The 72089-nt window shown below is 33.6% G+C and overlaps 1 protein-coding gene and 2 long non-coding RNA genes across 3 annotated transcripts; 2 read left to right on the top strand and 1 right to left on the bottom strand.

Annotated features, from left to right (window-relative positions):
* Positions 1-23656: 23656 nt before the first annotated feature.
* Positions 23657-25197, bottom strand: LOC140048036 (uncharacterized). Its single transcript, XR_011845035.1, has 4 exons — positions 25179-25197; positions 24594-24683; positions 24378-24425; positions 23657-23894 (listed from the first exon to the last, which is right to left on the bottom strand). It is a non-coding gene; the product is annotated as an uncharacterized lncRNA (long non-coding RNA).
* An 18171-nt stretch (positions 25198-43368) lies between these two features.
* Positions 43369-46754, top strand: LOC140048014 (uncharacterized). The gene is made up of 2 exons (XM_072093028.1): positions 43369-43458; positions 45626-46754. The coding sequence occupies exons 1-2, from the start codon at positions 43369-43371 to the stop codon at positions 46607-46609; spliced, it is 1074 nt and encodes a 357-aa protein (XP_071949129.1). The 3' UTR covers positions 46610-46754.
* A 19186-nt stretch (positions 46755-65940) lies between these two features.
* On the top strand, positions 65941-67451 carry LOC140047480 (uncharacterized). The gene is made up of 3 exons (XR_011844958.1): positions 65941-65995; positions 67000-67023; positions 67380-67451. It is a non-coding gene; the product is annotated as an uncharacterized lncRNA (long non-coding RNA).
* Positions 67452-72089: the final 4638 nt, after the last annotated feature.

Raw genomic sequence — 72089 nt, 5'->3', positions numbered from 1 at the left:
CCCCCTGCTGCATCAATTTTCTTCAGTAGACGTCTCTAATGATATTGTCTTTTCCATATGCATGTGGCTTCTTTAATATTTCTTCTATCTGTGATTCCTTTTTGATAACCTTTACTTTCCAATTGGGTACATGGTCATTTCTTATTGCATGATCTGTGATAGCTTATTTGTGTAGGGATGATAAATTTCTATTCGCCCTTGTTATCATCATTTTGTTGTGTGTAGTGACGTCAACATTATATCATTTTAATATATTACAGTAACACTTATGCATCATGTGATTTTCAACAAATTATTGCCCGACATACATTACAATTTTTTAATGTATCATCCAGATCAGACAAAGTGGGCCCTGTCCAGGTTTCAGTTTGATCTCATAACTAATTAATTTATCTACTTGAACTGTATCCCATTTTTCTTTGCTTTAATTTCCTATATCATTTCAGAAAGGTTTTGACATCTTCATTAACATAAAAAATAACAAGAGAAATCTACAGAATATTGTAGTTCTTTGGAAATTTCCTAATGCTACCTTTACAATCCCTTTGAATAACTTTATTATAAGTCTTTTCCAAGGGTGTTATTTCTTGATTTTTGTCAGATAACTGAATAGCCCTCTGGAAATCAAGACCCTGGCACATAGCTTTAAAGCTTTTGAAATGTTTAGGATATAACAAAACTTATGTGAAGGAAAGATAATGTGTAATTAGATACTAATCAGTGATATAATTTATTCATTTTGTGGGAAAAATAGGAAGGAAAGGAAAACAAAAATGCCGACCTTTAAAATAAAATGATAAATTATTTATTTTTCACATTACTGTATAGGTAAATTATTATGTTCTATCTTATTTAAAAAGAAAACCCAAAGTCAGTTCATAGTGTAAATCTAGACTTACTGAAGATCCTGCTTTATCTGTTTCACTGTAGATCAAAATATACTGTAATGAATTTAGGTGATTCTAGGAATTATTGGTCTAGAGGATAAGGGGCAGCAAAAATATGGAGAGAATGCCGGGGTTGATTCCCAAATCCCAAATGCATTTTCTGAAACTCTTTTAGCTCTTAAAAGACGGTAATTAAATACTCTCTGATCTTTTGTCAAATGCCTCAGATGATGTGGTTTCATGATGTCCTCTCGCAATGGAAATGCACCATCTGCAACAATCATGTAATGGGACTGTTGCACTTGTTCCAGGTAATGGACTTGAGTTTGGCACTCCAATTGCATTGTTTTTAAGCCCCTTTTCTAATGAGCATTTGGAGAATACACCACATCAGATACACATCAAGTTGACATATAACAATTTTTATGACAAATCTACCAGGGCCATCAATACAAGGCTGAATGAATTTTTCTAATTAAAATATTCAGAACCTGATATTGGGTTGTGGCCGAACAATAATAATACGTTATTCCTAACTGACTGTTTTCTTTCCTTACAACAGTTGTCTAATATATTATTAGAGGCAATACATTATAAACTAAAACAGCACTCCTACACTAATAAGATTTCAATGAAAAAAATGTATATTTTAAAACGAAGCGTAATTGCTAATCTTAGTGAAATACTCTGCAACCAATCCTGGAGCTGCATTTCTTGTTGTTGCAGGATCGATCCAGTGGCCGTATTCACCAATCTCACTTAAGTGAGATATTTCTCTTAAATCCTAAGAATTTCCCTTAAATCCTAAGAATTTTCTTTAAATCAAGAAACTCAATTGGAGAGATAAGAAAAACAATAATAATTTATTTTACTAAGGTGAGAAATTGATTGAATATGTGAATTAACACCTATTTAAAAATTTATATTATTTATATTAAATATCACATATATCATATTTAGTATGTTTTAAATAGGAAAACCCACAACTTACTCATTATTTATTTAATTGTTTCATTATTAATTGTTGTTAATTGTTTTTTTTAAAAAGTAAAACCTCTTTTTCTAATTTAATTTTCTCTCTTTCTTCTTTTACCTTCTCCATCTCCATCAACATCCGGTGCATTGCAGTGGTGGAATTACAAGATTGCCAAAATGTTGGTTCTGGTATTGTTGCATATTTACTGGAAAGCATTGGATTAATGCATGTAATTGTGATGTAGCATGCTCTCGCAGCACACCACCATCACTGATCCTTCCGTTGCATCCGACATCAATGTATAGGAACCTAACTAATGACATCAGGAAGATAGAGTGGGTCCCCTTGTAATTGTAGGAACCAGACTTGGGAGGACACTGCATAGTGATATGTTTCCCATCTATGGAACCAATACAATTTTGAAACTGCCATTGTTGGAAATAATCATTTGAAATTGTTTTCCACTCGTCTTGTGTTGATGCAGTCTGAAAAAAAAAAGATTAAAATTTATATTAATATCTAAGTAGAAAGCCAGATCAACTGGAGAAGTGCTCAATACCATGGGTAGAGCTTAATACAATGAAATAAAAACTATGAACTTGGTTACTTCATGGTGCTTTATTACTACAAATTTGTTTCATATGACCAGCAAAGCTGGCCACACTCATCAGGTAATGTACAAAGCATAAATGACACAAAATATAATAGCTACTTCTTAATGAATAATCAGGAAGCGGTTGTTTATTGGGTTATAAAGGCCTATTGTTTCGGACCTCCTGTCTGTTACTAATTAGGAATTTCTTTCTATGCCTACTGTTGATACAGCTTGTTCCTGTTGTTCAGTAAGCATAGTTTGGGGTAACCATAGAGATAATATCTCTATGGGGTGACATACAATTATATATTTCTCATACAGGCATAAATTACAACGTTTTGTAATGTTCGAATATGCTTTACACTTCTTTAGAATTTTCCCATTAATAGAGTATTGCACATTTGAGTCCCTAAGAGTCCATATATACCGGTATTTACTTAGTTCTGTACTATTCTTATGTTTCTCATTGCAAAATGAGCTAGTGTGGTTTCTGTTTCTGTGTGTTTATTCCTTTTGAAAGGCATTTACCAGGGGTAGCTGACCAGTTTGCCGACTCCCAGTTTGCCAACTGGCTATGTAAATTGTGTATGAAATAGCCTAGTCGGCACACGGAAAACCCACATTGCCGACAATAATAAAACTATGAAAATCATACTTTAATCAATGGTTTCTATTACCTAAGATACCTTGGTGTTTTGAAACGTTTTTTTCATACGCAAAAACAAAACAATTGCACGCATGAACCTACCAAAGTCAGCGATCGCTAGGCCACCTAGGCTAGGCCTAGCTAGCTAAGCTATACAGCCTACCGGTACCTCTCATGCCAAAGTCGGTTGCACTACACATCGAGCCGTATGAGCACCTGGTGAAGAAAATGCGAATAGATGATTACATACCAAACTAAATCATAATTTTTACTATGATAAAATCTTCACATAATTATGAAAGTTCATAATTTCAAGTTTAATATATTAACATTGGAAGAAAAAAGACTGTTTATTGTTTTTCTCTTTGAAAATGTTATTGTTTGTTTGATGATAACAATTTCAACAATTATAATTAATATGCAATATAATAATAACAGGTGACGGAAAACAGTAAACCTTAAATGTTTATTGTTTTTCGACCTATTTTCGTATATTGAGAATGCTTTGATATAGATAATTATGTTTTATTATGTATTAAATGAAGTTAAATCATGTTAAATTTACTTTTTATTAATACACAGTAAAAAAATTAAATAAACATTGAATAACCTTTTACGCATTAGCAATAATGAATTTTGAAATGAAAAACCAAATGGGTTATAGACAATTTCAAATTAAATATCATTATTAATTATTTCTCCTCTACAATGGAAATGGATGTTATATGTCAGTCTTTCGCTATTGTATTGCTATTGGTAACTCTACATCTACATTGAAGTTCACCTCTTCTGGCACAAGAATATTTTCACCACTAAAACCATTTCAATTGGGTATCTTAAAATAAACAAACATATAAACAATTGACAATAACCTTGAAATATTTAATATTGTATAATCTCTGAGCAGCAGTGGTCTGAAATTTACATACCCATTGGAATCATCAATGCCGTTTTTTTTCTTTAGATTCCGACACCTGAAAAATAAAATTTAAAAACAGAATGTACTCTGACTTTCATTAATACAATGTCCCCGCCAAAGTACAATTGTCATGTTTTACCAAGCACAAAAATGTGTACTAATCATTTTCCATTGTCACACTAATATGCATGAACGTAGTATATTAATATATTAAATTCATATTTACTTCAATTTTGCTTGACAAGTAAAGAAACCAAACGATTATTTTCTTTTATTAGTGCCGTTATTGATATATTTTCGCCAATAAAGAGTTGATTTTCCTCCTCGGCCACTTTCCCCCAGAGTACAACATCCATTTTGACGTCGCACTCTAGTTTTAGACTCTTTCATCTGTACTTCAGTTACAATACAACTGAATCTTCTTTTAACTGGCAAAATACAAAATTCGATGTAGTAAAGTTTTTAATTACTCTATCGTCGACTGGAATCATACTAACTTTCGTAAATATCTGAAAATCAAAACACAAAACAAATTGTAAAATTAGATTTATATTTTAAAATTATAAGTAAAATTACTTTAAAAATAAATGATTTTGCGTGTAATGTTTTTATACGACTTCTTATTTTACACATAACATGTTTAAATTAATTGGAAAAGGAATGATAGTTTACTTTGTAACTACTTGAGTGGCGGAGATTGTCTCCTCCTCTATTCACATTAGTTGCGATAAAACGGTCTCCCTCCGCTAAAGCGAGGGCTTTTTGAGCCACGTCGCTCTCCAAGTTACCGTTTATGTAACATGAGATGATTTGCCTGCTTTCATGTTTGTTATTGCTCTCGCTTAGCATTCCCATTTTATAGCTTGTTTCCGAGTCTCTTTTTCTCCTTTCTTTAAATTGTTTTGCATGTCGACGATTTTTTCATTGCCATCGTGAAACTTTGAATCAATATGTTGTTTATCGGCGTTCTAAACAAGTTTAAATTTAATTTACTTTTCATTTGATTATAGGCATATTCCATTTATTTAACACCATCCTCATCCAGAATAATAAAAAGTATTGAAAAAAGGACATTGCAAGATAATTCAGCCTTTAAGTTTATTAAATATTATGATTATAATGACATGGTAGTAAGGAGCACAAACGCATTGCTTTTTATGGATACCACAGGGTTGGTGTTGTTAATTGTAATAAGCTGTTCTAATGCCATGCCATATTTTATTTTTGTAATGTATACATACTACAGTGTACTAATTAATAAATACATCAACAAATAGTAATTAATAAATCAACATAAGGCAGTAATTTGAAGATAATAATGATCCCCTGATGTAAATAACATTACACTATCTCGTTGTGAAGTAACATGATGAGTGATTCTTTTTGAGCATAGAAATTAGTACAATGTCATAATGTAAGTTCTAAGTAAAGGTTAACCGTATACTGCTCATTTTAATTGTTTACAAACAAAATTTGTAATCAGCTTCTATGCTCATGTTTAGCAACAATAAACAACAATATTGTACCTTTCTGTATATTGCTTGGGCCCAGTAGAATCCGCATCCCCTGAGCAGCAGCTTTCTAAATGCTGACCAGATTCCCGTCTCAAAATCGGCTATCACTTGACAGACTTTTGGTGCATGCGGCAGTGCTGCTAAAATTGTTGATAGCACCTGAAAGATTAGTAGACACATTACAATTAATTAATAAGACACAAAATAAATACATATTTATTACTACTTTTGGACTCAATAACAAAATAATATTTTCTTTTATAAATCAGAACAACAAAAACTTCCAGAAATAAAAAAATAATGGAGCATTAAATAATTAACATTAACGAAAAACATTATTGTTACTGTAGGTTTGGGCCTTAAAGCGTATTTATAGGACTACAAACAGTCATAATATTAAACTAATTTTACCTGTTTGCATTATGTCTTTTTTGTACGACATAATGTTCTGCATAGCCTGCGACACAAGGTTTTCCCATATTTTTTTTTACATTTTGCTAATCCCTGTCCGCAGTTGGATTTGTTTGCTTGACGGCAGCTGTTATTTCTTGCAAGGCTTGTGTTTTTTGTTTGTACGTTATCTTGCTATCGAAAGCAGCTCTTAAAATATTTTTCCGTATTCGGCTACCAACACCTCCTTTTCTTCATCTTTCCAATTAGGTTTTCGTTTTAAAGGTCCGATACATTATTACATTATCTATCATAGTAAATTAAACAATACAATATAACAAATACATACGTATACATTATTACATCGCTATCATAGTAAATTAAACAATACAATATAACAAATACATACGTATACATTATTACATCGCTATCATAGTAAATTAAACAATACAATATAACAAATACATACGTATACATTATTACATCGCTATCATAGTAAATTAAACAATACAATATAACAAATACATACGTATACATTATTACATCGCTATCATAGTAAATTAAACAATACAATATAACAAATACATACGTATACATTATTACATCGCTATCATAGTAAATTAAACAATACAATATAACAAATACATACGTATACATTATTACATCGCTATCATAGTAAATTAAACAATACAATATAACAAATACATACGTATACATTATTACATCGCTATCATAGTAAATTAAACAATACAATATAACAAATACATACGTATACATTATTACATCGCTATCATAGTAAATTAAACAATACAATATAACAAATACATACGTATACATTATTACATCGCTATCATAGTAAATTAAACAATACAATATAACAAATACATACGTATACATTATTACATCGCTATCATAGTAAATTAAACAATACAATATAACAAATACATACGTATACATTATTACATCGCTATCATAGTAAATTAAACAATACAATATAACAAATACATACGTATACATTATTACATCGCTATCATAGTAAATTAAACAATACAATATAACAAATACATACGTATTACATTATTACATCGCTATCATAGTAAATTAAACAATACAATATAACAAATACATACGTATACATTATTACATCGCTATCATAGTAAATTAAACAATACAATATAACAAATACATACGTATACATTATTACATCGCTATCATAGTAAATTAAACAATGCAATATAACAAATACATACGTATACATTATTACATCGCTATCATAGTAAATTAAACAATATAATATAACAAATACATACGTATACATTATTACATCGCTATCAATCATAGTAAATTAAACAATACAATATAACAAATACATACGTATACATTATTACATCGCTATCATAGTAAATTAAACAATACAATATAACAAATACATACGTATACATTATTACATCGCTATCATAGTAAATTAAACAATACAATATAACAAATACATACGTATACATTATTACATCGCTATCATAGTAAATTAAACAATACAATATAACAAATACATACGTATACATTATTACATCGCTATCATCATAGTAAATTAAACAATACAATATAACAAATACATACGTATACATTATTACATCGCTATCATAGTAAATTAAACAATACAATATAACAAATACATACGTATACATTATTACATCGCTATCATAGTAAATTAAACAATACAATATAACAAATACATACGTATTACATTATTACCTTGCTATCATAGTAAATTAAACAATACAATATAACAAATACATACGTATACATTATTACATCGCTATCATAGTAAATTAAACAATACAATATAACAAATACATACGTATACATTATTACATCGCTATCATAGTAAATTAAACAATACAATATAACAAATACATACGTATACATTATTACATCGCTATCATAGTAAATTAAACAATACAATATAACAAATACATACGTATACATTATTACATCGCTATCATAGTAAATTAAACAATACAATATAACAAATACATACGTATACATTATTACATCGCTATCATAGTAAATTAAACAATACAATATAACAAATACATACGTATACATTATTACATCGCTATCATAGTAAATTAAACAATACAATATAACAAATACATACGTATACATTATTACATCGCTATCATAGTAAATTAAACAATACAATATAACAAATACATACGTATACATTATTACATCGCTATCATAGTAAATTAAACAATACAATATAACAAATACATACGTATACATTATTACATCGCTATCATAGTAAATTAAACAATACAATATAACAAATACATACGTATACATTATTACATCGCTATCATAGTAAATTAAACAATACAATATAACAAATACATACGTATTACATTATTACATCGCTATCATAGTAAATTAAACAATACAATATAACAAATACATACGTATACATTATTACATCGCTATCATAGTAAATTAAACAATGCAATATAGCAAATACATACGTATACATTATTACATCGCTATCATAGTAAATTAAACAATACAATATAACAAATACATACGTATTACATTATTACATCGCTATCATAGTAAATTAAACAATACAATATAACAAATACATACGTATTACATTATTACATCGCTATCATAGTAAATTAAACAATACAATATAACAAATACATACGTATACATTATTACATCGCTATCATAGTAAATTAAACAATACAATATAACAAATACATACGTATACATTATTACATCGCTATCATAGTAAATTAAACAATACAATATAACAAATACATACGTATACATTATTACATCGCTATCATAGTAAATTAAACAATACAATATAACAAATACATACGTATACATTATTACCTCGTTATCATAGTAAATTAAACAATACAATATAACAAATACATACGTATACATTATTACATCGCTATCATAGTAAATTAAACAATACAATATAACAAATACATACGTATACATTATTACATCGCTATCATAGTAAATTAAACAATACAATATAACAAATACATACGTATTACATTATTACCTCGCTATCATAGTAAATTAAACAATACAATATAACAAATACATACGTATACATTATTACATCGCTATCATAGTAAATTAAACAATACAATATAACAAATACATACGTATACATTATTACATCGCTATCATAGTAAATTAAACAATACAATATAACAAATACATACGTATACATTATTACATCGCTATCATAGTAAATTAAACAATACAATATAACAAATACATACGTATACATTATTACATCGCTATCATAGTAAATTAAACAATGCAATATAGCAAATACATACGTATACATTATTACATCGCTATCATAGTAAATTAAACAATACAATATAACAAATACATACGTATACATTATTACATTGTCTATCATAGTAAATTAAACAATACAATATAACAAATACATACGTATACATTATTACATCGCTATCATAGTAAATTAAACAATACAATATAACAAATACATACGTATACATTATTACATCGCTATCATAGTAAATTAAACAATACAATATAACAAATACATACGTATACATTATTACATCGCTATCATAGTAAATTAAACAATACAATATAACAAATACATACGTATACATTATTACATCGCTATCATAGTAAATTAAACAATACAATATAACAAATACATACGTATACATTATTACATCGCTATCATAGTAAATTAAACAATACAATATAACAAATACATACGTATACATTATTACATCGCTATCATAGTAAATTAAACAATACAATATAACAAATACATACGTATACATTATTACATCGCTATCATAGTAAATTAAACAATACAATATAACAAATACATACGTATACATTATTACATCGCTATCATAGTAAATTAAACAATACAATATAACAAATACATACGTATTACATTATTACATCGCTATCATAGTAAATTAAACAATACAATATAACAAATACATACGTATACATTATTACATCGCTATCATAGTAAATTAAACAATACAATATAACAAATACATACGTATACATTATTACATCGCTATCATAGTAAATTAAACAATACAATATAACAAATACATACGTATACATTATTACATCGCTATCATAGTAAATTAAACAATGCAATATAGCAAATACATACGTATACATTATTACATCGCTATCATAGTAAATTAAACAATACAATATAACAAATACATACGTATTACATTATTACATCGCTATCATAGTAAATTAAACAATACAATATAACAAATACATACGTATACATTATTACATCGCTATCATAGTAAATTAAACAATACAATATAACAAATACATACGTATACATTATTACATCGCTATCATAGTAAATTAAACAATACAATATAACAAATACATACGTATACATTATTACATCGCTATCATAGTAAATTAAACAATACAATATAACAAATACATACGTATTACATTATTACATCGCTATCATAGTAAATTAAACAATACAATATAACAAATACATACGTATACATTATTACCTCGTTATCATAGTAAATTAAACAATACAATATAACAAATACATACGTATACATTATTACATCGCTATCATAGTAAATTAAACAATACAATATAACAAATACATACGTATACATTATTACATCGCTATCATAGTAAATTAAACAATACAATATAACAAATACATACGTATACATTATTACATCGCTATCATAGTAAATTAAACAATACAATATAACAAATACATACGTATACATTATTACATCGCTATCATAGTAAATTAAACAATACAATATAACAAATACATACGTATACATTATTACATCGCTATCATAGTAAATTAAACAATACAATATAACAAATACATACGTATACATTATTACATCGCTATCATAGTAAATTAAACAATACAATATAACAAATACATACGTATACATTATTACATCGCTATCATAGTAAATTAAACAATGCAATATAACAAATACATACGTATACATTATTACATCGCTATCATAGTAAATTAAACAATACAATATAACAAATACATACGTATACATTATTACATCGCTATCATAGTAAATTAAACAATACAATATAACAAATACATACGTATACATTATTACATCGCTATCATAGTAAATTAAACAATGCAATATAGCAAATACATACGTATACATTATTACATCGCTATCATAGTAAATTAAACAATACAATATAACAAATACATACGTATACATTATTACATCGCTATCATAGTAAATTAAACAATACAATATAACAAATACATACGTATACATTATTACATTGTCTATCATAGTAAATTAAACAATACAATATAACAAATACATACGTATACATTATTACATCGCTATCATAGTAAATTAAACAATGCAATATAGCAAATACATACGTATACATTATTACCTCGCTATCATAGTAAATTAAACAATACAATATAACAAATACATACGTATACATTATTACATCGCTATCATAGTAAATTAAACAATACAATATAACAAATACATACGTATACATTATTACCTCGTTATCATAGTAAATTAAACAATACAATATAACAAATACATACGTATACATTATTACATCGCTATCATAGTAAATTAAACAATACAATATAACAAATACATACGTATACATTATTACATCGCTATCATAGTAAATTAAACAATACAATATAACAAATACATACGTATTACATTATTACCTCGCTATCATAGTAAATTAAACAATACAATATAACAAATACATACGTATACATTATTACATCGCTATCATAGTAAATTAAACAATACAATATAACAAATACATACGTATACATTATTACATCGCTATCATAGTAAATTAAACAATACAATATAACAAATACATACGTATACATTATTACATCGCTATCATAGTAAATTAAACAATACAATATAACAAATACATACGTATACATTATTACCTCGCTATCATAGTAAATTAAACAATACAATATAACAAATACATACGTATACATTATTACATCGCTATCATAGTAAATTAAACAATACAATATAACAAATACATACGTATACATTATTACATCGCTATCATAGTAAATTAAACAATACAATATAACAAATACATACATATACATTATTACCTCGTTATCATAGTAAATTAAACAATACAATATAACAAATACATACGTATACATTATTACATTGTCTATCATAGTAAATTAAACAATACAATATAACAAATACATACGTATACATTATTACATCGCTATCATAGTAAATTAAACAATACAATATAACAAATACATACGTATACATTATTACCTCGTTATCATAGTAAATTAAACAATACAATATAACAAATACATACGTATACATTATTACATCGCTATCATAGTAAATTAAACAATACAATATAACAAATACATACGTATACATTATTACATCGCTATCATAGTAAATTAAACAATACAATATAACAAATACATACGTATACATTATTACCTCGCTATCATAGTAAATTAAACAATACAATATAACAAATACATACGTATACATTATTACATCGCTATCATAGTAAATTAAACAATACAATATAACAAATACATACGTATACATTATTACATCGCTATCATAGTAAATTAAACAATGCAATATAGCAAATACATACGTATACATTATTACATCGCTATCATAGTAAATTAAACAATGCAATATAGCAAATACATACGTATACATTATTACATCGCTATCATAGTAAATTAAACAATACAATATAACAAATACATACGTATACATTATTACATTGTCTATCATAGTAAATTAAACAATACAATATAACAAATACATACATATACATTATTACATCGCTATCATAGTAAATTAAACAATACAATATAACAAATACATACGTATACATTATTACATCGCTATCATAGTAAATTAAACAATACAATATAACAAATACATACGTATACATTATTACATCGCTATCATAGTAAATTAAACAATACAATATAACAAATACATACGTATACATTATTACATCGCTATCATAGTAAATTAAACAATGCAATATAGCAAATACATACGTATACATTATTACATCGCTATCATAGTAAATTAAACAATGCAATATAGCAAATACATACGTATACATTATTACATCGCTATCATAGTAAATTAAACAATACAATATAACAAATACATACGTATACATTATTACATCGCTATCATAGTAAATTAAACAATACAATATAACAAATACATACGTATTACATTATTACATCGCTATCATAGTAAATTAAACAATACAATATAACAAATACATACGTATTACATTATTACCTCGCTATCATAGTAAATTAAACAATACAATATAACAAATACATACGTATACATTATTACATTGTCTATCATAGTAAATTAAACAATACAATATAACAAATACATACGTATACATTATTACATCGCTATCATAGTAAATTAAACAATACAATATAACAAATACATACGTATACATTATTACATTGTCTATCATAGTAAATTAAACAATACAATATAACAAATACATACGTATACATTATTACCTCGCTATCATAGTAAATTAAACAATACAATATAACAAATACATACGTATACATTATTACATTGCTATCATAGTAAATTAAACAATACAATATAACAAATACATACGTATACATTATTACATCGCTATCATAGTAAATTAAACAATACAATATAACAAATACATACGTATACATTATTACATCGCTATCATAGTAAATTAAACAATGCAATATAACAAATACATACGTATACATTATTACATCGCTATCATAGTAAATTAAACAATGCAATATAGCAAATACATACGTATACATTATTACATCGCTATCATAGTAAATTAAACAATACAATATAACAAATACATACGTATACATTATTACATTGTCTATCATAGTAAATTAAACAATACAATATAACAAATACATACGTATACATTATTACATCGCTATCATAGTAAATTAAACAATACAATATAACAAATACATACGTATACATTATTACATCGCTATCATAGTAAATTAAACAATACAATATAACAAATACATACGTATACATTATTACATCGCTATCATAGTAAATTAAACAATACAATATAACAACAGGGGCGCAGCCAACAAAGAATTAAAGGGGGGGTCAACCAAATATGTGAGTATTTTGCGAGCGAAGCGAGCAACCATGGGCTGGGGGCCAGGGGGCCGCCAAGGGCCCCCGGTCGGGGTCCAGGGGGCGAAGCCCCCTGGAAGCTTTGGCGGTCTAGCGCCATCTAGATCATTTGAATCGGTTTACACACACACAAATATGACAATGTTAACACTAATAAACTGAAACAAAGAAAACAAAAAACAACTCTCATTTTCATTACATAACATTTTTATATTCCAGGCTGCCACAGACAAACACTTTTTTTCTTGCTTGTTTGTTGATTTGTGTAGAGAGGCTGTAAACTCAGAGGAAGAATTATTTGAATTCCTCCCTTTTCACCAATACAAAAGTTGCATGAAATGAACGTAGAGTTGCAAAAGTTTGAAAAAAGAAATTAGAATGATAGCATGGAGTGATGATATTAAATGAGAACCGTAAGTTTAGAGTTCATACACTGTGCAAGTCCAAGAAGCTATCTTGGCTCCGTGTGTATGTGAGACGCTTATCATACCCAGTACATACAATATTTTGTTTAAAAATATACCTATTTTGTTCGAATGTATAGTATAGGTGATATCTTATACATAATTGTAATAACTAACTTCTAAATTATTATCATACATTTTACGTTAGTTACTATAACGGCGCTCTAGACATCGCGTGATGCATCTTTAAACATAAGTTTGGAACATTCTTCTTGGCTTGGAGACAGAATTCGCGAATGACATTCTCTGTATTATTGTTCATGTTAAAGTGTATGTTCATGAGGCACAATCCCGAAAGCTGCTCATAAGACATGTGATTTCGCAAACAGGTTTTCGTTCTCCACAAAGTCGAAAAACTCCGCTCAGCTTCAGCAGACGTTACGGGCATAGGCCTACGCGATTAGAAGACTTAAGTACTTGCACGCACATTCGGGAACACATCTGGATCCGCTAATTTTACACAGTCGCTTCCATCACTGAAGCTCGGAATGAAGATGTTCGTGTCTTGGCAGATCACCGTACCAAATTCAAGTTCCTTGAAGACTTCTTCAACATTACACTTCACGATAGACTCGGGTGCTACGCCAAATATTTTAAAGCATGGCCTGTTATCGGCAGAAAAACGGGTTTTTAACTCGGTTTGTAAATGATCAAGAAGTTGATTTGGTAATACTGCTCGGTAGTAATCTTCCACAGTATCTCCAGGATGATTTGATCTGTATTGTTGTCTCATGTTTTTATTTATTTTTTCTAAAAAAAAGGGGGGGTCAGGACCCCCGTGACCCCCCCACTGGCTGCGCCCCTGAACAAATACATACGTATACATTATTACATCGCTATCATAGTAAATTAAACAATACAATATAACAAATACATACGTATACATTATTACATCGCTATCATAGTAAATTAAACAATACAATATAACAAATACATACGTATACATTATTACATCGCTATCATAGTAAATTAAACAATACAATATAACAAATACATACGTATACATTATTACATCGCTATCATAGTAAATTAAACAATACAATATAACAAATACATACGTATACATTATTACATCGCTATCATAGTAAATTAAACAATACAATATAACAAATACATACGTATACATTATTACATCGCTATCATAGTAAATTAAACAATACAATATAACAAATACATACGTATACATTATTACATTGTCTATCATAGTAAATTAAACAATACAATATAACAAATACATACGTATACATTATTACCTCGCTATCATAGTAAATTAAACAATACAATATAACAAATACATACGTATACATTATTACATCGCTATCATAGTAAATTAAACAATACAATATAACAAATACATACGTATACATTATTACATCGCTATCATAGTAAATTAAACAATACAATATAACAAATACATACGTATACATTATTACATCGCTATCATAGTAAATTAAACAATACAATATAACAAATACATACGTATACATTATTACATCGCTATCATAGTAAATTAAACAATACAATATAACAAATACATACGTATACATTATTACATCGCTATCATAGTAAATTAAACAATACAATATAACAAATACATACGTATACATTATTACATTGCTATCATAGTAAATTAAACAATACAATATAACAAATACATACGTATACATTATTACATCGCTATCATAGTAAATTAAACAATACAATACAATATAACAAATACATACGTATACATTTAATAATACACTGTATTATATAGGCCAACGCCTACTGTACATTGATTTGTTTTAGGGCAGTTCAAAAAGGCCTATTTTAATCGGCTGTTAAATCGCGTATTCAATATTTATTTCAGTTGATAGTCTCACAAAATCGGCTAAAAAACGTGTTTCAAATTCCGTTTATTAGTTTTTACATTACCTTGTTTTGTTTATTAATTTATTTCAAACCATCTTCATGAAACACATTTTGTGACTCCAATTAAATGTGTGTAAAAACATGGTTCTACAACAATGGACCTCACAGACCTTCGGCAAAAGTAGAAGAAGTGAATTCGAAGTTTGCGAGCTCGCGACATCTGTTTTCAAAGGGCGGTAAAAGAAAATTGAGGGTGCGCTATTTCTTAGAAATTTAATAATGATCAGAAACCGCTGTGACTAATTATTCTTAAAAATTCACACTTTTGTGTTGCAACTTTATAGTAATTGACCTCTTTATTTAATTCAATTTTCTCCACTTTCTTTTGAGCTAATACTGTCTGCTGCCACAAAAGATTGGTATTTGTCTTCTTCTTCATGTACCATGTCCTTCAAGAATGTTGGCGGTTATGGCTTTCCAGATTCTTCTCCATAAGTGCACTTTTATGTTTCAGTATTCCGATGCATATGTTAAGATTGGATGAACATAACATTGCAATACTCTTAATCGCGTCTCGACTGAAATTCTGCTGTTGCATAAAATGTTATCCATTTTCCTAAACGCAGTTTTTGCAAATACCAATACGACATCTCACTTCTTCATCACAATTACCATTTGCTGTAATAATACTTCCCAAATATTTGAATTTGGTGACCTGAGAAATGGTGTCAGTCCCGATTTTTAAAATGGATGTAGGTGGTTCTTGGCACTTGGAAAATACCATACATTCTGCATACCTTAGATTGTTTATATTTGCTCCTCCTATTATGATGCCCAGTAAACCTTCCTCAAAATCATCTTGCTATATAGGTTATATAAATCTGGAGAAAAGACACAACCTTGTTTAACACCTCTTTTAATTTGAGTTCATTCTCCTAATTCTCCATCCACCCGAACAGCTGCCAGTTGATTCCAGTACATGTTCCTTATAATTCTGAGGTCCTAGGACCTAGGCTTATGAATATGCCTAGGCCTAACTTTCAACTCCAGCAAACAAACTGGAGTCTTCTCCACCGTATACATTAAAAACCATCTCGCTACATTTTGGGAGGATTTAAGATCTTTTTTGGCATTTGCTAATAGATTTTCCCATTTTTAAAAATCTCGTCCACTCGTTCACCTTCCCATTTACTGCATTTACACTCTTCACCTTGGAATGCAGCGTAACTCTGGATGACAATTTGCAGTTCAAAATGCCTTTTTTGAAGGAGAAAGCTTCTATACAAGGCTTATTTTCTTGGTTTTAGTGAACGTCGGCCTACGTTTGCTGTTCATCGTTATTACCGGTAATTGCAGCCAATCTATCTAAAATCGTATCCCAATGATATGCAAATTAGCTTAAATATGCAACTTAGGGTAAAACAACCATATCTCAAAAACTACTGGTCTGGGAGAGTTGATTTTTTCACTGATTTATTTATATTTACTCTAATGAAACATTTTCTGAAAAAATGACCGGAAATACAACATTTGACCTTCAACCCCATTTCTCAATGTTTGCATACACAATGTGACTAAAATGTCTGCCCTCAAATGACCCAGGCATAGGTTCCTAATAGCCAGCATATGACCACTTTGTAATTCCCAAAATCACACCCTTTACACACCTTGAAAGTAGGCAAATTAGTAGTGCAATGTAAATAAAATATGCAAATAAGGGAAAATATTACAGTTGTCCTCGAAAACGGGTGTCAGATCATCAAATGATTGGTTGGTAGGTCATTCGGATCATTCCATTATTAATAGAATTTTCAGCAATTTAATATTTCACAGCCATCAATTTGGTTTTAGATTACTATTCAACTGATGGAATAGAAAAATTATGGCTTTGCTGCCTGCATGCTTGGTGACGTTTTAAGCCAGTGTTCCTGCAGGCACTGCTTAATATATTCAAGTCGTCATCGAGACCTTGTACATTTCTCTTCAATACATTCAACTGCGCATGCATTGATTCTTCCCCTGTTCCCCATGACATCCTATCCCAAAACCCCATCTACGGATCCAAGGGCATACATGTCGTTATAAAAGATGCATTTTTGGAGCCTCCGTATCATTGAAATTTAATCTATAAATATTTCATATACTCATTCTGTCGAGACAAAAAAAAAACACTTTTGCTTTTATAAATATTAACAATGTTCAGTTAAGAATTATTACTTTTTTTTTAACAGTAAGAAAACAAGGCCAGCAGCTTTTCATATTTCTCTGTTGTTTCAGTGATGGGCAATTCCATTTCAGGACAAAGTGAGATGGCAGTTTTTTAAGGTTTCTCATTATATATTGAATGTTTTAAGGCTGAAAATAATAAAAAATAAATTTTGGTTACTATACATTTCATAAATTCAGTTGATTAAAAATATTGCCGAAAACAATTAAAGTCTTTATTTATTTACCTTGCAGCATTTATGGACTTGATTTCCTACAAAGGCTTTACCATGATAGGCTTGTCTATGGACTCGGATATCTTTTAATAATCTGTCAAGCTTCCCAACAATTGGCCCCTTGGAAATATTGTAATACTGTAGTAATGGGATATCCACTTCTAAAAACTGTATTTTCTATGAATTAATAGCAAGATTTATTTATATTAAAATAGTCTGTTAGAGAAGAGACTGTATCTGCCAATTCATTGGCCCTGGGATGATTTCAATTGACTGCACATTCTGTATTTGATGGTTTGAGATAATGGCCTGGTCAATCTGCTGTTAGCACATTCTAGGCATTAGCTGTAATATTATTTATTTATTTGTTTTATCTTTATACTGGGTGACCTCTTCAGTCAAAGACTGATCTCCCAGAGGGCCCAGTTGGTGATCAGTGGCTGTGATGTACTAATACACCGGGTAACCCCCTACTCGTCTCGAAAGATGTACTAGGTTCTTTAAAGTGCACACGAGCAAGTTGTGTACACTGGACCTACGGTTTATAGTCCTTATCCGAGAAGACTCGTTCTACCACCAGAACCATGGAGTGAGTGAGACTCGTACCCCTGCCGATGTTATGGCTGCGTGATTACGGTTCCACTGTATATATCATTATATATTTATATAATATGAAATTATCTATAAAATTTAAATAAAAGCTAGTACTTAAAACTTACATGATCATGGGCAAGTTTTGTAGGCCTGTTCTTAAATTGAAACTTGAGTCATAGGCCTCGAAGCACTGTGTTGTCATGTTGTGGTGTTCAACATTACATAATTGCAACATTTGTTTAAAATTACCGCTACCCACTTTAATCAACAATTCATCTTGTGGAATACCACCATTATGCCATGTAAGTAGGTTTAACCTGAAAGATATTGAAATTTTGATTATAAATAAATACAGATATAAATGAAATGTCTTTATTATTGTTGTTATTTGACCCTACTGAGTTGTCTCCGGTGCCCTTTTCTCAGACACCACTACCTTATTCACAAGATCCGTAATTAATTAATTAAAAATACAATAAATGATTCACCTACTGTTCTATTTTTATTTGATTACATGACATGTTGTCAATATAATCAACATCACATTTTTCTTCTAAAATTATTGAAAAATGAAATTGAAATACATTTACAGCACATTTGTGATAGTGTAAAAAAAGTAAAAAATATTACCAATTTATGCTTATCACAATTACAGGTGGTACATAAGGTGTGCTATTCTATTAATGATGCTTTCTTAAAAATGTTTGTGCTAATTAAAATAATTACGTAGCATGTCATCTTTTTTATTTTGTGCGCTCTCCTAAAGCCTGTAATACTGCAAAATAAGCATGATAAATCATTACTTTTATTATGATATAAGTAGTTCTTTGATAGTAAACCAATAAAACTGACAGTTTCGTCTAGCTGTCAGCTTGACTTCTTCAGTTGCTACGATGCGTTATGACGCCGACTGGTCTCCTTTCCAGCCACTAGATGTTTTTGTTGTGTAGCCTATAGACAATTTTAAGGGACATTTAGAAGATTCTCATAAATTAATGTGTATGATGCTCATCATGTCCTATTGTCACCGCAACTACAACGCGGTATGATGGGTGTTTGTTTTAACGGCACAAATGACTTTGACGAGGATTATTTATGCGATGTCGTTGGAACAAACTGTCATTGTCTCTGACGATTGCACTTCGAAATCTTTAACCAACTGATCGAACAGATCAACATTGTGGAGGTTAGCATCCGGCGACCAGTTCACCGTCAAAACACATGAAGAAATGGGTCGTCATTGCTAAAAATGAGAACATACCACAACAACTTACTGAACATAACAAAGAACCCAAATATGCAGGATTACTCCGCCGTTTTTATTGGTTCGAGATTAATCAACCCCCAGACGATCAACAACCTATCATATTGCTACCAGAATCACTGTATTTTTAGCTGAACATTTCATGCTTACAATTATCAATGAAATGTACAAACCATCTATTGAATGTTGTACCGACGGCTGTACCCCACACAGAAACTCAACCGAGTCAAGAGGGTCTACAGATTGTGACAAATGATTCATCGGTGAGTATATTATTACCTCCGCCAAGGAGGTTATGTTTTCACCCCTGTATGTTTGTGTGTCTGTGTGTGTGTCTGTGAACAGCCTGGAGGCCACAGTTTATATCCGATTCTCACCAAATTTGGCCACAATGATTATGCCCCAAAAGCTCGGACGAGTTCAGTACTTGGTACTGAAACCTATGCATACAAATTAATAGTTTATAAAATATTTTAAATTATTATTGTGAAATCTCCTTGGCTAACTCCTCCACCTCCCCTTGCTCTACAAAGTAGTCCTTATCAAGACAAAGCAAGGTTCTGCTTTCACATTTTGCATGTAATGTTTGCATTTCCTGTTCTGTACTCAGGCGCGGATTTAGTCGGGGGCTAAACAGGCTTTAGCACCCCCTAAAATTTATCAGCCATGTCTTTTTAAAATAAAATTAACATGGAGTAGAGCGCTCTTAACGTTTGAATACAACGAAATGTTATTCACAAAAAGTATATCACGAACACGGAGACAGTGATGCGATCGTCGACCTATCCGCTCGTGAGAGAAGATCGTCGGAGGATTGCAGGAGGAGGTGGTGACGCACGGTTTTATTATATGGAATGTGAAATTAATTGCGCGTTTCGATATTTTCGTGCCTCTTTGGTTGCGTGTACTGTGTGTACTGGTTATTAGCGGCCTTTCTTCATACCCTCTTCATCGTGATACGAGTCTTGATAGCAGCTATAATCATGGCACTCCTCCTTCTGAATTATTTATAATTTTGTAAATCGGTTGATTGAAAAATCCAAACTGGGCTGCTGGAAAAAGTGTTGAACTCGAGGTTAAAGAAGAGCAGAACAATAATCCATACAAGCTCCAGCTCCATATGTTTGGTGTGCAGCAGCTGAAAGAGGACGGGTAGGTTTTTCCGACTGGCGCGCATCTCTCTCTCTCTCTCCCCTCCTCATTCCTGGTCTTAAATGGTTTTATGGTCCTCTAAGGGACAGTCTTTAGGCCTAGCCTACCCTACAATTTCGATCGGGATTATTGGGAAAATTCTCGACGGGATCCCCGCCGAAATCCCGTTCCCGATCGGGATTATTGGAAGGAAATCCCAATCGAAATTTTGATCGGGATCGGGATTATTGGTCAGGATTCCCGGTGGGATCCCGACCGAAATCCAGATCGGGATTGTTGGGAAAAATCGCGGCCGAAATCCCGTTCCCGATCGGGATTATTGGAAGAAAATATCCCAATCGAAATTTTGATCAGGATCCCGATCGGGATCGGGATTATTGGTCGGGATTCCCGGTGGGAAGCTTTCTCGGCAGAAATCCCGATCGGAATTGGGAGGAAATTCTCCACGGGATCCGGTCAAATCCCAATCGAAATCTTGATCGGGATCCCGATCGGGATCAGGAATATTTGTCGTGATTCCTGGTGGGATCCCGGCCGAAATCCCGATCGGGATTACTAGGACGCTTTACCGTTAGGATCCTGACAGAAATCCCGATCGGGATTGGAAGGAATTCCTGGCGGGATCAGGTCAATTCCAATCGAAATCTTGATCGGGATCCCGACCGGGATCGGGACCAGGGACCAATCTAAATCTTGATCGGGATCGAAATTAATTGTCGGGATTCCTGGTGGGATCCGGTTATTCTGATCGAAATCCCAAAATTATAAAAATAACTGGATATCACAATATAACAATATAATTATATTGTGATTCTCGGCTGAAATCGGGGTTATTAGTCGGCTAAAATTCCGGCTGCCCGATCGAAATGGTGGTGGTGGATGGTGGGATTAACAGATCACTTGTCGGGTTGTCATATATCATATCATATCATATCATTTATTTCGCCAATATACAGAACAGTACAAAAAAACAATACAAAAGTAAGTCAATGAGGCCGGATAACCTAAAAGTTACAAATAAAAATAACCGTCGAGAGGCTCTCCACATCGAAATACTTACATAAAATGAATAATACATGGATTCTATTAAAATTTAGATAAAACTATAAAATTCAGCAATGTGTTTTTATAAAAAATTGTAAATTTAAAAAGATAGAATTAAGAAAATATCTTTAAAATATACATATGTTCAGATTAAAACAGATTGTTAGCGGCAGGATAGCAGGTGATGTCACAGATTTTTCTCTCGTATGGAAACGGTACAGCATATAGGTAACAGATTTAATTATTAATTCATTTCATTGTTTTGCATGGTTCATTGTTTTATTAATTTCATTTTGTTGTCATTTAATTGATTTTGTATTTGTTGTTTCTTATTGCTCGGATTTTATCATTTAATTTCTTGACAATTTCCTCCTATACGTTTTGTTTTTTTGTTTCTTCGATGTTGAAGCAAGCGAAGAGATGACCTGAAAATTCAAATAAAAATTGATTTAGAACAATGTTTTTAATTAGATACAATCCACTTAAATTTCACTGTACTATTTTATATGTTTTGTAGAAAAGGGGGTTGGTAAACATGTTGTTTCGTCACACTTAAAATTGTGTTTTGTTCAGCTCAATTGTTTTGTTTACATAAATTATACAACCTAGGCATATAGTTATATTTAAAGTTAGATAAATATACAGTCCTCACTTCTCAGTGCTTCTCTTTTGTTTTTGGCCAATGGCTGCTTGTTCTTGCCATGGTCGTATATTGTTGTGTTTGCACATTCCTCCCTGGTGACCACCATTTCAAGGAGAGAGAGTGCCAGCTTCTCCACTGTGGTGCTGAAGCTTTCACAACTTTTTAATCTGTGAGTGTTGACACGCATTCCCCATTTGGCGTCACCCAAGTATGCCATACCTGTCTAAAGAAATTAATGGTAATAGTTGTTTTTTATTGTATTGTTAACATTGTTTACACAAATTTGAAGTCTCTTTTTAACGGCAGTACGAGACAGACTGCAACGGAACATGAGATAATTAACAGACTTTTTACACTAACATGTTTTTATTGTTTGATTTGCGTACTGCAATCGAGCTGATGAATTATTTGTTGAGGTATTAGGCTATTGGTTACCCAGCTGATGAATGCAACGTAAGCATTCCTGTATATATTTGCATGTTCTTTTATAATATTATACAGGAGATCCGAACCAACAGTTACCTCCTAACACATAACATAAGGATCGAAACAGTCAATGCATCGTATTAGGCTCTATATAAAATTTAATAATTACATGATAATGCATGGTAATAATCAACAAATATGCATACAAATATAATATTAATCGATTCTACTTGGATAATTAAATTATGGTTCAATGGGTTAATCGATAAAACTGTCTTACCATCACTGTTTTCCTCATCCATAGGAGAATCTTCGGTCATTGAGGATTCTGTAAAATAACAAATACTTTCATTAGATTAAGTTGTTGATTTTTACTAGGTGGTTGGTGGTGATGATGATCATTGGCTAATACATTTATTTCAGAAACCAAATAATAATAATTTTAGTTTAGTGTTATTTATATTTCGTTAGTGTGTATTGATATACAGAAACATACCTTGTACACTGCTCGAATGCAATGCTTACATTTTAGTAGTCCATCGACTTTATTATGCAATTGCGTTTGCATTGATTCAATATGCTCCAGCTTCGGCGGATGAATAAAAAGAAATTTATATATATAAATACATATAATGATAACGATGATAGTAATAATAATAATTATAATAACAATAATTATAATACTCTAATAATATCTCTAAAATCCTGATTGATCACGAACGTATCCCGATACATTAGAAACAAATCCTGGTTAATTCCAAACAATCGGGAAAATATCCCGACGTATCCTGTTTTTAAGAAGAAAATCCCATTCATCCCGATACATTCGCAAAAAATCCTGGTTAATCCCGAACAATCAAGAGAACAATCGAGAAAAAAATCCCACCGGGATTGTGATTTCCCGCTGGGATTATACGATCCCGCTGGGATCCCGGATTTATTTTTTGTGGGGTAGCTAGGCTTAGTTTTGTATCCTAGGCCTAATTATTTGTTCTGAGGAAAATTTGCTCCTTTCACACCATAAATTAAATATGTAAACAAATTCATTATTATACAGTACAGTATACAGTAGTATACATACCTCCCTGTATTTTCTAATATCAGATACTTCAACAACAGGACTGTGTCTTGAAACAAAAAGTTTGCCGTCAATCAGTTCTTGTTGGTGTAAGCGCATCTTTCTTTCTTGTTGCCAATGTATCTAGTAAAATGACAAATTATAAAACAGTTTTAAAAATTACTATGACTTCTTTATATTACCTTTTTAGTTTCTGAAGCTGGTCCCAAGCCAGATGGCAATCAGTACATTGCAGTACATGTACCTGTGCATGTGCCTTACTTTCACCTTTGCTCTCTTTTTCTATATGTTGCTATCTCTGGTGCGTCGTTGGAGGGTTCGTTGGCTGTGGTAAAGATAATTATATGAAGTTAAGTTCAAACGTTTGTTATTATAGTAATATCGTTTTCTTTAAGAGTTCTCCACAAAACCTTGTCGGCTAACCGCTGTAAATTTTCAGGTATTGGTCAACATTGTATTTTATTATGAATTATTTCAATGGCATTAGTTAAGGACTGATGTGCTGTAACTTGCTTACCTCTGCAGACATGGTTTAGAGCACCGTTTTTAAAAACTTGTTCACAGTTGATGCAAATAAATTCCAAAGATTGTAAGGCATCTTTAGTTTGTTTGTTTAGCCTGAAAGGTGACATGCAAACAATACAGAATGTTCTACCAGGTCGCTGTTGTTGTGTATATATGTAGCATGCTTCATCAGTATGTTGTTGCCAATTATGAGATATTTTCATTGGTTGCAATTTGTACGATAGAGTTCTTCTTTCTCTAAATTTGGATTAATTTGAATGAAATTAAGTATATCTGATTTTAAATTTGACACTGGATAGCGAATTAATGTTTTTGATTTTAATTTTCTTCCACAGATTCCTAGAATAGGCCTACTTCAAAAAATAATTTAAAAAAATAGAAATATTAATGTTGCTTATATCACAAATAATAAATATAAATTTATGTTCGAAAATAAGGCTACTGATGACAAGACCAATCACTAGAACAATTTTAGTAAAATAGACAAATGTACTGTAATAAATAAACAAAACTATCCTATGTAGGCCATAGAGTGGTAATAAAGTTCACAAATTACAATGACACAGGCCGTCACGGTGATTAAAACAGCCTTTATGCCTAAATAAAAAATATTTGCAGGTTTGCCGTTAATCTGAATTTTGGCAACGTAATACCTGAATAGTTGAAGCTTTGCTGAACAAATCGCCGAAAAAAAATTTGGTGCGCTGACGAGCAGACAACAAATATTACAAATTTAGCCCTCTAAAATGAGGGCGCTATTTATTATTGTTATCGGCGATTTTTTCAAGTAGACCAGGCGCCCAGAAGATTTATTCATGTGAAAAGCCACAAAAGTAAGTAAGCGATCTGGTATGGTTAATTTTCTGCTCCACAATTGAATATTTGCTAAACAACAGTATTTGTCCTTAATGGTATTTAATTCCAGTTACAGATCCTTCGCAATACCTATAGGTAAGTCCATTGACTGCTCGTCAAAAGTTGACTGGCATGCGGTGATCAAATGTGATATGATGTTTATCTGTATTTAGGAGCAAACATTTCACAGTTAGTAAACAACCGAGCAAAACATTTTATTAGTCTACTATAATTTTATTATGGAATCTGAAAAGCCTACCTTGCAACATTTATGAACATGATTGCCGATAAAGGCTTTTCCATGATATGCTTGCCTGTCGATTTTATGCTTCTTCAGCACATTGTCCATTGCTGTGGTTAGTGGCCAAGCACCCAACACAACTTAAATACAAAATGGGCTTCTTTCTAGTATATTGATTTTGTAAAAGTATGTAATGTTACCTGAGTTTATATATTTGTCGGTCCAAGTTATGGGCATCTGATTCTAATAGGTCTAACAACTTTTTGAACACTCCTAGTGAAATGTGCAGGCAAGGAATTGAAACCTGTAAAACCATTTGATTAAAATGGATTAGAATAATGCATTACAGTTAAAATGCCTTGTATTGCGTAGTTTTTTTGTAATATAGTTAAAACTTACATAGTCAATATCAATGTTTACCATTGACTCTCGAACACCATTTCTTGGTATGTCTTTGCTGGTTTCTTCATGACAGCCATGGGCAACAAATTGCTTATAGTCCTCCTGGAGTGACACCATGTTTCTGTTTTCCTTGCTAATGCCACTGTTCATGTGGTCTTTGGTGGCATGGCAAAACAAACAACCATATCGGCCTAAGAAATAAAGTCAATAAAGAACAATCTACAAACTGTAGGAATACTATTTAATTTAAACTCTCTGTAACATGTCCATATATCCGCAAAAGGAAGTCATAGTCTCCGAAAAAGAACAGTCTGATATTGTACCCTCTATGATGAAGAATAAGAATTTATCAAAATTAAAAGGATAAGAGTTTCTTCATTCAAATAAAAAATGTATTACATAAAATCTCTTAAAATTTCTTACCTCCAAACTTGTACATGCAAGTCTGTTATTTCTTTGACTATTACCGTAATGGAAGAGTCCTTGCCAGATTCACTGTGTAGTCTGGTGCATTGAACAATAGAACCACCAATATGTTCTTCAGTGCATTTGGCCTATCTATGCTACAAATCTGGATCTCAAACTTGGTAGAGCCGCCACCTTTGTCGCCACCAAATTTTAGGAAAATTTCTTCATTATGTGGTTTAATGTTCACTAATCTAAAACAAACAAATTATAAAAATGAATTCTTGGAAAATATTTATGTTTTGCTAATCTTGATTCTTACAACTGGTGCTTCTCTTTCTTCAAACCCATTTTCCCTACTGGCAGTTTCATTTTTGAACACTAGTTTCACCATTCTCCATGTACATAATCCTGCACTATCAAATTCGGCATTGAACGCATTTTACGTTCAGATACCTGTAAAAGTATTGATAGTACAGTAATACTGTAGTAATGAAGGTTTCATATCACTATAATGCTGCTTTTGTTTCTACAAAATGAACTACAATTTGTATGTAGTCTGCTTTGTATTGATTATTGTCTTGAATGAAATATTTATATATATATTTAATAATTGTTATTTACCTCCTCAGTTTACGAAACTGCTGCCAACCAAGATCACAATCAGTCTTTAATGCGAGACCTACATCTACATCAGGCTGTGTTTGTTGTGTTGGGCTTTGCTTCACGCCACCATGTATGCTTTTCTCAAACCGTTGAAATTCTGCAGACCTTCTGGTAATAGTTTTTTTACAAATACCTTGTGTCTTGTTGGATGTCTGTATAACAGTGAATTTCAATGGCTACAAAATTAAAGAAACCTGCTGTATGATTTACTAAAAAATGTACAAAAATAATAATATGCATTAGATATTAAAACCGTATTTAAATACATGCTCTATGTATAAGTACTTTTAAATTACATTAAGTTCATCTGGTATGACCTCATTAATTTTACTGTTGATTTCAGTTACTGCTTTTTGTATTTTCTTCACCTTCTGTTGGCACTTACATTCATGACTATCACATTGATGATATAGCAATGTGTCTGAGCATTTTTTACAAGTCAGTTCTACACGCAATAGTGACTGTTTACTCAATTCAGATGCCTTTGTGACGTCAAACACATTTACAGGACAAGAACATTTTATACAAGGAATTACATCACATTTAAGGGTACAAATGGCACACATAAACCAATCTTTGGAAGCATCTTTTAGTTTAAATTGACTGGGTAATGATGGCAAATTGGTATTAGTAGATGAAAATGTACCATTGTTGTTTCTTTGGAAAGTTGTGACTCTGTTGTGTGTTCTGTCCAGTTGTATGGTTTTATAGGTTGAAATTTGTATGCCTTTGACTCACATTAGTGCAAACAAACTGTGGATGAATGCTACTAATTGTGATGTGAAATGTTTGGCCTAAGATTTGCAATTTTACATTTTTTGTCGGAATTTCTAAATTTATTGCCACACAATCTACAAAGCCACAACATCAAACTAGAGTGAAGACAACATTTTGACAGTTTACTTACAATGATACACAAAATACACTAAATCAGTACTGTAAACAACGAATAGGCGTAGTGAGTGTATCTTGATTGGTATTTGATTGACCGATTGCGTAAAATTAAGCCGATACGATACGAGTTCATATTTAGCGCTACCTCGATTTCGTAGTGGCACTGTTTGTTCAGGGTCGGTTAAATACTTCACAAGTAAAACACTACAAAATAATACGGTTTTAATAACCCGTTTATTAAATATATATAAAGTGAAAAACGAATGTAACTTTGTTTAAATTAATTTATATAAACCATGGTAAGCAATTTACTACGGGTATACCTCGATCTAAAAATTATAAACAATCCTCACGACTCTCTCTTCACGCTCCATTGAACGATGTTTATAGTAACTAGGCGGACTCGCGCCCTCTATAGTACGAGGCTTTTTGTCTCAAAATGATATTTACAAAGATACTGTAATGATTTTGGGGTTGAAGAAAAGATAGAGGGCGGCAGAGTTAGGCAGGAGGAGAAGCAGAGAACGGACGTGAGAAAAAGGGCAGAGAGGGATTGGAGAAGGAAAGCAATGGAGGGTTACCTCGAGCTGTGTTAAAAAGGAGGGAGAGATTGGAGCTGGAAAAGCAGAGAAGCAGGGAGAAGACGTGTTAAATAAGTAGAGACATTAGAGAAATTGGAAAACAAAGTGTAGAGAAGATTAGAGAAAAGAAAGAGAAAATTAGAGCGGAATAATAAAAGGAGAGTTAAGACACAGCAAGTAAAGTTAGCCGGAGGTTGCACCTAGCAGGTATAAATCTTGTAAGGTCTTGACTCTACTTAGAGCAACGTACGCTTGACCTGGCATGAATTTTCCTTTCCCTTCCATTGAAACTACAATTTGTTCAACTGAACGCCTTCCTCGTCCAGTAAAAAACTGAACTTCGCTCACTGTCAAACGTCACGAAGACAACATGTACCTGATCACCACTGCTGTATATCCCAGTGATGGTGCCACATACACCATTTGCCAGTCCGTCTGCAACATTGTCAATGGCTGAAATGTTGAATACCTGGGATGCCAGTTTCTGTAAATGACTTTGGTTATGCACGTCCACTTCTTTATTTGTTTTGAAAACGTGAAGCGTATCCGTTGGGTAAAGTGGGCTAAACTTGGAAATTTGTTATGATAATGTCATCTTCTTTTTGTCTCATGCTCTCAGCAAGCTGCATCATTTTGAAGTTTTCTTGCCATAGTGATCCATGTAGCCTGGCATAGCTGCAATGAATCAATGAAGATAAAAGCATTAGACCACAAGAAGTGATTATTTTTGGGGGGCACAATTATGGACATTTGTGATTAATTCGAACATAAACTTTACTATACTAAGATGTTGTCATTGTAGTGACAATGTAGTGACATTGTACTTGCTTGTCTCCTGGAAGACCAAACACATAATTTTGGCCAACAGGCTGTAGTTGATACAAGTTGCCAACAGCCAGGAGGCTGACGCCACCAAATCGGGTTTCTGGATCACATCTTCCTGTAATGTCTCCTAGCCGTCGGTGAATGTCGTAAAGAAAGTCAGCACCTACCAAGTCTCTAGCTGCCTACTGGAAGGTACTCCTTCTTGGCCCTTGGGCCACATTGAAAACTGAAAGCTGAGTGCAATGTCATGCCATATCAATGCTGAATGCTGCTGTTCCAGTGAAGGCAGTCTCAAAATGTCCTGACAGAGGCTTTAAGAGCTTCATAGTCTCATAATGTATAAGTTTTATCAAGTGGCTTTTGCCTACACCTCCTGTACAGCTGAGAAAAATTCTGTACTCAAGAGTGGGCAGGTCACCTTTGAGAGCGATAATTGTGTCTTTGCACCACTTACGATACATTGCGATCACTTGTTATTGCTTAGTATTTAGAGCTCGCATCATTTCTCTATACTGTGGTGGCGTCATGAGCTGTTTACCTAGTTCTGCTGAAAATCTTGCATGAAGTTCCGATCGGGCAGTGGATGGGGTGTGATCCATGTCAATGTTGCTGTCTTCTATATGCAGGGCTCGTTCTTCAATTATGCCTTCAGCAACCTGGTCTGCCTGGTTTTGTGCTGCACCGGGTGCCACAGCATCGGCATTTTGTGTGAATTTGTTTGCTCTAACAACTGCCTGAACATTCAAAAAGTTATCTTCAAATGATTCAAAATGTCCCTGAAGATCATGGTCCTCATCTCGCCATGGGAAATAAAGCATAAGAAGATTTCGATATTTTTCCTCACCCTCGTTTTTCTCCTTGTGAAACCTGAAATGAATAGAGAGGAGGTGTGGGGAGGGGTTATTAGTTGAATTTGGATTGATATATTTATACTTTCTATTTAATACAAGTATTATTGTTTTGACCTATGTGATGCAATTGAATTATAAATAGCTTTTTTACCTGATGATACATTGTTTACGTCGTTTTTTCATCACTCCATTACCATTTCGAAGTGTGATAGTATTGGGGTAACTATTGGCATTCGGTTCATCTGTGCCTATATCTTCATCACTAACTCCAAGTATGTCTGGGATGTGATCAGCAAAGACACCCTCTTGTCTTTTGGAGCTGTATTGATGAAGACAAATTTGCGGCTTGCTCGTTTGAGAGGCATTGACAATAACCTATATGCTGCTTCCTGGGCGCTTACTTCTCGGTGGTTTAGAAAACGGAGCCAACCTTCTTTAATTTTGTTGCTGTCTTCAGCAACCCGTTTAAGTAGTTCGCTCATTGCCCTCTCACTTTTGAGCATGTAACTGTAGATCCATATTTGCACGCCATGTCTTCAGGATATGCGGGTTATAGTTGTTGATCCACCTTTCACCTGGTTGTCTTTGTAGAATTACCTGTGTTCCAAATTTTGTGAGATGCAATGCTTCCTGATAATCATCAGCACTGACCTGGGATTTCTGCATCAGAGTATCAAGAGCAATACCCTCTGGGATATCATCATCGGCCATCACTTCTTGGGCTTTGAGCAGGAAATATTGTTTCTATTTAAGCTGATTATCAATATTATGCAAGGATCTTCTTCCAAAGATCTACACATTGACGAATACACATGTTTTTAAAGCGAAAGCACAAGACTTCGCAAGTCGCTGCCCTCTTCTTCATTTGCGATAGAACACGATTGGTACTTATCAATGAATGCTGTGACTTCGGTATCACTGTTTACCCCAAGTTTAGGAGCATCCTTGATCCAGAGTATAGTATGGGCGTGTGGTGATCCACATGCTTGAAACTCTATTCTTATCATAAAATCCTGCAACTGACCGATAGGACATGCCTTACTTTGAAGGAATTCTTTAAAGAATAAATCAAGTTGAGGTTTGAATTGACGAGCTGCTGTCACGGGATTACAGCCGAGCCATTTGCGTCATTTTCCTCCCATGGCATGTCCTTCACATCTGCTGGCGACAGGTACTTCCCATATTGATGAGCAATGCTGATGATTACCTCTGGCCACTGTATATCAGCTGCCGATAAAGTTAGAAACCAGGTTGGTATTCTCAGTTGCGGGACCATGGCCAGTAAATCTAACAGCACAGTGTTCCAGTATGCAGGCGATCCATGAACATTTTTTAGAAACCTGTACGCTGAATTTGTACGAAGCATTGCCTGTACATTATTATAGTAGGCCTGTTAAGTGACCCAATCCTTCAAATTGTGATAACATTCTGAAACTTTGCACAGTTATTCATTAGGGTGTCAAAAATATGAAATGGAAGGGTTGCACAAAATTTGGTCAGGGGAAAGCCGCCATTTTGGATTTCAAAATAGCGGACCCAAATTGTTCACTTTTCAGGTATATCTCTGCTAAATAGGCACATAGAGTTCTGAATTTAGGTGCAAATTATATGGTAATGGGGTAACCCAACATATTGGTATAACTAACATTTTAATTGCATGGCGGCCATTTTGGATTTCAAAATGGCGGACTTCAAATTTTCACTTTTTAGGTATTTTCTCTGCTAAAGAGGCACCTAGTGTTCTGATTTTAGGTCCAAATTATATGGTAGTGGGGTCACCAAACATACTGGTATAACTAACATTTTGATTCCATAGCGGCCATGTTGGATTTCAAAATGGCGGATTTCAAATTTCCATTTTTCAGGTATATCTCTGCTAAAAAGGCACCTAGAGTTCTGATTTTAGGTGCAAATTATATGTTAATGGGGTCACCAAACATATTGGTACAGTATAACTAACATTTTGATTGCACGGCGGCCATTTTGGATTTCAAAATGGCGGACTTCAAATTTTCACTTTTCAGGTAATGTCAGTTAAATACCAATATGTTTGGTGACCCATTACCATATAATTTGCACCTAAAATCAGAACTCTAGGTGCCTTTTTAGCAGAGATATACCTGAAAAGTGAAAATTTGAAGTCCGCCATTTTGAAATCCAACATGGCCGCCATGCAATCAAAATGTTAGTTGTACCAATATTTTTGGTGACCCCACTACCATATAATTTGCACCTAAAATCAGAACTCTAGGTGCCTTTTTAGCAGAGATATACCTGAAAAGTGAAAATTTGAAGTCCGCCATTTTGAAATCCAACATGGCCGCCATGCAATCAAAATGTTAGTTGTACCAATATTTTTGGTGACCCCACTACCATATAATTTGCACCTAAAATCAGAACTCTAGGTGCCTTTTTAGCAGAGATATACCTGAAAAGTGAAAATTTGAAGTCCGCCATTTTGAAATCCAACATGGCCGCCATGCAATCAAAATGTTAGTTGTACCAATATTTTTGGTGACCCCACTACCATATAATTTGCACCTAAAATCAGAACTCTAGGTGCCTTTTTAGCAGAGATATACCTGAAAAGTGAAAATTTGGGGTCCGCCATTTTGAAATCAAACATGGCCACCATGCAATCAAAATGTTAGTTATACCAATATGTTTGGTGACCCCACTACCATATAATTTGCACCTAAAATCAGAACTCTAGGTGCCTTTTTAGCAGAGATATACCTGAAAAGTGAAAATTTGGGGTCCGCCATTTTGAAATCCAACATGGCCACCATGCAATCAAAATGTTAGTTATACCAATATGTTTGGTGACCCCACTACCATATAATTTGCACCTAAAATCAGAACTCTAGGTGCCTTTTTAGCAGAGATATACCTGAAAAGTGAAAATTTGGGGTCCGCCATTTTGAAATCCAAAATGGCGGCTTTCCCCTGACCAAATTTTGTTCAACCCTTCCATTTCATGTTTTTGACACCCTAATGAATAACTGTGCAAAGTTTCAAAATATTATCACAATTTGAAGGATTTGCCTAAAATATGCACCTTAACATGCCTACTATTAGAGCATTTCATCAGTCCAGCATTGACTTTACGGTTTTGAAAAGTTTGACCTCGAGTTTGCCTTAAAGATATTTGGAGGTCATCCCTAACCTGCTTGGACTCGACTGTGTATTGAGCAGCTAATAGATAGTCAATGTCTTTGGCAAATCTACCATCTTTATGTAGTAGCCTTTGATTGAAATATCTACGCGGTGTTAATTTTATTGCACGTGCACTGGAGAAGCCTCCACAACCATATGGATACTTTGAGGGATTGGCCAGCTCTTCAAAGTGCTCATCAAGTAGAAAGGCCAGAGGTCTTTGGTGTTGTCCTGGAGGTACAGAAATTGTGTTGTTATCTTGATATAGTTGCTCTTGTTGCAACAGTGTGTCATAGGATATACCTCGCTATTTTACACTTTGCTCAAAATGCCAGTTCATCTTGTTTTTCTTCATGTTCTTGTCTTGGAATCTGTACAAATGTTTCTGCATTAGTAGTTGTCTCAACTCTGACTAAAGCGACATAATGAATTTCTCCCATCAGGCCAATGGTGATTGTGTTGTCACTTCTTTGCTGCCTTGGTTGTATGTCATGAATCCAGTTGGGCGTTATTGTGTTGATGACCCGAATGTTGATATTAAGCATATCAGCCACACCCTGAACTGCGAGGTTATCAGCCCATTCTCCACATTGCAACTGATGGATATAGGTTTTGAATTGCTTGAGCTGCCTATTTTCAGTTGTGGACGGTGATTCAATTCAATTCAATTCAAAAAGACATTTATTTTCCTCCATAGCAATACAATACAAAATAATAAACAGAAATGGTAAGGAATATAAAAAATGAAATAGATGATTGTTGGATATACAAAAGAAAAGTGAATTTAAGAAAATTGGCTATGGAGGAAGGCATAATCCCGAGAAGATGAGGAAATCTTGTGCTGGGTATAAAATAAATAATAAAATGGATAATTGAATAAGAGTGGAAATTAAGAGAAACAAACAAGACAAAAAAACGCACACAAAAGGAAAAAAAAATAAATAAAAAAAATAAATAAATAAATTAAATAAATTTTAAAAAATAGATCAATCAAATTGAAGAATCAGAAAATAAAACTCAAAAACCACAGTAGATCAATGTTCAGCAGCATAAATCAAATTGCGACATTCGATTGTTGTCTTTTTAATAGTTTAACATTAGGTGTTGTTTTAATTTTTTGGAAAATAAAGAAATTGAAACAGCATTTGTAATTAGGGCTGGTAAACTGTTCATCATTGATGGACCGGAGTATCTAATACTGTTTTGAAAATAATTGGTGTTGTGGATAGGTATGTGTATATCAGTTCTAGAACGTGTAGGGTAATTGTGAATAGAAAAATTCGGAATAAACATATTGTTTAAATGATTTGGAGAAGTGGAATGCAGGGCAGAGAATACAAATTTGCCTTGTTGCATTAAGTTTATATCAATGAGTTAGAGGAGATTAAGTTTGGAAAATAAATGGGAAGAATGGGACCGCGGTGGAGCGCCAGATATAATCCTGATAGCCTTCTTTTGTATAATTTGCAGTTTACTGAGGTTGGATACGTAAGTATTCGCCCAGACAATGTTACAGTAGCTCAAATAGGGAAGAATGAAGGAGCAGTAAAGGGTTCGAAGAATATTAAGGGGTACAAATGAGGATAACCTAGATATGATACCAACGCTTTTGGAAGTCTTATTCTCTACTTCTAATATGATTTTTCCACGTTAGATTGCTGTCCAAACTACACCTAAAAACTTAGCTGATTGAACACAAGGTATATCATGGTTGTCAATGGTGATTTTGTTGGCTGATAAGTCAATAGATTTTAATAGTTGTGGGGTCCCAAAGAGGATTGATCAAATTGGAGTTGACAGTATTGAATAAGGATTGGACATTTTTGTTAGAATGAAGTACTGTAGTGTCGTAAAAGGATAAAGGAAGCATAAAGGAAACAATTTAGGAGCTTTGAAGAGAAGTGAATATCATTTAAGTATAATAAATAAGAGGGGGCCAAGTAGAGATCCTTGAGGGACGCCGCATGTGATAGGACTAAAAGTGGATATGGAGTGAGAGTATTTGGTACATTGGGCACGATTGGAGAGAACTATTTAAGAGATTAATTGCTGATCCACGGATTCAATAGTATCAAAAGCCTTGGAAAGGTCTATGAAAATGCCGATTGGAAGATGGCGGTTTTCGAAAGCGTCTATAATTTTATTTGTCAGGTCGATGAGAGCCATTGACGTGTTGTGTCCCTTTCTGAAACCGTATTGTCTGTTGAAAAGTATGTTGAATTTGGTATTAAATGAAAATATTCGGTCATAAATTACTCTTTCCAGGGCTTTTGAAAAAATAGATAGAATGGAGATGGGCCGATAATTAGAGAGATCAGATTTTGGACCAGATTTGTAGGGGTAACGCACGCTATCTTCATCCTCTCTGGGAACACACCGCTGGATAAAGCAAGATTAAAAATATGACACAGGGGAAGGGAAATCAGATCAGCAATGTATTTAATGGCCTTGGTATGAAAGTCATTAATACCTGGAGATTTATTATTTTCAAACGAAAAGTTATTATTTTGACTATTTCAGACTCATCAACTGGGTTAAGAAATATTGAATTTGGATTTGGATTTGGTAAGAATTCTTTGAATGATTTGGTAACACGGGAAATTTGGTTTGCAAGGGTGGGGTCAATTTCGACAAAGTATTTATTAAATGCATTAGAAATTTTCTCCTGATCTTCGGTCAATTCGCCATCGCAGTTAAAGGGAGTATTGGATTGTTGATTGCTGTTGTTTTTGTTATTAATCAGAGAATTAATTGTCTTTCAAGTTGCCTTGATATCATTTTTATGTTTGTGAAATATATTTTGGAAGTAATTAGCTTTAGAAATTTTGATTACAGAATTCAATTTATTGCGGTATAGTTTATAAGCTTTTTCATTTATGGGAGAGTCGGACGGTGAAGAAATTTGGCATATAATTTCTGCTTATATTTTATAGATTTGAGCAAGCCGTCAGACATCCATGATTTAATTTTTTTGTCTTTTTTAATGTTGTACTGGAGGGGGAAGTTTTTGTCGTATAGGGACTTTAGTGTGTTTTCAAAGTAATTGTATGCTATATTGGGGTCCTGGTTATAAAATACATTGGTCCACTGTTGAGTAGCCACTTCTTGACGGAAGTGTTCTAATGTAGAGGGGTTAATTTTCCTAAAAGCCGATTTATCTTCCCTGTTTGAGCTAGTAGTAACATTGGACAAAAATGAAATATTAAACACTGGGAGATGGTCTGAGATGTCACTGTAGAATAGTTAACTCATGTTTGGAAAGTCAATGTGATTGCTTATGATATTGTCTAACAGGGTAGCTGTAGTTTTGATACGAGATGGTCTGTGAATGCGGGGAAGGTAGTGATTGCTAAATAAGGAATTAACAAAGTATTGGGCATCGTTATCTGATTCATATTTGAGGATATCAATATTGAAGTCTCCGAGAATGTACACAATTTTGTTTTCTCTTGATAGTTTTGATAAGACAGATTGAAGTTCATTCGTAAATTGAAGAGGGTCAAGGGATGGTGATCTATATACTGTACCAATGACAATGTTTTTAGAGTGAGGTCTATTAATCTCAATAAAAAATGGATTCGCAAATAGAGGGATGGAGATGAAGATCATGTCTTGTAGCAAATTGAAGACCATCACGAATATACATGGCAACCCCACCGCCGTCTTTATGACTTCGGTGATTGGAGACAAAGTGGTAGTTGGGGAGTTGAACCAAGGGATTATCGTACTTAAGCCATGTTTCGCTTACGCCAATTACATCGAATGGTAAATCTAGTCATGTTAAAAGCTGTTTCATGTCGTCAAAATGTTTTAAAATGCTCCTTGAATTAAAATGGATAGTAGAGAAACATTCACTTGTGGTATTAACAGAAAATTCATTAGGATCGTAATATTGGGAGGTGCTCATGTTGCTATTTGACAAAAATTGTGAATCAGGGTCAATATTGGAGGTAAAGTTATCTGGGTTGATTGGTTATGAGACATGATAGTACAATGCAAAAAACAAAAGTATAACAATAAAAAACAATTCAAATTGAAAAATAAAAATTGATGTCAAGAAAAAATAATTCAAATAAGAAAAAAAAACTTTAAAAGGATTAAAGGGATTAAAATAATAATATGGTAAATAATAATACAACTTCATAACATTATAATGATGATATCAATAACGTCAATATAACATTAGTAACAGTGATGTTAATATCAGTGATATTGATATTTGGCCCATCAATAAAATATTAGTATCAATGAAATAGGTAATAGTAATAGTTAAGATAATAATAATGTTAATATTATGTATTATAAAACAATAACATCAGAAATAACATTAGGGGTAAGATCAATAATAGAAATAATAATATAAACAATACAAACATAACATAATCAAAGTCAATAAAAAATCTAAGTCTAAGAAAATATCAGTAACGTCAGTATCTGTGATAATATTTGGCCCATTAAAAAAAATAATATTAATAAAACAACAATAACACTAATAAACATATAATAATGGTAATGATGATAACGCCAATAACTGCCGCTAACATTAAGTCATTGAAAACCTTTTTTGACAATATAATAGGTCTGTGTATAGGACTACGATAAATAATTATAAAAGTAATAGGCATAAGGGTAAAGTTTGAGTACAAAAAAATGAAGAATGAAAGTAAAAATTGCAATAATGATAAAGGATCGATTAGCAATGATTATAAAGAAAGTTAAATAAGAAAATAAGAATAAGAAGTCAACGTTTGAAAGTCATTATGGAGTGATAGTTAACTTTGTTCAATAGGCAAGTTAGTGGATGTAATAAAGAGTACTTAGCTGTCGGTGCTCAAAATTAATACTGTAGAGTACTACGTCTAAAGGCATCGGATGTCAGATTCAGACCTGATGATCACTTTTTTCAGGTTCTTCTTCAGCAAACAGGTGATTCTCCCATCCATGGACCAAGCAGCTTCTACAGCTTCGTTGCGTGATGCTTCGTGCAGCAGATGAAGGCGCTTAGATGTAAGATTCTCCGTTATTGAATAGCCGCTATTCTTTAATGATCGTGATGTTGTTGATGTTGCTGTTCCTAGTTGATCTGCCCGTAAATTAGGCAATTGAAGAAAAGCAGCATAATCTTCAGGAACATCCGTTGACTTGAAGAAATGTATCGGTCGCTCTCTTAGTTTAGCACCACTGAGTTGATGTATCCTTGCAGTAGCTAGAGAAGTAGAGGTGGCGTGAAAAAAACAGTTGCCATCACCAGGAGTGTCTCTTACCTTATAACCAGATGTTGAGCTAAATGCTCCAGTATTTGATAATCATTTTCCACTGGGAGTGGTGATACTGCTGGTGTGTATGTTGTTAAACGATCTGTGCCATCTAATGAAACATTAAAAGTTTCTTCCCATAAATCAGCATCATCTTCTTTCCAATGGGATTCCCACTCTTGGCATATCGTAATGTCTGCATAAAGAGAATTATTAGTTTGAAGCCAGCGCAGTGCGTCCATTACCCTCTTTGGTCTTACATAGTCGTACATGTAGTGACCTTTAAACTCGAGCTTTCTCTTCAGCTTGAATGGAACAACCTCGGCAGTCTCTGGAAGTCTAGGTAGCAAAGATGTAATGGAGTCCAGCTTCAATGGGACATTGACTGCACTACCATGGATCGCCTTTTGACCTCCTCTGGGTAATCCAACCAGCTTCATAAATGGTATGCGTTGACTAATTAGTTGCAACTCCAGCGGTCTCAGATCATCAAGTTCTGGAGGTATGTCATCCAGAGCTAGTCCGTTTGCCCAAGATTGTGCAGGAGTCTGTCCACGTTTCATAGTGGTGTGACACGTTCTGCATATCCAACTTTTTTTGTTGGTTTGTATATCTTGTCTTGACTGAATAATTGAATCAATAGCAGTATTAGTTGACAGATATTTTTCTTCTCATAGCCTTATAAAAAAGTCAACACACATATATGGGCCCTTCAGAAACCTTTGTGAAAAAGGTGTCGCATATTTAACTGTGGGAATATTATGCTTTCTTGTATGTCTCAGTTTCTTTTTTTAGAGATATGACGCCTTTCTGTGTCGTCTGGTGTTTCTGCTGATCAGCGTTTTTGAACACCTTTCTTGGTTGCAGCACGCCGATTTGCTGTTTCTAATGGTGTTTCTGCTGATCGGCGTTTTTGAACACCTTTCTTGGCTGCAGCACGGCGATTTGCTTCGTCTTCTGGTGTTTCTGCTGATCGATGTCTGGAAGTACCTTATTGTACAAAAAAATAAACAAAGAATAATTTTTTTATATATATGCTCATTCTGTAATACTGGCATTTAAATGTTCACCTTGTAAAATATATTCGCATTTTTGTTATTTTACAATTTTGAAAGATGCCATTTTGAAGCTTGTGTACATGATTTTTTTTTTAGTGTTCAACAATAACTTGCCACCTAAAGGAATCCTGTATCAGTTTTCAGTGTTCAGTGCCATTTTGGACGTTCAATAACAATGTAATGCCTAAATATATCGATTATTAAGATACATCTGACCAGAAACAATACTTATTTTTCCTGGTGTATGCGAGAATGAGTGTGAGAAATAAATCCTATCCGAGATTCGAACCCAGAACCAACTGTTTGATATGCATATGTCCTACCATTAGACTATATATTTCAAATAAACCGAGATTTGAACCCGGAACCTACTGTTTGATATGCATATGTCCTAACCATTAGACTATATATTTCAAATAAACCGAGATTTGAACCCGGAACCTACTGTTTGATATGCTTATGTCCTAACCATTAGACTATATATTTCAAATAAACTGAGATTTGAACCCGGAACCTACTGTTTGATATGCATATGTCCTAACCATTAGACTATATATTTCAAATAAACCGAGATTTGAACCCGGAACCTACTATTTGATATGCATATGTCCTAACCATTAGACTATATATTTCAAATAAACTGAGATTTGAACCCGGAACCTACTGTTTGATATGCTTATGTCCTAACCATTAGACTATATATTTCAAATAAACCGAGATTTGAACCCGGAACCTACTGTTTGATATGCATATGTCCTAACCATTAGACTATATATTTCAAATAAACCGAGATTTGAATCGGGAACCTACTGTTTGATATGCTTATGTCCTAACCATTAGACTATATATTTCAAATAAACCGAGATTTGAACCCGGAACCAACTGTTTGATATGCTTATGTCCTAACCATTAGACTATATATTTCAAATAAACCGAGATTTGAACCCGGAACCTACTGTTTGATATGCATATGTCCTAAACATTAGACTATATATTTTAAATTAACCGAGGTTTGAGTGAGTGAGTGAGTGGCCGAGCGGTTAAGACAGTGGAACCGTAATCACGTAGCCATAACATCGGCAGGGGTTCGAGGCTCACTCACTCCATGGTTCTGGTGGTAGAACGAGTCTTCTCGGATAAGGACTATAAACCGTAGGTCCAGTGTACACAACTTGCTCGTGTGCACTTTAAAGAACCTAGTACATCTTTCGAGACGAGTAGGGGGTTACCCCGGTGTATTAGTACATCACAGCCACTGATCACCAACTGGGCCCTCTGGGAGATCAGTCTTTGACTGAAGAACTAACTGTTTGATATGCATATTTCCTAACCCTTACCAAAGCTGAATGCCTTCGCTTACCATTTACAAAGCATTCGAATGCTACTCCTGGAATACTATTATTGGCATTCACTGACTGAATTTAGCATTCGTTAAGGCTTCGCTAAGCCTTCCAGGGAGCCGAATTATTTAAATGAGCTAAGCATGCGAATGGTAGCACTAGCATTCAAATGCTAGTGGGTGAATGCTACACTAGCATTCGAATGCTAGTGGGTGAATGCTACACTATCATTCGAATGCTAGTGTGTGAATGCTACACTATCATTCGAATGCTAGTGGGTGAATGCTACACTAGCATTCGAATGTTATTGGGTGAATGCTACACTAGTGAGCAAATTACATGTTAGCAGGGAAATGCTACATAGCATTAAATACACTACAGTATTATAATAGGAATTCAACAAAACAAGTTAAAACTCTCATGAGACTACAGTATGTTATGATGTTAAACTAGGACCTAAAATAAAAGGCAATTCAACACAATAGTACAAGGCCTTTTTACTTTATTGTTTTGATATATAAATAAGATGCTTTATTTATCATCTAATGGGTTAAGGACGTTAACCTGCTAAGGTCTTATGTCCCACATACCCTATCGTGTTTAATTAATTGTTTAGAAGTACATCTATTCAAACTTTTACTTATTTTTTCCTTGTTGTTCAAGCAACTCGCTTCTACTTTAGCATTCTTCTCCAACAATCATTCTGAAAGATAAAAATCAAGACAATTATTTGCAAAGGAGACCTGTTCCTTTATGTACAGTCAGTATATAGCAGATAAAACTGAATTATGCACTATATTCTCAAGTCTGTAGAAGGACTATTATATTAGTATCATTCAGGTTGAATAAAAAGGATTTTATTTAATATTTACCCTTTTTTAAATAAATACTTGTTGTGTTACTGTTTTTATTCATTTCAAATGTTGGAATTAGGAAATAATCTGCCATGGCATAAAAATGCCTCCACCATCCTCTTGTCTTATAATAAAATAAATGATGGGAGTGAAAACTGCTTTTATTTAAAATTGCTTTTATATATAGTTTGCAATTTGGCCAACCAAGCAAGCCTGTGCCACAGGTTGAAGAACAGTTAGAGTGTACATTTAATTCAATCCGACAAGAGCTGAGAAACGGGGATCATGAGTTTGAGAAGGCAGTCAAGCATTTCGTCTCAAACTATAACAAGCTCACTACACACAGTCACCTTGTCAGTGCTCTGCATATTTTTGGTAAGTACAGTGGGGCATCATTAGCATCGAGGTGTAAGGTCAAGGCAAGGGGACTTCAAACATCTAGCAAAATTGGAGTGCAGCCCACATCTGTTGCTAGGCGTAAGATGCCACTGGGTGGGAGGAGGCGTTTGACTGTTGGAAGACCATCAAAGGCTGCATTCACCACCAAGCATGGCTATCACTCGGCAAAAGCCACACTTCAAAGTAAATTCTCATAGTACTGCTGTCTCACAGCCCATTTTCGTAATGAACACGTTGAGATTATTTACTGTAGACATTGAATTCTGTAATGAAACAAAAGATACATTAGAAAATAGTAATCGTAATATTTGTATTGTTTTATTTTAACATTTCTCTTTCATAACACTTTGGCCAGGAACATTAATATTATTCTTGTGGTTTACAAAACATCACCTAGTTGTAAGTACACATATTGATAAACATGAAGACATTGCAGACAGTGTGACTTTCTAATACCCCTTTCACACCAAAAGCAAAACTCCGGAGACACCCCGGAGTTGACGTCCCGCTGTTTGGTGTGAAAGGTAAAATCAAGCAACTCCGGAGTTTAAAACTCCGGAGAGCGAACTGCGGGGACACCCCGGTGTTTTGGTGTGAAAGGTACCAACATCAAACTCCGGAGTGTTTCGGGTCAAAAGGTCATCCTCACACGATCACTCATTGCTTTAGTTTTATTTCAAAATCGTCGCTATGTAAACAAACAAAATAGAGGGCGACATTTACAATTTTATTTTATAAACCCCGGTGTTGCTAGGTAAATGGCAATGCCTCCTCCTGGTCTATCAGCTCGTGAAACATGCAAGAGGTTATAATTGGGAATATTATAAAAGGAAAAAGGCGTATTATGATTAAAAAAAGTTTCGGTGCAGCATAGTGCTGAGAATTCATGGTTAATAGCACCTACGCATACATTGATATCGTTAAAATGTTTAACAAGACTGCGTGCGTTTAAGTGAAAGATACTAAATGAATAATCTTGTGTTGAATATTTGTTGTTAAGACTATCGATATATTCATAGGCACAAGATTCAATATTTTCGGACAATAATTGGGGATCGTTGTCATTAATAATTATTAAGTAATAGTGAATGACAGTGTTTGCCAATTGGGCATTTTCATGCGAAATGTATATGACCTGAACATTTCATTTTCACAGTATCATAAAGTCTATACATTTCCTAAATTACATAAAAGTTATACTTTTATGAACAAAAATAATAAAATAACAAAAACAATGACGTGATTTCAACAAAGCACTAATTCGCGTATGTAACGCGAGTTAAAGACGAATAAAGCATTTAAAATATATTCATGACATCTACATATGGGTGACATTTTGTAGCAATAACATTTCAACCATAACTATAGTATGAGAATCAATATGGTCAGTATGGTCAAACTGCCAGAAACTGCAGTAGCGACCATTTTTTGACAAAATTTTCTGTATGCTACAGGGGCACTAAATATTAATTACTTAGAATTGCTGGCTGCTTTTTTCGGCCTTAAAGCATTGTCCCGTGAGAGAAAAGCTAAGCACATAAGGTTGAAGGTTGATAATACCACGGCAGTAGCTTACATAAACAACATGGGCGGCGCAAAATCAATTGCGTGCAATAAAATTTCAAAAGCCATCTGGTCTTGGTGCATTGAGAACAATTTTTGGATAAGTGCAGAATACATCCCAGGTAGAGATAATATAATAGCTGATGCAAAGTCTCGTCAGTTTAAAGATGAGACAGAATGGATGCTTAACAAAGAATTGTTTATAAAAATCACTAAAACATTCGGCGAACTGGATATAGACCTATTCGCTTCTAGGCACAATGCACAGCTTCCGAAATATATATCATGGAAACCGGACCCAGATTCAATTGGTATCGATGCATTTCTACAAAATTGGTCCTCTGCCAAGCTCTATGCTTTTCCGCCGTTCTGCCTTATAGGTAGATGTTTGCAAAAAATATTGACAGATAATGCCATAGTTATCATGGTGGTCCCAAACTGGCCAACACAGTATTGGTATCCTAAATTACTATCAATGATGGTTGGGCAACCACTGAGGTTTAAGAATACCAAACATGCCTTAACATGGTTCAGATGATTGTCATCCCCTTTATAACAGACTTAACCTTTTTGCCTGCAGGCTATCAGGGCGGAACTCTACAACAAAGGAATAAGCAATACTGCAGCAGACGTCATTCTGCAATCCTGGAGACGGTCAACGTGGAAGCAATATAACTCACAGCTAACAAAATTTATAGACTTTTGTGAAATCAGAGGAATCACATGGCAACAGCTAAACACCGGTCACGTCCTCAATTTCTTGATAAAGCTGAAGGACGAGGGCTTAGGCTATAGTACTATCAGTACGGCGAAAAGCGCAATTGTAAACTTTCTCGAAATCTTAGATATAAACATGAAGGAGTCTATTGAACTGAAACGATTTATGAAAGGGTTATTCAATTTTAACCCACCGACTCCAAAATATGCACAAATTTGGGATGTTCGCTTAGTTACAGACTATCTGAGGCGAACAATTAACGACGATACATTATTGCTTAAAGAATTTACCATAAAAGTAGCATTGTTATTAGCATTATTGTCCTCAAGTAGGCTTCAAACCTTATATAATTTCAAATTTTCAAATATGAATATCGAGATTGAAGCAATCACCTTTTACATTTGTACATTACTAAAAACTAGCAGACCAAACAATACAGGTCAACTGGTGGTTTTCCACAAAAGTGAAGACCCTGCCCTATGTCCGGTCAGAACAATTCTAAAGTACAGGGAAAAAACTAGTAATTTAAGGGAAAATAAGGACAGATTTTTTATATGTCATAAGAAACCGTATGCCGAGGCATCAAAAGACACAATTGCTCGATGGATAAGGACAGGTTTATCAGAAGCAGGAGTAGATACAACAAAATTTAAAGCCCATTCGGTCCGAGCGGCTGCATCTTCATCAGCAAAATTAAGGAATGTCCCGGTTGACTTAATAATGAAAACAGCTGGGTGGAGAAACGAACATACACTAAACAGATATTATAATAAGCCTATAAAATTTGTAGAAAATCCGTCATTTCAACAGGCACTGTTGAGAAAAGTTGATTCATCAACTCATTAATATTGGTTGTGTTTGTTGTTGGCTACTACAAATAGCCCCTGTTTGCATTTTGAACCAGTTTAATATTGTTGTTTAGTTTTCTAATTGATGTTTTTAGGGTGAGAATCCTAAAACGTTGGACTATTGATTATAAGCAAAATAAATGCTTTATTATTAAAGTTGTTTTATTGAAACTAACATTTCCGTCAATTATTTGGTTTACAGTTCAAACATGTTTCCAGAGTTGGCTTTAAACATCTCAGTTTACAGCGAACGTAAATGAAATAAAATAGGAAGATTAAACGAGACTTACCTGTAAGTTGAAGTTTGATCACTATTTTATGTAGTCACTTCACCGAAAACTGACTGTTCAGTGTATTATTTGTGTTGTGTAAATAAATTGCTGATTACAAAAATTACATAATTAATTAGGCCTAGGGCCTACAAATAATACTAATTATGGATTTCCATTCTGAATCTTTATTAAATATTTGTAGATTTGTGGAATAAAATTCAAAATTTCTAGATAAAAATGTTCATCCATCATATGTTTGTCATACTTGTCAATCAGCTGCATACAAACAAACGACATTAATTACACCTTACATCTGGAGACAACACGATGATTTACCGTGCACAGCTTGTTATCTTTATGAAAATCAACAGAAACAAGGTCACAGGATAAAATTCAATAAAACAACTTTCATGCAAGATTTAAAATTCAATTCATTAACTGAGCAATTCACCCTTTATGTCTGAAGTATAACGAGTGCAGTCAGCATAAATGCACAACAGAGGCTGAGCAACGGTATAATGCTGTAACCAATGCAATTAAGTGAGTTATTTTTTTTAGAAAGCCAACATTTTTCACAAAACCACTGTACCAAAGTACAGAGATTTTATTGAATAATGGGCAAATCAAATTTATTGGAATAAACTAACCACCACACAATATTGTATTAAAACACATTCCCTGAACACGAATAAATACGGTATTAAACTTTGACAATAAATCTTGTAAATATAAAACAATATACTTACAGGGTTCCATGGAAGAATTCATCTTATAAAGCGATGCAGCAAATGCCGAGTATGGATTTGTAATATTTTCTGCCCCTGTTTTGCGGGTGATTAATATTGAGAGGTTGATGTTTTCCTACTTGGACCACCATCATGAGTAAATAACATGCTTATTTTACATTTTGTAACTCCAAATTTATGCAAACAATAAAATAAAAATACAATATTGTATATTTCACTTACAGATTAAACAATCTAAAGTTCTACAACAACGAAGTATGGATCAAATTTGGAGGTGACAAAGGAGGCGGCAGTACGAAATTTGAACTGCAAATTTGCAGTCTAGAGAAACCAAATGCCCTTCGCAACATTATTGTTATTCTAATGTTTGAGGCACCAGATTATACCATCAACATCAGCAGGGTATTTCCGGATGTATGCGAAGAGGTCATGAAACTGAATGGAGGTATGTCTTCAACATTACGAGTTTTTGTCACGGATGTATGGCCTCAATGGACCAAATGGTAAGATACAGTATCTTATTTAATATGCATTTAATGTGAATTATAATTTATTGTATACAAACCTTAATTGTTATTTCAAATCTTTCATTAGGAAGGTACTGCTGTCTCTTTTGCCATCATACCAAACATCAGATATGCAGAGGTGATGTTCCAAAAGACCACAGGTCTATAAAGACATTGAATGAAGACTATCAATTATTTGAAGATCATGGAATGGTAAACAACAAGGAGGTATCCAGGAGTGTAATCAGAAAAACAATGGTGCCTATTGACATCGACCATGTAGGAAATATATATATTTTGGTTAAATATTGTTTTCATAGTTATGCACTTATCAATTGTGTGACTTACCATATGACCCCCGGTAGAAGTGCATCATTTGTCCAATGTGCATCCTTTCTACCACAACGCCATGATGATGCTGCTCACCAATTTGTATCATAATACAGTCCGACACTTGTACAAGTACTAAAATAATAAAGTAATAGTACTAATATAAAATCTTGAGGTTACATTTGAAAATGTGTTATTATTGCAGGTATCTGTACCAAGCCTCCATATTTCTTTGGGAGTCTTTAAGAAATTATATGACCTGGAGGATGGAGGTGTCAACAATTTCGACAAAATTATTGTAGAGCAGGCTGCAACAAATTCAGCATTGATGAAGCACATCTCAGATATGCAAGCACAAATTTCCCACCTAGAAGATGAAATTCCGCTTGTATTTTAAACTGCAAATCAGAAGCATCCGCATCTGATTCTGTAAAGACACAAATTATGAGTATTGCTGAAAAGCAACAAGAAATCAAAGATATGGTATGTTAAGTACAAATAGTATTACACATACATATACTGTATTCTGAATGCATAATTAATTATTCAAAAGTAGTTTGACAAAGGTTTGAAATACGGCACTGGGCCAATTGTTTGTGCAATGGAGGAAGTTCTCCAACAAAACAAGGTTCCTCGTCAAGCCTATCATGGGAAGGCCTTTGTAGGCAACCATGTACACAAGTGTTGCCAGGTGATTATGTGGGTACGCACATATCGATTGGTGCTTGGCCGCATGGAGCGTCGTGAAAACGAAACATTGGCGTTCGATTCGCCGGACCGGAACCGTGCCGGAACAAGTTCAAGTTCAAAAAACATTTATTTATTCAACAATGGCATTATACAGTATAATAATAATAACAGGTGTAAAAGACCCTTAATACCTATGCATGAACTGCACTGGCTTCCTGTGAAGGAGCGTGTCAACTTCAAGATATTGCTGTTCACATATAAATCTCTTCATGTTTTCACTCCAAAATCCTCTTGTCGCAGTCTTCGTTCCAATTCTCAGAATTGTCTCCTGCTAAAGTGAAGACCATCTCTTATGGTCACCGTGCATTATCTTTATTAAACAATTAATGCAGTTTGGAAGAGAATTCCAAAGCATAGGAGCTGCATAAGATATATAATATATTAATCCCCTTTTTCTCCTTTTCCATGCCACCTACTGTAGTTTGTTTTAGATCTAGTTTAAGTAGGCCAGGAGGCGCCCGAGTCCGGGATGACCGAGCCACAACTGGGCAACGAGGGCGTATCCCCTTACTTCGGTTTGGGTTTTTTTTTGGCATGCTTGGAAAAAATTGAGCCGGGTAAACAGCAGATTTGAATTCAGCACCCCAAAATTACCCTAAAACACATGTTTTTTCGCTTTTAACACGAAATGCCTTCAGCATCTTATTAGAGTGAAAATATGACTATCTGGACAAGTCTAATAGGTACAGTTGATTCTTCCCATTGATTAGTATTGTATTAAAATATTACCTTGGGCTTTTTGTCCTTTGCTTTTTGTTTCTTGTCGTTTCTTCACGGATGCTGGCAGGAGGTGTATTGGGAAATAAATGTGAAGCATAACACCAAGAATTACATGATTGGTGAATTACGATCTCTATTGCCAATGCTTTTAGCATATTTTTGTAATAATTGAAAATAAAAAAAATAGAATCATCCAGAACAATAGTGATTTGTAGGAGGAGGAGTCACTGTAGAGATCTGTACAAAATGTTCATGATGACTTTAGGTGTTGAAGTATATGACGCCACATGTGATTCATCTAAACAGAGTTTTGCAATTCTACTCAAATATAGCCACAGTACACGTAGAACTTCTGAATTAATGAAAGAATACATTTCAGGTCATGAATGTAGAAGGAAAATGCTTATGAGCTTTTTGAATGTGAACCAAGCAGTGTGGTAAAACATTTGTGCTGCGATGTCTGCAAGTGTGCACAGCACTTAGAATCTAAGCAAGTGGGTCAATGCATAACATTTCCAGCAATCTTTCTGGTAAGTATTATAAATTACCAATATTGTATCCAGGTTCGCAAATTTCAGCTCTTGAGAGCGTTACAATGCTACTTGGATATAGGATCCAGTGTAATGCAATGGATGCCGATATGATTTTTTTATTAAATATTATTCGTCAACATATGCCCAAACAACACGCACGGTTGGTAAAACACTTGCAATCCTTGTACTTCTTTAAAAAAAATTTCGACGTTGAAAGGGAAAGTCAAGATAATTAAATTCCATATTTAGTCACTACGTGCCACGACATAAGTTGAAATTAGGTTTATCAATCTTTTGTGTGATAATGACATATATAGGAGTTAGTAAAGAAACACAGGGCACTCTTTAGGTATATACGTATTCTTATGTGATTGGATAATGCGCAATTTCAACGGTATGCGCAATTTGTAATAGAGCTAGGATTTCCTTGTGCAATTTGAATTAAAATATTCAATATAAATATAGGGTGTAGACTAGTTTTTAAGTTAAATATTTAAGGAATATATTTGATTTGATATACTTGATTTCCGGCCAATTAATCCATACTTTCAAAGTGATTATAATTTTCTTTTTGCAGATCCTAAAGTTGTAGAGGTGTTAAAAATGATGATGATGGAAGTATGTATAAGGAACTATTGAAACCTGGTGGCTATTGCACCAATATCAATAACCTTACAATGGTTTGGCATATCGATGGGGAACAAGTCTGGGATAGCTCCAGAGTGTCGATTTGGCCAATCCAAGGATATATTAATGAGCTCCCCCCTAAGATGCGGTATGTACAAATCCACATTTTCAATTTGTTTAATTACATTACATAGTACATTACAAATTTGATTTTATATAAATTAACTTATACAGTACATAGGCTAATTAAATTTCGTGGGGGAAGCTTTAAGAGTTAAGCCGCCGATCATTTGATGCTTTTATTTATGATACGTAAATCTATCGATAATACGGCTGGACCGAATTTGGTAGCCAGAACCAGTCCAACGAACTAGCTTGGTGCGAAAGATCTACCCCAGGCCTAAATTCACAGCAATTCTGTTTTTAATAAACAATAAACGGGGGTTCTGCTCACATTTTTTCCAGTTCGAAACGTCCCAAACAAGCATAATATTTTAATGTATTATTAGTTTTCAATAAAAGTGTATTAGGCTCAATACATAAGTCGGGGGAAAAAATAACGTTAATGAACGATAGGCATACAAAATGTCGTATTTCAATTTATTTTCTGTTTCGCACATGCCGCCAATTTCTTTAATATGGAAATAGCAAACGACACAGAAATGTTAATTTTTTTTTAAACTACAATATTGAAAATAAAATTAAGTTATAGAAACATAATTTCGCACATGTTTTTGGTGAAGTTTAAGCACAATTATCTACATCGGCCTATACTGATAACATCACATTGTCAAATGGTGTATTTTAGTTAACCATTAAAAACAGACTTACAAGAAAATGTCCCCTTAAAATGGATGTCCCTGATAATGTTTGTCACAGAGGAGGGGTACTACCTGAACTGGATTTGAAATTGATTTGAAACAAATTCAATAAAAAAAAATACAGTATAAAGCGTAATAAATTAAAGTGAATAATAGTCATAATTGATATGATGAACACTAGAGTAAGGTTTCAGCAAGTATTAAACTTTTTATATCTTTACATTCAAAGAATTAAATGAAGCAGCAAGACAGCAATGCAAGTTAGCCATGATCACAATGTTAATAACCTGGGGAATGATATAAACTGATTATTTGACGATTCGTTAATACTAATTGTCACGTGGCAAATTGTTGTAGTAACAGGCATGTGAGCAATGGGAATTTTGGACATAATGTTGTTTTTAAAAATAACCATTGAACAGAGGGTCGTATGAGAAATATCTATACCGAAAAATTTCAACAGTAATAACAGCTAAATCAAAACGATTTCATCAATATATATTATTTATGTAGATATAATTTTGAAAGCTTTATTAACTAGTTGTTATTAAATTTCAACAGGTTTTGCAAGGAAAGGGTAATCATATTTGGTTTGTGGTGCGGTAAGGGAAAGCCCCTTGTCAGCTCACTGATGTCCACACTCATACCAACGTTTAACCATGTATATGAAAAAGGTACGTCGATATATTTACAAAAAAAATTCATATATTGGTGATTATTGGTTTTCTAATGCTGTACATACTTATATGGTGATACACACTACAGATACATAAAAACCCTAAAATAGACCATTTTTTGTGTGAAACCGGAAATTGCCCAGATTGTTGGATAGGCTACATAAAACAAATTGTAATGGAATTTATGTGTATTATAAATGTCTTACAATTTTGAAGGTCTATAATATATCGCTATGAACTACAGTATGAATGTAATGTATAGGTAAATTATCTTTGTAAATTCTATATCTTGTATTGTAGGCGTGCTGGTGACAAATCAACCCATTCGCATTAAATTGTTGGCAGCACAACAATGGATTTGCCAGCCATGAGCATGGTCAAAAACATGGCACAACTCAATGGGAAGTATGGGTGTGGTCGATGTGAAGCGGAGGGGCAAGTGGTTAAAAAGGGAAAGGGGCACGTAACGGCATATGTGCGTGAATCAGAACCGCCGATGAAACGCTCTAAAGAGCGAATGGAAGAGCAGGCCAAAGAGGCATTAACTGGAAACAACAAGGAACCAGTAAGTTAATTGTAGTTCAGTTTATCTTAAAAGTTCACCTATTTTTTAATGTATAAATCCTTTTATCTATGTATTTATCTATCTAAAAGGTCATCAATATCACTAATTTTCAAATGTTTAAAATATCTCTCACATAACATAATAAAAACTGGCCATCCATAGTAAGCTTTTCAGCGTGACGTCATGAATGTACAATTTTGTTAGATATAAATAACAATAACAATTAGACTTGCCCCAAGTCTCTGTAGTTATTTCGAGGCTTGTCGATGTTTTTCTGACCGATCATAAGTGAAACACCATATGTGCCAGCCAAAATATTTATCTTTTTACTAATATTAAGTCAAAGCTCCGTCTGGAAGCCAAACTATATATATACAGTATACGCGTTCTCCAATCGGCAATTTAATGCAATTCTTGAATGATGACCCCAATTTGTTAAGCTTGGTGGGTCCCATTTCACATATGCTACACTGTATTTATGTATATAATTATAATATATACAGTGGCCTACACAATTCAGCGCTATTTATTATTATATGGTATTCGTCAGACCAGGAAAGAGTGAAATTATTCCTCTCTTCCCTGGTCAGACAAATTAAAATTTAGAATTTTAGAAATAAAACCATGTTTTCTGTGTTTACAGGTTAAAGGGATCAAAGGTCCATCGGTCCTTTCGTTTAGTCACGGTGTAGACCCATCAACACATGTGCACGTAGATTATCTGCATGGTTATTTTATTTACAGTACTTGAAGAAACTGTAATTCAATTAAAGTGAATATTAAAAATGGCCTGTAAAAAGGATGATTTTATAAATCTTTATTTTTCATGACTTAAGACGTTATTAGAAGCTATCAGGGCGTGTGTGGTCAGTCGGGTTTAGTCAGGCGCATCAGGCCTACTAATTGTAGAAAATATTTATCTCTTTTTGTTAGTAACCAATATTCAATATTATAGTAAACCGTCTAAAAAAATACGGTACAAAAATATTAACATTATATTTTGATTAGAAGTTGGCCCAACTCACGGGCGTCAATCTCTGGGTCATGCTACATACGAGGCGCCGAGGCGGCGGTATCCTCCCTTTGTAAGAATCGGCAAAGCCCTCTTTCACTTTTGTTGGGTTGTTTACAAATAAAGCCTGCCTTATCACGCCCGTTTATACAACAGAATTACAAAGCTTCACGAATGCATTTTGGTAATTTTTTTTTACGCCACCGCTTGGCCTGTATGTGCATGGAGTACTTTTGCAGTTGGCGTATATTTTCCATTTTACAATTTATTTTTGAGTTTGTATTTCCGTTCATTGTGCTTGTATTATGGTTGTGTAGTATTCAAAGGAATACTACCTGACAATTACTACACACATTTTGCAATGTTCGCCACCGCATTGCATATTTGTTTGCGGGAGGAAATAACACCGAATGAACTAAAATCTGCAAAGACGTTATTTCGTACATTCTACCAGCTTTACAAGACCTACTATGGTAAGTTTGTTTATTGATTATTGAACAAAACAAGAGAAAAAGAAATTTAACATTTTAAACTAGATTCTTTGACGAGTTTGGGTTACCCGCGCAAACGCAACATGCACATATGTCGTTAAAATATGAACGCCGGCAATTATTATGCCATCCTATGAGTATGACATGAATTAAATATGTTTACAGTGCTGACAGCATATTACAGTATTTACAGAACACACTGTATATGTTATATACAGCGTAGCATAAATGAAATTACGAGACCCATCTTTTAAATCAAATTTCTAACATGGTAACGTCATCAAATTGACATATAAAGAAAACTATTTTTGAAGATAAGTATCTAAATAATTACATTAATAAAAATTTTAAGAATCTTGGGCACGTAAAACTGAGATGCGCTCTATTTCAAAGGCGATGAGCTTTTACGAAAGAGATACAACTCCTGTTGTTAAATAAGTAATTAAGTAATTAAGTAATTTCAAGGTTGCATACTGGGGCACATTAATATATATGAACCTACTGCAATAATTTGGTTCATTTTTAAACCGTTACAAATTTTAAAACTAAGTGGATTCTAATAACATAAAATGAATAACATAAAATGCTATTTCAATTGATGCACCCACTTTTGATCAATTGTGAAAGGCTAAATAAATAAATGGTCCATAACCATTCAACGAAAATACCAATCCCTAATTTGTTTAGTGTTCCAGGCCATATTTAATGCGGTAAACAATTGCCACAGGACAACTCCACGCCAATGCCCAGTCAACCTTCGGTTTTACAGAAATCACAAGCAAAAGAAACTACAGTCACAGCATACTCTATGCAGTGCGCCATAGAGGCGGTTAAACTATGTGTACGACACAAGTTTGCTATGATGTCGCCAATGTATACGGACACAATATCGGCACAATGTTGTTGGGCTAACAATAACAGCAAACGAAAACATGTTCACAAGTTCAACAAAAAACCTTCCTCAACCACAAAAAACATAGCATGGTCATAGCAACAAAATAGCCAAAAAATCTGTATGCCTCAAACACAGGGAAAAGCAAAGGCCAATCCTGCACCACTCTCGCTACAGAGGTTCACATGCTCTTTGATGATCCAAATAGACAAAGAGTCATAACCACAGTGATGAGGCTAGAGTTGTGTTCATCTAGAATTGTAAAATGTGTATGTATGTATTTACTGTAAGACAAAATTCTTGTTCACATACAGGTTTAAAAAATAATGATGAAGGAAAATTACCCTAAAGGAAATCATTGTGAGGTTGAATGGAGTATTCCAAAAAAGAATTTGCAATATTTTAGAAAAATGAAATAAAAGATTCGGCTTTTTCTTTGTCATTTATTTTGTATATTCACATTGACCATTTATTATTTTAGTTGGGAACAAATTTTTTTTTTTTACATTTACCAAATACAAATATTTTTTCCAATGTGAAGGTGATGACGAGGAATATATCTAGCATACAGCTTTTGCCTAGTTTTGATTGACTTGGCTATACCTTCAGTTATCCAAAGTGATTTGAGCTTGTTTGCTCGAGTAAGAATATTTAGCAGTGGAAAATGTCTATTTTTAATAACATACTTAATGATTGTAACAATCACTTTGTTCAAGCATATTTTGTTCATTTGCAATTTTGTTTTCTTAAAGGCCAAGAAATTTGCACTATAAATTTGCGTAACATATGCGCACATCTTGTTGACTGTGTAAGGAATGCAGTCCCTTTTTGGGCATTTGGTTGTTTTGCATTCGAGAGCAGGTAAGATAGTGGAGAAACATACATATTATTCCAACCCATACAAAATTGAATTAAAGCAATCTACTCATTACCTTCTAAATTGCAATCATCATATAACAATGGTATTACAATCAGCTATTCTACTGTTATTATATTTCATTTCTTTTAAATCTAGATCATTTTGGAATGAAACGTGTCCATGACGAATCTACCGACACTGCAATGGCAACCACGTATTTAAATTGCAAGTCTCTGTATTCAGCAGATTGCCATAGACTAAAAAAACGAATCGCCAACGTTGTTCAATATCTCGAACAAGGAATAACAAAATTTGCAAGAATTAACTATTTTCTAGATGCAGATGGCACAAACCTATGGGCAACAGCAGCAGGTATTGACAATAATACAGGAAACTGTGCAAAGAAAATCAGATTTGAAAGGTAGAAATTTGAACATCTATACATTATGTGAACATAATAATTAACAATTTATGTCAGTTTCCTAACAAATTACATGAAAGCAATAGGTACAGTTGATTCTTCCCACTGATTAGTATTGTATTAATAATAGTTAAAACAAAAAAACATTACTACTTTTCTAAAAAAAATAGCCTGCATGCATGAATAGCATGACTAGTTGCTGTCTTTGTTGCTGATTCATTAGCTCTGTGAAATGGTTGTTGTGGAATAGTGGACTGCGAAGTCTGGATTTTGGTGACTTGACACATGATTTCTGACTATGTTACATTGAGGCTGTCATACGCATGGATTCTGAGGCTGTTCTTGTGATTCTTGTGGCAACCTCGAAGAAGTCCAAATTACAAAAGAGATTTGATGGTATTTGTTTTAATTAATTTTAACTAAAGTGCTCCTGACATTCTAGAACAAGTTAAATCGGGTTGTACATGTTACTGTAACTTTAAGTAACCTGTAGATGTGACACAAGAATAATGTTAAAATTACTATTACCTTGGGCTTTTTGTCCTTTGCTTTTTGTTTCTTGTCGTTTCTTCACAGATGCTGGCAGAAGGTGTATTGGGAAATAAAGAATTATTGGTTGGTGAATTAATGATTGGTAAATTACGATCTCTATTGCCAATGCTTTTAGCATATTTTTGCAATAATTGAAAATTTAAAAAATAGAATCATCCAGAACAATTGTGTTTTGTAGGAGGAGGAGGAGTCACTGTAGAGATCTGTACAAAATGTTCATGATGACTTTAGGTGTTGAAGTATATGACGCCACATGTGATTCATCTAAACAGAGTTTTGCAATTCTACTCAAATATAGCCACAGTAAACGTAGAACTTTCTGAATTAATGAAAGAATACATTTCAGGTCATGAATGTAGAAGGAAAATGCTTATGAGCTTTTTGAATGTGAACCAAGCAGTGTGGTAAAACATTTGTGCTGCGATGCCTGCAAGTGTGCACAGCACTTAGAATCTATGCAAGTGGGTCAATGCATAACATTTCCAGCAATCTTTCTGGTAAGTATTAATACTTCCCAATATTGTTCATATTGGTTGTAGAAATCATGACCATAAATATAAGAGAAAATCCTTCGTGCAAAGGTTTTACTCTTCCAAAAAAAATGTTGTAAAGTTGGCATAATTGGCTGATGACACTATCATTTTTAGTCAAGACGAAATAAGTCTTTACTCTTTCATTGATGAAATTGGAGCTTTTTCTAATATTTCTGGTTTAAAGTTCCTATCACAAAGCTTACGCTCGCTGATTACCGAGACGACACATGATAATATATTGTATATTTACGCTGGGTTGCATCTGTTCATTTATCTGTTTTAAATCGGAATCTACCTTTAGCAGTAGTAAGGAAGATTAAAAAGAAAAGAAACGCTCATTTTTTCTATTGGAAAATTATTGGCCAAGAGAAGAAAACACAAAGGAATTTTTCACCATATCGAAAATGCTTGCTATTCTGTTTGATTACCTTCCATATTCGTAATCTACGGAAAATTCTGGTCTAGAAAAGTTAGATGGTAATTTGTCCCCTTTCGGGTGGTGATATCCCCCTGCTGCTACCGGACTACCAGAGGTCAGAAAGAAAAATGCTTGACAGATGGGGATGAATATTCCATTTGAAGACGATTTCAAAGAAAAAGAGCGTACCCAATGCTACAATTTCAGATGTGGTTGTAAAGGTAGATGTTCTGAAGCAATTGGTGTTGACCGGTTTTTTGCAAGCAAGACTTGATATGCTGGCTTTCAATAATGGTAAATTTATGATTATTTTGTTAAATATCCAAGTTAATACGAACACCTAAAAACTAAGCCGTCCTAGCTAGAGAATAAAAATTAATCTTTGATAATTCCAATTTGGGCTAAGCATCTTGCGTAGTGTAAGTTTACCTATGGCTATATAGGGCCTATATCTAAAATTTAAAAGGATATGAATGCAGTTAAAATATTTTTCAACCTTTTTTTTAGCTGAAAAGGACCTTATAGTAATGGCTGCAATTCAGGTATACATCAATATGTCTGAGAATACTTCAAAGGCATAGTGGCTGAAACAGAGGTCTTCAAGTATGCCGAAACAGTTTCAGGTTCTAAATATCCAGACATGCGATTCACTCAATTGTGTAGTGCGCTGGCTCGGTTCAACACATGATTCCAGAATTTTCAGGGAGAATAGTCCTGGCGTAGCCTTTGAAAATGCTGAAATGCCAGAAGGATATTTGTTTGGGGAATCTGGGTATGCTTTACGGCCATTTATTTTTTATTTTTATTTTATCATTTAATCCTGTAAATATCCGTGACCAATGTCGTTTGACTGACAAACGACTCGATAGTTATTACTAGGCCTAGCTGTAATTACCGGTAATAACTATAGACAGCAAATGTAGGCAGACGTTCATCGAAACCGAAAAAATAACATTTTGAACTGAAAATTTTCATCCAGAGTTATGCTGCATTCCAAGGCTGAAGCATGGGAAGAGGTTTTGAAGAGTGTAAATGGGGAGGTCAACCGAACAGTCAAAGAGATTTTTAAAAATGGAAAAATCTATTGGCAGATGCCAAAAAAGATCTAAATCGACAGAAAAATTTCAAATATCAAAGAAAGCACTTGAGGATGTCAAAGTTGTATGTAGACCGTGTCATCACTCCATAAAATACAAGTCAGTAAATCACCATAATTGTGTTGCACATGCCAACAAATTGAAAAGAAATCGAGATGTGATCAATGCTGTTGAAGTACTCCATTAGACAGCTTAGAAGATCCTCACATACCTCCGGCAATAATCAAATTCAATGACCAGTTAGTTGTAAAAAGACTACAATTAGAAAGTGGAGAGGCCATCTTGGAACAAACGAAGAGTATGTATTGTATTGACGTCTTGTACAACTCGTCGGCGACAGCACAAATTAACAATAATGTGTTCTAAAAAAACACTAAACAGAAGATGCTACGACATACGTGAATACAGCCAGAGTGTCAGTAAAGACGCTGGCTGTTCATGAGCAGGAAATTGCCATGATAAAATCTACATCAAAGACGACCATTAAAGAAGCGTATAGTACTCCAAAAAACATCATGGTGGACAAGGCACTTGCAATGATGACGGATTCAAACATCGTCTGGAACCAGCTATTAAAGATAAAATATCTTAGAATTTGTAATCTTAGGTCTTTGGTCTTAATATTCGCCTGTGTATATAGGCTGGCCCTATGGCTAACTAATAAGCTTATAGAATCCACTAAACAAACATAATTTACCTATTATTTAGTGAGAATATCCGTTCTTTTGTTTATTCTTGAGAACCAGTAACATGAAATGGACTGAAGAAAATGACATCATTTTGTTTAAAAAAAGTAATGGTTTGTGAACCATTTAGGTTTAGATCAAGAACACAACAACGAGGAACAATATTGAGGGAAATTGCCACAGGAATGAGTAAGCAAATAAACTTTAAAGGCAATCAGAGATAGATGGAATACATTAAAAGCAAAGGGTATCAAGAAACAAAATGAGGAAGGAAAGGCCAGTGGTATTAATCCAGAAGAGACGGAAATTGACAAGGTTGTTGCAGACTTGATAGAAAGAGAGAGAGATGTATAGATTTTGAAGGAAGACGTAAGTGATGAGGTAAAGAAGGTTCTTGACGGGGTTGAAATTAAAAAGCTTGGAGATATTCGCAGAAACAAGGAACAAGGTACAGTAAGTATTTGCAGCGCGATATAGGCAGAAGACATTATGATTTAGACCAAGATGGTCGTGGTTATCAACAAGAAAGTATGATTCCGACCAAAGTGGTTGTAGTTATTTCGGCAAGTCCTCGAACCATAACAATTGGCGTCACGGACAGGATAGGATTGCAAAATCAACATTAACATAAGAAATAAAAATAATTGCTGTGTCACAGATTGTGATAGAAGGAATACTTTGATGTGTGAATCCTTATTTAAGAAGTCATTCTTCTTTTTTGATTATTCTGCTGATACTCAAGATATTTACTCCCCTTATGCCTTTCTTTACACCAATCATTAGGACATTTGTTACAAATTTCTACACTCTCTGATTCGCATTCTGAAAATTCTGTTTCATTATTCGAGTGTACTGCAAAGAAATTGATAGGCCAACTGAAACCGGTATCAAACAAAGTTGATGACCTAACGCTCAAGTAAAACATTGCTTAAACAACATTAAAGTATCGTCAATACAGATCAAGTATAATCGAATCTAACCATGTATATATATACATTTCCTCTATAGTCAAATACAAATTATGTATGTTACATAGTTATACGATAGTTATATAAATTAAAATTACACAGCTATTTGTAACTACTGTACTATCGTTGTCAATCATTACTTTAATCAAAGACCGGCGGTGATGTGTATAAAAAAGATGATGACCATCGATTTCTGATTGATGACCTAATTTAATAATACTAAATAGATAAAATTATCACTTAAAATAAAGTGCCATTTGCTGCCTAAAAGTAGGCGAGGGCCTAGGCCTAGAAAGAATAGGCCGCAGCTAGGCCTAGTAGCTATTACTATCTAGGCCTAGGCTACTAGGCCTAACTAAACTGGTAATCCGTCGTCGTCCCTCTCAGTCGTGTTTCGTAAACTCTCTAATGTGATTGGTTCGTGGCCGGCCGTCGTCGACGTGATCGATGATGAGCAAATAAAAGGGGAAGTCCCTATTCTTCGACGTAGAAAATGAACTTCAAGAAGAAAATGTAAACAGAAACATGTGGACGAATACTTCCGTAAACGAGGCTGTTCTGTTATTTAAAAAGGGGAATTTTAAATATAAAATTAACAAAGTAATTACCTCAATAGTATAATGTTAGCATGTTTAATTTTATTTCTCTTTCGATTATTCTAACCGAAAGTTGCGCTTTAAATTGAATAGCTAAGAAACAGCGTATACTACAACGGCAACCCTGGCCAAAGCGCGTTTCGGCCGCCTACATGGAATGGGTTACGGCCGCTGCATAGCAAATTCAAAGCTTCTTAAATTTCTGCGGTACATTTCTTCCTAACGTACTTGTTTTATATAATAGATTGATAAATATTCCACTTATTAAATAATTTAATAAATCGGTAAAATTAACGTTTCGAAGCAAATATTCCATGATGAGAGGCAACATTTTTCGACATGCCTCGTGTGCGGCGAAGACTAGTTCAGAAAATGGAACAGTCCACTGTGGGGGTTATCCAATCATTAATTAACGCGCTCATACATGCATACCATGCACATTGCCTGGGCGACGGTAATTTAGTAATAGGCGGAAAATGGTAAACACTGATATTTATGGTAGGGATTATTTTTTTCAGTGGTTGGTCTTGTTGGCTTCTTCGCACGAGGTACACGCAAAGTCAAATAAAACGATGTGGTTTATCAAACAGAAATATAAATTAGCTTTAATTCAATACTAAATTAGCCAGATTTTGATAATGAAAAAGACTCAAAAATTCAATTTTTATCGTTAAAATTGACATATGAGGCGGATGTACATAATAATAATAACCGATTTACATATCAAAATAAAGAGTATTTAAAGCCTGATAACATGCAACAAAAATTACTCCACCACCTATTATGGACCTCGTGCGATCGGGTGCGAAAATGGGTAGGTGTTTTCCAAAGTTATTTTTAGCGCGCGGATTTCGGCTCGCCGGCTTTTGTACCTCATTTTTAACTCGCGTTTTCTATTAAAATATTTAATAAACATAGATTAAAAATATATAAAAATAATCCCTTAAACAAGATCTTTCCAGGCATATAATTTTTATTCTCATGGGTACATAAGAAATAGTATATTTTTAACTTCAAAGACACGTCACTTTTTGAAATTTCACGAACGTGTTAAAATCGCGGTAACGAAAATCGGCTTCATTGGGATACCTAATAATAATATAAATGTAAAAGAAGTAAAATAACAAACAAATACATGCATTTTTTATTTAATAAACATTTTTGCGAATTTTTATGGTTTTTAAAATTTGGCTAAAGGATTTTCAATTTGGCTAATGTTTTTCAAAACCTTTCGCCATTTTGGCGAACGAAAATTTGACCTTAGCGCGAGCGTAGCAGGCCATTCCAGCACCAACCTAAAATCACAACATTGCCGCTGCGAGCGAAAGCTCGGAAGTTGTTTTTTTTGGGTGGGGAGGCGGGTGCCTTGATTGCCGGGCTGGCATTCTTAACGTGATCGCGAGGTATTTCGTCCTCCGAAACCTATTAACTTATTGTGCTTACGGTGCATTTGTTAGTTTATTGAAGTTGGTCTATTTATTGATTGAAGTGATATTTTATTGTAATTTTGTTTTAATATTTTGATTGTATGTTCTACCTTTCTAAATGTCTTTTATATTTTTATATTGCATTTTATTGTTCTGAGTGAAACGCTTTTGTTAAACTTCAATCTTTCGTTTGATTGCAATAAAGTTCTATTCGTATTCGTAACATACCGGTAAAGTTAATCACGCAGTATTGTGGCATTTGGATACTTGCTGATTAGCGTATCGACGGGGTAGTCGATATGTACCGGGAGTTGTATTTACAGTATTTTGCTATAGTTGAAGTGTTAGTGTTCGGGAAATATATATTCCCTCGAACTTAATATGATTCCCTCTGAGATGTCAATTCTTATATTTAACTTCTAAGCAGTCAAAATCTGTATAATACTTTATTTTTAAAGTTTATTAAGTGGACATAAACACGTTATTATTTTATTATTATTGTATAATATACATAAACAGTCTAATAAAAATGCATGGACATTATATAATAAAATTCAAAGCATAGAGGCCCATTCAGTAGATGTACAGAATGTAAATGAAATTTAAATGAGAAATTAATATAATCTGGTATTTTGATTTTGCAGATTTGGTAAAATGGCTGAGGGTACTGACAAATTCTTGAAATTGAAATCTGAGTTAAGTAAATACTATAATGGACAAAGATACAGTTGGTTAAAATGCTGCTTGTTCAATATTTTGTGTGTGGAGGACATCACCAATCCAGGATACACATCACATGATCTTTTCAATGAATTACATAACAAAGGTTCTATCTCTTCTGATAAAGTTAGACTTTTATTGGAGATCTCTAAGCTATCAGAATTAAAGGGTGCTGAAGAACTTGTAAAGCAGTATTTGGAAGCAAATTCGCTCAGTACTGATGGAAATGGATTGTCTTCATACAGAATAAAACTGTTCAGGGCATTAAGAGAAGTTGATCCACAAGGGCTCAAAAATGTTATTTCTTACTATGATCTAAGAAACGCTGAAATAACAAATATTTGGGATGCCGTACTTCAACTGAAGAGCATATTACATTCGGAGGATGATAAATTAATTTAGAAAAAATGATAATTATTAACAATAAAAGAATAAGAGTTTAAATATTTATCAATTTTAAGTATTTAGTATACTAGTACTGTATTTAATTCTATTTGCATTGAATTCATATTTAAAAAATGCTTACTACATTTTTTTAAAGGTGCAAAACTTCCTCTTACTGTCAATTCCAACTGTAATCTTGATTTCGTGCATGGATGTGTGGAATATTTGGAGCAACAGTTAACCCAAATTATACCATTCTTCAAGTTAAAAAAATTGGTAATCAAGCATTCAGAAGCAACACTATGTTTCTATCTGTTTACAAATAATCAAGAAGCTTTGAAAAAAATAATGGAAATGCATTTAGATGACAATTTAATCAAGGGTTTAGCAACAATTTTAAAACCAGAAGATCAAGAGAAGTTCTTAAATGACTGGAATACGGAAATTAATGTGAAAGAATACAAAGCATATTTAAAGATGCTAAGAAAGAAAACAGGTACAATTTAATTAAATTACAGAAATTCAATACTTTCATTAGTGAAACAATTGCTAAAAATTGATCAAGTAGATTCAAAGGCAAAGTGGCTGAAACAGAGTAATAGGGAAAGGACAAGATGTTTGTTTTTTGACAGAGGTCGTATGTCGAAACAGTTTCAGGTTCTAAATATCCAGACATGCGATTCACCAATTGTGTAGTGCGCTGGCTCGGTTCAACGCATGATTCCAGAATTTTCAGGGAGAATAGTCTTGGCATAGCCTTTGAAAATGCTGAAATGCCAGAAGGATATTTGTTGGGGCAATCTGGGTATGCTTTACGGCCATTTCTTTTAACACCATTTATAAATCTGATTACTCCTGAAGAACGAAGATATAATCGTTTTCTTCGGCGTAGAGAACGATGGAAGAGGAATTTCACCTTCGAGCTCTTTGATGTATTTGTTGTGGAAGAATTTGTCCTGTTTTATCCCATACTAGCCTAAGTATTTTGTCATCTGAAATTAATCCTGTAAATATCCGTGACTGACAAATGACTCGGTAGTTATTCCTAGACCTAGCTGTAATTACCGGTAATAACGATGGACAGCAAATGTAGGCTGACGTTCATCGAAACCGAAAAAAATAACATTTTTAACTGCAAATTTTCATCCAGAGTTACGCTGCATTCCAAGGCTGAAGGATGGGAAGAGGTTTTGAAGAGTGTAAATGCAGTAAATGGGGAGGTGAACCGAACAGTCAGAGATTTTTTAAAAATGGAAAAATCTATTGGCAGATGCCAAAAAAAATCTAAATCGACAGAAAAATTTCAACTTACTACTTGAAACAAACAATTATTCCACAACCAACTCGTACCTCCACCTGAAACATCAAAGAAGGCACTTGAGGATGTCAAAGTTGTATGTAGACCGTGTCATCACTCCATAAAATACAAGTCAGAAAATCACCATAATTGTGTTGCACATGGCAACAAATTGAAAAGAAATCGAGATGTGATCAATGCTGAGACAGCTTAGAGGATCCCCACATACCTCCGGCAATAATCAAATTCAATGACCAGTTAGTTGTAAAAAGACTATGATTAGAAGGTGGAGAGGCCATTGTTGGAACAAACGTATTGTGTAAAATTACCTCAAATACCTTGACGTCTTGTACAACTCGTCGGCGACACCACAAAGTAACAATAATGTGAATACAGCCAGAGTGTCAGTAAAGACGCTGGCTGTTCATGAGCAGGAAATTGCCATGATAAAATCCACACCAAAAATGACCATTAAAGAATAAGGGTATAAGTACTAAGTAATTGTTGTAAAATCAGACATTGCGAAACAATTTTTACATAATAATATTCATGAATCGTATTGTTGATCGTATGTTTACATGTTTAGAGTAATTAATATTGACAGTTTGCAGTTTACTGAACTATAGGTGACATGATTTACTAATGCATTCAAGGGAATCAACACACAGAAAACACTGAAATAATGGAATCATTACTACCCTATTTAGACTGGTGTTAGGGCCTGTTCGTAGGGGTTGAAAATACCAGCTTATTCCCGATTTCCGTTCGCGTGATCCAATTAACTTTTGCCTCAGGCTACAAAAAATTTGAGGTAAAATGTTCACCAAATTTGCAGGTTATTTCAGCGATAATCCAATTATACTCGGCCTTAGAGGATAATAAATCTCCGATAGAGGCAATGTGTCAAATTTTGACAAACGTTCGCTGCCTAGGCCCGTCATTTCTCCTACGAAGCTCTTCCATACACGCTTCGAGAGCGATCGTCAGCTGGTGCTGTCCTTGTTGGTGTAGACCGCTTAGTAGGCCTAGCTGGTCGGGGAGCCGCTGGTCGGTGGTGTTTCCGTCGTGTAACATTGGGCTCAAATTCTTCGTCAATGAGTAAAATAATGGTCGTCAGGAGAAGGCATATTTCGGCAGGATTATCGGCGTTAAGAGGCATAAGGTTTGTCGCAAGGATAAGCAGTGTAAAAGGTAGCAAGTAATTGTTATTGTAAAGAAAGATCGCGAGTAAAAAATATACAACACGAAACTAGCGTGCGAAAATGGGGTCGTAGGTTGTAAAGACAACTGACCTTAAAACGTAATTTCCGGTTTGTGATTCGTCGATTAAGCATTTAAGCGGTTAAATATTTCAAGTACGAACAACGCTCAATTTATAACCCGAGGCATGGGTGAAATTAAGCGCTTATTTTAACCACCGTACGAACACGACCCAAGTCATTTTAAATTACTAAACAATTTTAACTGGTTTTTTTTTTATTTACACAGTATCAATGGCAGCATTAAAGAAACGTAAGTATCTGTTACTTTTTTTTTTTTCAAAATAAAAGATGAATGAATGAATTAAGTAATCGCCAGTATGGGTTTAGGAAAATCATTAAAACTAGTCTAGCAATACTTGACCTTCTGAGTAACATACATACATCTCTAGAAAAAGGAGAATTTTTGCTCAGTACATTCTTGGATTTATCCAAAGTCTTTGACGTTGTAAATCACGAGATTTTATTATCTAACCTTTCGCATTATGGAGTCGGAGGTACTCCATTAGAATTGTTAAGAAATTATTGAAGTGAACGTGAGCAATATGTTCAACATGTGTGAAAGACACTTTAATGTTGCTAAATAGTGATTTTATTTTTGGTATGCAGGTATTTACAAAGATAAGTGACTTCACGGTGAATATGGAAATTGTAAATGTTTACATCAAAACAGACTCGGGTGCAGCTGAAGCAAAATGCTCTCCTGTAAAGAGACGTTTCAGCGTCTCTGGAGATGTTTATATGTTTAATTTACTTTATTTATGTGTTGTTTCTTTATTAATTAATTTAATTATTAAATTATTTGATTTGTCTTATTTATTTTCTTTATATTTTAATCTATTTATTTAATTTTAATTTATTTTGATCACTTTTTAATATATTTGTTTTTATTTATGTCTTTAACTGACACTATAAAAAGCGGTACCTTGATATTAATTTTTTGTTTTTAAATTCTGTTTATATATTACATACTTTTGTCTTGGGGCATGCTTATGTAAACAACATTATAGTTTTCCCTATTGGCTGTTATTTTAGATAATTTGATATATATATTTTCCAATTGTTTTCTTTTATTTATGTAGGTTGGAAATTTGTTGGAGACTAGTTCATTTAAAAGGAGGAGCATTAGACTAGAAGGAGGTGGAGCAAACGTAGATGTGGTGCTATGGAATGGAGTGCTCAAAGATCTAAGGAAATAGGTTAGGGCGATAAAGTTACCATAACTGCAGTGGTGAAGGAGGCTGACAGGCAAACCAGTACCGAGTCGAGTACAATTGAAGTCAGTGCGAAATTACGTAATTTATTTTATATATGATACCTTGAAATATCTTCGGTGGCCGACATGTTTTTGTTCAAATTCAAAATTTGTTTTTGGCAAGTTGTTCTTGATGCATCTTTTAATTATGCATGTGAAATGGGATCTCTTGTTGTTGGAAAGTTGTTTCCGTTGTGTGTGGATGTGCATGTGACAGTTTAGCTGTAGTACCTATTTCTGTATTTTAGTTTTGTATTGCACATTTATATTGTGCTTTTGGTTAAGTCATCAAAGGCTAGTTAAAGACTACCGAAATCCACCAAAGGTTCCTTTAAAACAAATCAAAACTTTACTAGACTTTTACACTAAATTACAAAACAAAGCTAACGAATCAACTGGAACATTCAAATGTAATAGAAATAGATGTTCGACATGTAATTACGTTTCATGTTCAAACCAAATAGTAGGATCTTCTGGTAATTATGTTATCACAGATCGTATTGCTTTCACCACTAGAAATCTAGTTTATTGTATTTCGTGTACTAAATGTAACATGCTTTATATTGGTAAAACTAAACGCAGGTTACCGTATATTTCGGTGTATAAGACGCACTTTTGACACGCAAACTTGACCTCTAAATTTTGGGTGCATCTTATACACAGGTACCTCACGCACCCTTAAAAAAGGCTAGTTAACAGTGTACAGTAGCTAGCTAGGAGGCCTACCTAGCCTATTAAAAGTAGTGTACTACTCTGCAATGTAGGCCTAGCTAGTTACTCCTGTAATCGCGGTTGATCACCACATTGTGGTAACAAATTGATTGAATTTTTAATTAAGATAAATTGTCATCCTCGACTGTATTAATTAATATATTTACTTTTGAATTTATTTGGTGCTTAAGTGGTCAGTCACAAACTTAATCCTAATGTTAGTGAGAGTGTTCAAATACACTTAATATTCATCCGTAAAGAGTTTTTACATGGTATTGATGTAGTGGTTTCCGCGGGAACAATCACACCAATTCGAAACCACTGAAGATTGTTGTATAAAACAATGCTTAAATATTCATATTGACTGAAATAAATAGACTTTTGTAGTACTGTACCTAATTGATTTGCATTTATGTTTTTGCCGCCACAATTCAACCAAACTCCGATTATCAAAACTTATCCTTATTATTTGACACATAATAAGGCCTACCTAGCCTAGACCTATCTTAATTGTGACCGACAAAAATTCAAATTAATTCTTTTGGGACATAAATTATCCGATCTAGTTTCAGATGTTCTTCCATTGATCAATAATAGGCCAGGTACTACTAACAGACCTACTCTTCCTTGGCCAACTACTACTAGGCCTACAAAGCCTAATACTAATAGGGAAAAGATGTAAGCTATAGGCCGTATTAAAGTTTTTATATTAATTGTTTCAGGTTGCATAAGAAAAAAAAACAAAAAATTACGGAAAAATGATGCCGTGAAGATGCCAGGAAGGCATACCACGCCATGAATGTATTTTCGTTTTAATAATGAAACAAAACAGGTGAATGACTTTTTTTGTAATCTGCGTTCTTTATTCGTTCCTCACCAACATTTTAGTTGAAAACAATTAACAAATTAAATAAAACATGGCAACTAATTTTTTTTGGTAGACTTTATAAATGCATGTAAAGTTGAAGCTTACTAGAAGTAGCATAATTCATTATTGTTTGTGTTTAATCTAATTTCATGCGTTTAGTGGCTTGCTTTAAAAAAATTGAACAAACGTAAAATTTGCAAATGATGAATGTGCCAAGTTATCGCTCCTGACGGGATGATATATCAAAATAATTGATTGTGTTTGTTTCTCTTTTTGAGAATTGTTCACGAGTGACAACCGGAATCTAATTTAGTATACTGTACTGTATACTTATATTATATATTATAGTTTGAAAATATTTAATTTTTTTTAACAGGTGATTGATAACGCAATTGACAGGTTGTCGCAATACTGGAATGGGATGCCATACGATGGACATCCATTTACGTCGCAGCCAATAAAATCTACAATAGACGCTTCACCGTATAAAGATTACGACAAAGTCCATAAATTACTTAAGGGTCCATTGCATCCATTGCGAGAACAGCGCAACGTTCTAGAAGAACTAAAGTTAGCATGTAAACATGTACATTTGTGAAATAAGTTTCAGAAAGTGCACAGATACTGAATGCGAACACTGTACAAACAGTTCAATACAAGCAAAGAAAGTGATGGGTTTTTTGAAGGACGGCTTACCACAACCCCAATTAGACCCACAATTAGAAGGGCATTATACGAGTTTCATGCAACAACAGGCAGGGAACACTATTGTTTAGGATGGGCCAATGGGCGTCGGGCAATGTCCGTCATGTCCCTCGTACACATTTGTGTCGGAAGCCGACAAAAAAAGACACATGTCAATGGTACATAAATAAAGTATACGTAGTACCATAGTAAAATACACTACCTTGTACAGTGCAAAATTTGTAATTAAATCTGATGTTTTTGTTTTAATAAACGCTATACTAAAAGTGAAACTAAATTATTGTGTTTATTTTTTGTGTGTTTTTTAATGACCTTTTAATGTTTTTATATATTATTGTTCTGTTTATTTAACTTGTGAATGTTGATACAATTCAGTTCTTGCTGAAAAATCAAAATATTTTATATAAACCAGAATAAAATAAAATAAATCACACATCGATTGCCGCTTGCCTTAAAAATCCGATAAACAAACACCCGATTTACGCATGTACGTTTACAGACAAAAACCTGTCTGAAAATTTAATTAAAATATAAGCTATCACGCGCTGATAGATGTTGTAAACTCACTCGGCAAAAAGCTTTTACCATTTTAAAAAGGCCAAAAAACATAATTGTTTGCGATTTTTATCGTGTTTACCTGTAAAGTTGAGCGCCCCAAAATATGTTTGGGTACTCTTCGGGATGTTAAGGTCATTACCGGCCCACCCTTTCAACCTCCCTGCTTTCACCCTTCCTCTACAAAACTATTCCTGAATTGTTAAATTTGTTGTTTGTATTATTAAGGAAAGTTTCTCTATCGATGATATTTGTATTGCGAAAATTCTAGATAAGACCAGGTCCATGATAAGACTAAGAACATTATGTCAAATGAAAATCACACACTACACCATGTATATGATTTTTAAGGTCTGGCAAACGACTACGTAGTACACGTTGCAGAACAAATAGATATCTAAATTCATTCGTCCCTTTTTCCATCAGAGCTTTCAATGATAAATACTGTTAATAATTTTATTTTACAACTCTTTATTTTTCATTGTATTACTTTTCATTTTATTATTTTTACTTTGTAAATAGTTATATTTTATGTAAGCGATTGTGCCGGTCAATATTTTCCGCAAGGACAAATAAATCCGAATCTATATCTGAAATATTTCACCAGAAACTATAATATAATATAACTTTATTGAACAATACGCCTTTAAATCGGCGGTAACTCGGCTACAGCAATGGTTTTGTTTATTTATATATTGTTTTCAACTAGTATCGGCCATATTCACGACAACAACGAAGCCCGGACGGAAGACCATTCTTATTTTTTGGTATGAAACAAAGCTGTTCAAATTATATAGCTAATAACCTTTGATAAAAATAGCTTTCATGGGAGGTTCTTTTGTGCTAGAGCTGGGCCGGTCGGCCGGCTGTAATACGATCTGTTCACGCATGACTGCTTCCGACACACGATATTACCAATGCTACTATACCCCACCGCATTGAACAGATGAAAAATGCCTAAAAATAATGGTATCGTCCAATGTTAAGCCCATCGATAACAACAGGCTCCCTTATGTAAATAAAGCAAGTTCCGAAATGCGAGAAAAGCTATTTTCGTTGTCAGTTGGTGATAAGGTAGTCTGCACCAACATTAGCGAGCTTTCGTAACGGGACGGTAAACGTGCAGTATGGCCGGTTTAACCAATCGTGACCGTACTCATTTACTAGGCTCCCGTCATGTCTGTTACTGTTTCGTTTTGTTCACGCGACGGGAACATGTGCGCGA

Source organism: Antedon mediterranea, chromosome 4, assembly GCF_964355755.1.
Source record: "Antedon mediterranea chromosome 4, ecAntMedi1.1, whole genome shotgun sequence".
NCBI lineage: Eukaryota > Metazoa > Echinodermata > Crinoidea > Comatulida > Antedonidae > Antedon > Antedon mediterranea.
Note: the sequence above shows the minus strand (reverse complement) of the source record. Positions and strands in the feature narration are given on the sequence as shown.

What these genes read in the sequence shown, in the direction of transcription:
- LOC140048014 (XM_072093028.1), top strand. Translation starts at nt 43,369, where the DNA reads ATGAGTTTGAGAAGGCAGTCAAGCATTTCGTCTCAAACTATAACAAGC. An exon ending in CAGTGCTCTGCATATTTTTG is followed by an intron (nt 43,459 to 45,625) that starts GTAAGTACAGTG and finishes TTTTGCCTGCAG; the next exon opens with GCTATCAGGGCGGAACTCTA.